The sequence below is a fragment of the Mytilus edulis genome, chromosome 7, assembly GCF_963676685.1.
Source record: "Mytilus edulis chromosome 7, xbMytEdul2.2, whole genome shotgun sequence".
NCBI lineage: Eukaryota > Metazoa > Mollusca > Bivalvia > Mytilida > Mytilidae > Mytilus > Mytilus edulis.
The window spans coordinates 64,239,529-64,311,617 of NC_092350.1; the positions used below are offsets into that span (position 1 = coordinate 64,239,529).

The 72,089-nt window shown below is 32.5% G+C and overlaps 4 protein-coding genes across 4 annotated transcripts in view; 2 read left to right on the top strand and 2 right to left on the bottom strand.

Annotated features, from left to right (window-relative positions):
- Nucleotides 1-1,474: 1,474 nt before the first annotated feature.
- LOC139481979 (uncharacterized) lies at nt 1,475-31,621 on the bottom strand. The gene is made up of 8 exons (XM_071265551.1): nt 31,369-31,621; nt 25,945-26,190; nt 23,099-23,728; nt 21,854-21,966; nt 20,156-21,361; nt 15,750-15,834; nt 13,289-13,482; nt 1,475-1,985 (listed from the first exon to the last, which is right to left on the bottom strand). Exons 1-8 carry the CDS (start codon nt 31,484-31,486, stop codon nt 1,896-1,898), a joined length of 2,682 nt encoding a protein of 893 aa, XP_071121652.1. The 5' UTR covers nt 31,487-31,621; the 3' UTR covers nt 1,475-1,895.
- A 16,745-nt stretch (nt 31,622-48,366) lies between these two features.
- On the bottom strand, nt 48,367-54,944 carry LOC139483325 (uncharacterized). The gene is made up of 5 exons (XM_071267350.1): nt 54,878-54,944; nt 53,782-54,090; nt 52,375-52,435; nt 51,163-51,272; nt 48,367-48,401 (listed from the first exon to the last, which is right to left on the bottom strand). The coding sequence occupies exons 1-5, from the start codon at nt 54,927-54,929 to the stop codon at nt 48,367-48,369; spliced, it is 567 nt and encodes a 188-aa protein (XP_071123451.1). The 5' UTR covers nt 54,930-54,944.
- Nucleotides 54,945-63,308: 8,364 nt separating this feature from the next.
- Nucleotides 63,309-65,651, top strand: LOC139483574 (cartilage matrix protein-like). Its single transcript, XM_071267583.1, has 3 exons — nt 63,309-63,568; nt 64,124-64,564; nt 65,328-65,651. The coding sequence occupies exons 1-3, from the start codon at nt 63,352-63,354 to the stop codon at nt 65,615-65,617; spliced, it is 948 nt and encodes a 315-aa protein (XP_071123684.1). The 5' UTR covers nt 63,309-63,351; the 3' UTR covers nt 65,618-65,651.
- Nucleotides 65,652-71,881: 6,230 nt separating this feature from the next.
- The window catches only part of LOC139481982 (collagen alpha-1(XXI) chain-like), a 10,374-nt gene continuing 10,166 nt past the window's right edge, over nt 71,882-72,089 (top strand). Inside the window, exon 1 of the mRNA XM_071265555.1 lies at nt 71,882-71,977. The gene's annotated coding sequence lies outside the window, so the exon portion shown is untranslated. The remainder of the gene's footprint in view (nt 71,978-72,089) is intronic.

A 72,089-nucleotide genomic window follows, 5' to 3' on the forward strand; every position in this document is an offset into this window, starting at 1 on the left:
TAAATTAAATAAATACTATTTTACCTATATCCTTAAGTTACCCCTATTAATTTTGTTTATAATTCTATATACATGTATGTGTAACATTAGAAAATGTATGAAAATTTGAAATATTAAAAATGTATGTTTTAATATTTGCTCTATCACCTTTAATCAGTAGACATTTTTTTCCAAAGAAAATGCCTCAGGGAGTTGTATACTTTGTTCGTGCAGTTATTATGAGTTCACTTTCATAATTAACTGACAATGAAAAGTCATTAATGTATATCATTTCATAGTGCATGGAAAACCATGTACAGCCCTTGGATGGTGTTAACTTCCCCCAAAAAGTGTATGGTGTAAAGGTGTATGGCATATGGTGCAATGGTGTAAGGTGTATGGTGCTATGGTGTATGGTGTAAGGGGAATGGTGTAATGGTGTTTGAGGAATTGTGTGATTGTGTTACGTGCGATCGGGAATGGTGTGAATGATGATGTTCGACATTTCATTGGTTGAAAACGAAGTTCTTTTTATTTTATTTTTTTGTATTGTAAACATAAACAATAATAATAATCTTAATATTTGTGATTAAATTGCATTATGGGTAACTTCGCATCGTGTAGATAGAATGGGGAATAGTGTATGATGTTATGTGTAAGGTGTATGGTGCAAAGGTGTAACGTGTATGGTGTAATAGTACAAGGTGTATGGAGGATGGTGTATGGTGTAATGGTGTATGGTGTTAGTGGGAAGCTTACACCATCCAAGGACTGTACTATGAAAATTAGAGGGGAAAAAACTGACTTTTCATTAGACGAGAAGGGGTGAGTATGTTCTAAATATTACTTTATAGCACTTCTAACTAAATGCTCACTACGTGGTATTTGTGTAATTTTTTAATCGTAACTATGCGGTGAACGCTCATATGTTGTCAGTTTGTCTTTCAATCTAGTTTGACTAATATAATATTTAAAGCATCTATAACGACTAATAATATGAATATGATTTTTAACAAGCACACTCAGGTAAAATAAGATGTGTGTGTATTATTTTTTTTACCTTGTTTGATATAATTGATATGCCACACACCTTTTTTTTAGGAAAGGTATTTTAATCCTCATAATTTTTATAATATCCTTAATCACTGGTAATGGCAAAATGTGTTGTAAGAACCAGTTATGTTAGTACATGTAAAACCACAGATATTATCACTGTATACTATATCTATTACTTTAAGTTATTAAGATGAAGCACATAAATCACTAGGACCCAGAAATTTCGTCAAATTATCTTAAATATAATGGGAGTATATCCTAACAGGTTCATATTTCACAAGCTCAAAAAACGCGAAAACTTAAAATGGGAAAACACTCAGTATATCATGGACTGTAGAGGGTGTGAGACTATTTTCACTATGAAAAGTAAGCGGAAATCATTTCCAAGACCAAGTGAGATGATATTGTACAAGACATGATGTCAGGTACTTATTTAAAAAAAAATACATTACATGTACGTTTCATTAAAATACGTTATTTTGATTGGCCAACAGTAATTTCACGTCAGTATGAAATTAACCTTCATTTCAAAATATTTAACATTCATGATGACACATTCATACATCGAAATGTAAAATTCATGATGACACGCGTTTCCACAACAAAGTGCACAGGTAAATAAAAGAAAACAATTGATATAAATCGTGTTTTTATGATCCTAGTAAAAAATGAGTTTATAAGTATTGAATGCTTCTATTAGTAATGTTATAAGGTTGTAAACGCGTTGACCGTGCGCACATTTTTAGAATGAAGCGCATCCGCGTTTCATACAAAATGTACTTCGGTCAACGCTTTTACAACCCAATAATATACAAAAAGAAACATTCAATTCTGAATGAAAATATAAAAACAAGTATAAACTAGCCATTGAATTTCCCTCCAGGCTTGCTTTTGAATATTTGGTGTATTTCTTCAATAGTGATGGGTATATCTGTTGTCTGAATTCCGACCTGAAATAACAATGACATAATTTTACTAGAATGTTCAAATTTGTATATATATATACTCTAAGCAGACTGATATATGATTCATTAATCATAACGATGAAGGATATCTGTTATTCGAAATATTTATAAATAATTACATGTCATAGTTTTTTGTTTTTTTATTGGTGTTGTTGTGTACACTTATTAGGCACTTATATATATATATATATATATATAAGTACGTCTGAGTCAGTGACAACCCTACAACAGATGTATCCATCGGATCGCCATCAATGATGGTGATACATGGCTGTGTACATAATGTATATACAACTCGTCTAAACATCAACCCAACAATGTTAGATCTGTAAATTTGCTTTCGCAAATTTTTGGTTCTTCCCTCGCCGGGATTCGAACCCATGCTACTGTGATATCGTGACACCAAATCGCCTGCACTGCAGCCGTCCCGCTAGACCACACGACCACCTGGGCTCTTAAAAAAAGAGCTTTCGCTGGCCGTGTGTTACCTTTCCACGTCAGTTTTAATCTAGCGGCGTACTGCAGTACATGATATATAAGGCATGAAGATGTTATTGTTACAGATCAGCTAAATTATCTATAGTAAAGGATCCTACAAATTAATGTAAGATACAGTCACAGAAAATAATTATATTTATAAGTACGTCTGAGTCAGTGACAACCCTACAACAGATGTATCCATCGGATCGCCATCAATGATGGTGATACATGGCTGTGTACATAATGTATATACAACTCGTCTAAACATCAACCCAACAATGTTAGATCTGTAAATTTGCTTTCGCAAATTTTTGGTTCTTCCCTCGCCGGGATTCGAACCCATGCTACTGTGATATCGTGACACCAAATCGCCTGCACTGCAGCCGTCCCGCTAGACCACACGACCACCTGGGCTCTTAAAAAATGAGCTTTCGCTGGCCGTGTGTTACCTTTCCACGTCAGTTTTAATCTAGCGGCGTACTGCAGTACATGATATATAAGGCATGAAGATGTTATTGTTACAGATCAGCTAAATTATCTATAGTAAAGGATCCTACAAATTAATGTAAGATACAGTCACAGAAAATAATTATATTTATAAGTACGTCTGAGTCAGTGACAACCCTACAACAGATGTATCCATCGGATCGCCATCAATGATGGTGATACATGGCTGTGTACATAATGTATATACAACTCGTCTAAACATCAACCCAACAATGTTAGATCTGTAAATTTGCTTTCGCAAATTTTTGGTTCTTCCCTCGCCGGGATTCGAACCCATGCTACTGTGATATCGTGACACCAAATCGCCTGCACTGCAGCCGTCCCGCTAGACCACACGACCACCTGGGCTCTTAAAAAATGAGCTTTCGCTGGCCGTGTGTTACCTTTCCACGTCAGTTTTAATCTAGCGGCGTACTGCAGTACATGATATATAAGGCATGAAGATGTTATTGTTACAGATCAGCTAAATTATCTATAGTAAAGGATCCTACAAATTAATGTAAGATACAGTCACAGAAAATAATTATATTTATAAGTACGTCTGAGTCAGTGACAACCCTACAACAGATGTATCCATCGGATCGCCATCAATGATGGTGATACATGGCTGTGTACATAATGTATATACAACTCGTCTAAACATCAACCCAACAATGTTAGATCTGTAAATTTGCTTTCGCAAATTTTTGGTTCTTCCCTCGCCGGGATTCGAACCCATGCTACTGTGATATCGTGACACCAAATCGCCTGCACTGCAGCCGTCCCGCTAGACCACACGACCACCTGGGCTCTTAAAAAAAGAGCTTTCGCTGGCCGTGTGTTACCTTTCCACGTCAGTTTTAATCTAGCGGCGTACTGCAGTACATGATATATAAGGCATGAAGATGTTATTGTTACAGATCAGCTAAATTATCTATAGTAAAGGATCCTACAAATTAATGTAAGATACAGTCACAGAAAATAATTATATTTATAAGTACGTCTGAGTCAGTGACAACCCTACAACAGATGTATCCATCGGATCGCCATCAATGATGGTGATACATGGCTGTGTACATAATGTATATACAACTCGTCTAAACATCAACCCAACAATGTTAGATCTGTAAATTTGCTTTCGCAAATTTTTGGTTCTTCCCTCGCCGGGATTCGAACCCATGCTACTGTGATATCGTGACACCAAATCGCCTGCACTGCAGCCGTCCCGCTAGACCACACGACCACCTGGGCTCTTAAAAAAAGAGCTTTCGCTGGCCGTGTGTTACCTTTCCACGTCAGTTTTAATCTAGCGGCGTACTGCAGTACATGATATATAAGGCATGAAGATGTTATTGTTACAGATCAGCTAAATTATCTATAGTAAAGGATCCTACAAATTAATGTAAGATACAGTCACAGAAAATAATTATATTTATAAGTACGTCTGAGTCAGTGACAACCCTACAACAGATGTATCCATCGGATCGCCATCAATGATGGTGATACATGGCTGTGTACATAATGTATATACAACTCGTCTAAACATCAACCCAACAATGTTAGATCTGTAAATTTGCTTTCGCAAATTTTTGGTTCTTCCCTCGCCGGGATTCGAACCCATGCTACTGTGATATCGTGACACCAAATCGCCTGCACTGCAGCCGTCCCGCTAGACCACACGACCACCTGGGCTCTTAAAAAAAGAGCTTTCGCTGGCCGTGTGTTACCTTTCCACGTCAGTTTTAATCTAGCGGCGTACTGCAGTACATGATATATAAGGCATGAAGATGTTATTGTTACAGATCAGCTAAATTATCTATAGTAAAGGATCCTACAAATTAATGTAAGATACAGTCACAGAAAATAATTATATTTATAAGTACGTCTGAGTCAGTGACAACCCTACAACAGATGTATCCATCGGATCGCCATCAATGATGGTGATACATGGCTGTGTACATAATGTATATACAACTCGTCTAAACATCAACCCAACAATGTTAGATCTGTAAATTTGCTTTCGCAAATTTTTGGTTCTTCCCTCGCCGGGATTCGAACCCATGCTACTGTGATATCGTGACACCAAATCGCCTGCACTGCAGCCGTCCCGCTAGACCACACGACCACCTGGGCTCTTAAAAAAAGAGCTTTCGCTGGCCGTGTGTTACCTTTCCACGTCAGTTTTAATCTAGCGGCGTACTGCAGTACATGATATATAAGGCATGAAGATGTTATTGTTACAGATCAGCTAAATTATCTATAGTAAAGGATCCTACAAATTAATGTAAGATACAGTCACAGAAAATAATTATATTTATAAGTACGTCTGAGTCAGTGACAACCCTACAACAGATGTATCCATCGGATCGCCATCAATGATGGTGATACATGGCTGTGTACATAATGTATATACAACTCGTCTAAACATCAACCCAACAATGTTAGATCTGTAAATTTGCTTTCGCAAATTTTTGGTTCTTCCCTCGCCGGGATTCGAACCCATGCTACTGTGATATCGTGACACCAAATCGCCTGCACTGCAGCCGTCCCGCTAGACCACACGACCACCTGGGCTCTTAAAAAAAGAGCTTTCGCTGGCCGTGTGTTACCTTTCCACGTCAGTTTTAATCTAGCGGCGTACTGCAGTACATGATATATAAGGCATGAAGATGTTATTGTTACAGATCAGCTAAATTATCTATAGTAAAGGATCCTACAAATTAATGTAAGATACAGTCACAGAAAATAATTATATTTATAAGTACGTCTGAGTCAGTGACAACCCTACAACAGATGTATCCATCGGATCGCCATCAATGATGGTGATACATGGCTGTGTACATAATGTATATACAACTCGTCTAAACATCAACCCAACAATGTTAGATCTGTAAATTTGCTTTCGCAAATTTTTGGTTCTTCCCTCGCCGGGATTCGAACCCATGCTACTGTGATATCGTGACACCAAATCGCCTGCACTGCAGCCGTCCCGCTAGACCACACGACCACCTGGGCTCTTAAAAAAAGAGCTTTCGCTGGCCGTGTGTTACCTTTCCACGTCAGTTTTAATCTAGCGGCGTACTGCAGTACATGACATATAAGGCATGAAGATGTTATTGTTACAGATCAGCTAAATTATCTATAGTAAAGGATCCTACAAATTAATGTAAGATACAGTCACAGAAAATAATTATATTTATAAGTACGTCTGAGTCAGTGACAACCCTACAACAGATGTATCCATCGGATCGCCATCAATGATGGTGATACATGGCTGTGTACATAATGTATATACAACTCGTCTAAACATCAACCCAACAATGTTAGATCTGTAAATTTGCTTTCGCAAATTTTTGGTTCTTCCCTCGCCGGGATTCGAACCCATGCTACTGTGATATCGTGACACCAAATCGCCTGCACTGCAGCCGTCCCGCTAGACCACACGACCACCTGGGCTCTTAAAAAAAGAGCTTTCGCTGGCCGTGTGTTACCTTTCCACGTCAGTTTTAATCTAGCGGCGTACTGCAGTACATGATATATAAGGCATGAAGATGTTATTGTTACAGATCAGCTAAATTATCTATAGTAAAGGATCCTACAAATTAATGTAAGATACAGTCACAGAAAATAATTATATTTATAAGTACGTCTGAGTCAGTGACAACCCTACAACAGATGTATCCATCGGATCGCCATCAATGATGGTGATACATGGCTGTGTACATAATGTATATACAACTCGTCTAAACATCAACCCAACAATGTTAGATCTGTAAATTTGCTTTCGCAAATTTTTGGTTCTTCCCTCGCCGGGATTCGAACCCATGCTACTGTGATATCGTGACACCAAATCGCCTGCACTGCAGCCGTCCCGCTAGACCACACGACCACCTGGGCTCTTAAAAAAAGAGCTTTCGCTGGCCGTGTGTTACCTTTCCACGTCAGTTTTAATCTAGCGGCGTACTGCAGTACATGATATATAAGGCATGAAGATGTTATTGTTACAGATCAGCTAAATTATCTATAGTAAAGGATCCTACAAATTAATGTAAGATACAGTCACAGAAAATAATTATATTTATAAGTACGTCTGAGTCAGTGACAACCCTACAACAGATGTATCCATCGGATCGCCATCAATGATGGTGATACATGGCTGTGTACATAATGTATATACAACTCGTCTAAACATCAACCCAACAATGTTAGATCTGTAAATTTGCTTTCGCAAATTTTTGGTTCTTCCCTCGCCGGGATTCGAACCCATGCTACTGTGATATCGTGACACCAAATCGCCTGCACTGCAGCCGTCCCGCTAGACCACACGACCACCTGGGCTCTTAAAAAAAGAGCTTTCGCTGGCCGTGTGTTACCTTTCCACGTCAGTTTTAATCTAGCGGCGTACTGCAGTACATGATATATAAGGCATGAAGATGTTATTGTTACAGATCAGCTAAATTATCTATAGTAAAGGATCCTACAAATTAATGTAAGATACAGTCACAGAAAATAATTATATTTATAAGTACGTCTGAGTCAGTGACAACCCTACAACAGATGTATCCATCGGATCGCCATCAATGATGGTGATACATGGCTGTGTACATAATGTATATACAACTCGTCTAAACATCAACCCAACAATGTTAGATCTGTAAATTTGCTTTCGCAAATTTTTGGTTCTTCCCTCGCCGGGATTCGAACCCATGCTACTGTGATATCGTGACACCAAATCGCCTGCACTGCAGCCGTCCCGCTAGACCACACGACCACCTGGGCTCTTAAAAAAAGAGCTTTCGCTGGCCGTGTGTTACCTTTCCACGTCAGTTTTAATCTAGCGGCGTACTGCAGTACATGATATATAAGGCATGAAGATGTTATTGTTACAGATCAGCTAAATTATCTATAGTAAAGGATCCTACAAATTAAAGTAAGATACAGTCACAGAAAATAATTATATTTATAAGTACGTCTGAGTCAGTGACAACCCTACAACAGATGTATCCATCGGATCGCCATCAATGATGGTGATACATGGCTGTGTACATAATGTATATACAACTCGTCTAAACATCAACCCAACAATGTTAGATCTGTAAATTTGCTTTCGCAAATTTTTGGTTCTTCCCTCGCCGGGATTCGAACCCATGCTACTGTGATATCGTGACACCAAATCGCCTGCACTGCAGCCGTCCCGCTAGACCACACGACCACCTGGGCTCTTAAAAAAAGAGCTTTCGCTGGCCGTGTGTTACCTTTCCACGTCAGTTTTAATCTAGCGGCGTACTGCAGTACATGATATATAAGGCATGAAGATGTTATTGTTACAGATCAGCTAAATTATCTATAGTAAAGGATCCTACAAATTAATGTAAGATACAGTCACAGAAAATAATTATATTTATAAGTACGTCTGAGTCAGTGACAACCCTACAACAGATGTATCCATCGGATCGCCATCAATGATGGTGATACATGGCTGTGTACATAATGTATATACAACTCGTCTAAACATCAACCCAACAATGTTAGATCTGTAAATTTGCTTTCGCAAATTTTTGGTTCTTCCCTCGCCGGGATTCGAACCCATGCTACTGTGATATCGTGACACCAAATCGCCTGCACTGCAGCCGTCCCGCTAGACCACACGACCACCTGGGCTCTTAAAAAAAGAGCTTTCGCTGGCCGTGTGTTACCTTTCCACGTCAGTTTTAATCTAGCGGCGTACTGCAGTACATGATATATAAGGCATGAAGATGTTATTGTTACAGATCAGCTAAATTATCTATAGTAAAGGATCCTACAAATTAATGTAAGATACAGTCACAGAAAATAATTATATTTATAAGTACGTCTGAGTCAGTGACAACCCTACAACAGATGTATCCATCGGATCGCCATCAATGATGGTGATACATGGCTGTGTACATAATGTATATACAACTCGTCTAAACATCAACCCAACAATGTTAGATCTGTAAATTTGCTTTCGCAAATTTTTGGTTCTTCCCTCGCCGGGATTCGAACCCATGCTACTGTGATATCGTGACACCAAATCGCCTGCAAGCTCTTTTTTTAAGAGCCCAGGTGGTCGTGTGGTCTAGCGGGACGGCTGCAGTGCAGGCGATTTGGTGTCACGATATCACAGTAGCATGGGTTCGAATCCCGGCGAGGGAAGAACCAAAAATTTGCGAAAGCAAATTTACAGATCTAACATTGTTGGGTTGATGTTTAGACGAGTTGTATATACATTATGTACACAGCCATGTATCACCATCATTGATGGCGATCCGATGGATACATCTGTTGTAGGGTTGTCACTGACTCAGACGTACTTATAAATATAATTATTTTCTGTGACTGTATCTTACATTAATTTGTAGGATCCTTTACTATAGATAATTTAGCTGATCTGTAACAATAACATCTTCATGCCTTATATATCATGTACTGCAGTACGCCGCTAGATTAAAACTGACGTGGAAAGGTAACACACGGCCAGCGAAAGCTCTTTTTTTAAGAGCCCAGGTGGTCGTGTGGTCTAGCGGGACGGCTGCAGTGCAGGCGATTTGGTGTCACGATATCACAGTAGCATGGGTTCGAATCCCGGCGAGGGAAGAACCAAAAATTTGCGAAAGCAAATTTACAGATCTAACATTGTTGGGTTGATGTTTAGACGAGTTGTATATACATTATGTACACAGCCATGTATCACCATCATTGATGGCGATCCGATGGATACATCTGTTGTAGGGTTGTCACTGACTCAGACGTACTTATAAATATAATTATTTTCTGTGACTGTATCTTACATTAATTTGTAGGATCCTTTACTATAGATAATTTAGCTGATCTGTAACAATAACATCTTCATGCCTTATATATCATGTACTGCAGTACGCCGCTAGATTAAAACTGACGTGGAAAGGTAACACACGGCCAGCGAAAGCTCTTTTTTTAAGAGCCCAGGTGGTCGTGTGGTCTAGCGGGACGGCTGCAGTGCAGGCGATTTGGTGTCACGATATCACAGTAGCATGGGTTCGAATCCCGGCGAGGGAAGAACCAAAAATTTGCGAAAGCAAATTTACAGATCTAACATTGTTGGGTTGATGTTTAGACGAGTTGTATATACATTATGTACACAGCCATGTATCACCATCATTGATGGCGATCCGATGGATACATCTGTTGTAGGGTTGTCACTGACTCAGACGTACTTATAAATATAATTATTTTCTGTGACTGTATCTTACATTAATTTGTAGGATCCTTTACTATAGATAATTTAGCTGATCTGTAACAATAACATCTTCATGCCTTATATATCATGTACTGCAGTACGCCGCTAGATTAAAACTGACGTGGAAAGGTAACACACGGCCAGCGAAAGCTCTTTTTTTAAGAGCCCAGGTGGTCGTGTGGTCTAGCGGGACGGCTGCAGTGCAGGCGATTTGGTGTCACGATATCACAGTAGCATGGGTTCGAATCCCGGCGAGGGAAGAACCAAAAATTTGCGAAAGCAAATTTACAGATCTAACATTGTTGGGTTGATGTTTAGACGAGTTGTATATACATTATGTACACAGCCATGTATCACCATCATTGATGGCGATCCGATGGATACATCTGTTGTAGGGTTGTCACTGACTCAGACGTACTTATAAATATAATTATTTTCTGTGACTGTATCTTACATTAATTTGTAGGATCCTTTACTATAGATAATTTAGCTGATCTGTAACAATAACATCTTCATGCCTTATATATCATGTACTGCAGTACGCCGCTAGATTAAAACTGACGTGGAAAGGTAACACACGGCCAGCGAAAGCTCTTTTTTTAAGAGCCCAGGTGGTCGTGTGGTCTAGCGGGACGGCTGCAGTGCAGGCGATTTGGTGTCACGATATCACAGTAGCATGGGTTCGAATCCCGGCGAGGGAAGAACCAAAAATTTGCAAAAGCAAATTTACAGATCTAACATTGTTGGGTTGATGTTTAGACGAGTTGTATATATATATATATATATACATGTTCATAAACTTACGCAAAAGGTATTACAAATATAATAAAGTTTCCATTGAGGCTCTTAAACAAATAACATGTAAACAGTTCACATTTATACATAAAAATCAACGCAAAAACATAGATATAGAAATCATTCGTTCATCAAAATGGTGACAATCAATAAAGCTTCTAATTCTAATCATACACGAAAAATTAATCAATTTCCATAGAATTTCCAAGAAAAATTATTGTTACAATTAATGTTTCTTGGATATCTATACATTATGACAATTTGTTATTGTGAATGGTAAGTCATTTCATATCTTGGTTGCAGAATAATGAACAGATAAGTCTTTGGTCTTATACACATCGATCTTTAAACATTGTAAGAGACAGATCGTAAGTTGTAGTGTTAAACATCTTTCATAAATACATGTATGATCGATAAGTAATCAAGAATTAGTCCATTCACAATTTTATACATAAGAATTGATTTTTGGTATTTTACTCTTTCTGTAAAGATGAAAATTTGGAAGAAGACACCTTTGATTGAACATAAACATCACATACAAATATACTTCTAACCACTCTTGTTTTTTTAGGTTTTACGATTATATCTAAATCTTTTTGTGATAAATGTTCCCAAACTGAAATATAATAGTCTTTTATAGTAGAATATATGCTTTATAACATACATCATGTACATTGTAGTTTTCGTATGTGTTTAGGCAAATATATTATTCAAGTTTATACCAAAGAGATAGTTGTGATGAAATCCTCGTACAACTACGAACAACATTTTCTTCCCAGCTTAAATTTTTATCAATGTCACGTCTATGAAATTTAAAAAAAATGGACATTCTCAATAGAAATTGAGCTAATGGAAAAACATATTTCAGATAGTTGTGCAAGTTTTGCTTTTTATTATTAATGTCATACACTTTATTTGCTCTGCATTAATTTCATACTGTTATTAGTACACCAGAATTATACATATTTTTTTAATATGTCGTTAACTTTCTCGTTTGTCTTCAAATGCAATGTTGAATTATCAGTATATGAACCTATGTTTAATTGTTTTAATCATTGATATAAATTTAAAGAAATAGAGGACCTAAAATAGAAGATTGAGGCACATCGCATTTTACAAACGTTTTATCAGAATGTAATTTGCGTACTAAACTTCTTGTAGTCATTTAGACACATATGTTGTTATCTAACTTAACGTATGTTCACCGATATGATAACATTTAGCCTTTCTTATATTATGGTATAGTTAATGCGACCAAAAGTCTTATTAAATAAAAAAAAAACGCAGTACCACATATTACCCTAGTATTCAAATATTTTAACCATTCGTCAATTGGATTAGTCAGGATGGTGTGACATGTATGCCTTGTCTAAAACTTTACGGAGCTATTTGTAATATTTTCTTAACTGTTCAAGATCTAAGGTTCATCAAAATGTGTAAATGTACATACATGTCTTTCGAATATTCTATTATACAATAGCATAATTTAACCATTTACATAGATGGAGGAAATCCTTATCTTATGCATACTAATGTTGTTGTAAGCATGGCAAAATATCTTATGATTACACGTCAAATAACTGGCGAACAAGAAATAGACTTTTATAAGAAAACCATGCCCAGAAAAAATGAAGCAAATGATTCAATCTTTCGTAAGAAAATATGGATAATGCACACCATATGATAAGTTGCATACACATGAGTGTTTAAGTTCCATTACTCTAAGACAATTTTAAAAAAGGAAGGAAAACAACACTCCGCATAACGTTACACAGAAACAAAATGCTAGAATAAAAGGAACATTACTACAAGACAATTACACATTGTATGATAGTCGCATATATCAATGTAACACTCAGGAAGAAGATGGTGGAATTTTGAATGTGTAAGTGTGATTATTTTTTTCTTTCAATCTTTCGAAAAGATTACTGACTTGAAATATAATAGTATCAATACAATTTTCCTCATAAAAAGTACTCTTCACTAGAATGAATGATTGCATCATTTGGGAGGCACAAAAGGTACATGTATTATATAGGCAGGTACATTTAGAATAATAATACACAAACATCGAAAGTTTAACAGTTGGAAAATTAAAACAATGTGCATACCATAACAACTATATTTACAGTTACATTTCCTGTTTTAAGTTTTAGTATATAAATTATATCAATCAATACAGTTAGACGGAACCAACCGGTTTGTCATAGAATGGGTTATGCCTATATCATTAATAAAAAATGCCTGATAGCTATGGGGATAAGTATTTGTTTATAAAATAAAGTACCTCAACTTCATAACCCACAATAACACAGATAAAAGAATGATAATCCCGTGAGTTCTTTTCCAAGTATGTTCTGTCAATTTCCATGAAATAGTTCTGTAGCTCAGTCTTTGTCATGGATTTTCCCTTAAATTTCACCTGATATTTAAGTTCTTCTCTGAAGAAATTTGAAAGATTCTGCAAATCCTCGTCATAATCTGTATAACATAGAAAAAACAAAACAATTACAATTCATGAAAAAAGATAAAGCAAACGACAATGACATCATTATTGATGTAGAAACACAAAACGATGAGCACCAGAACCATTTGGGTTCCACATAACAACCAAAAACACAACATATATCATCTCGTCATTGAATCAAGAATGTGATATCAAGTTCAGAAAAATCCTATAAGAAAACCATGCTCAACATGTATACAATTATTATAAAAACCAAAAAAAATCCATCTACTACATGATCATACATAATTGAACATCTGTAAATGTTGATAACTGAACTAAAACAAAATATCAAGATTACATGACTCTTAACAAACCGACATGAAAGTTGATATTTAACTTGCATAATACTTTCACCATATTATTATAAGAAAAAAGAATCTGACAAAAATTCCACAATCTAATTTTTATCCCTGAAGTTTCGCTTCATTTTGGTCATCCATAGTTGTTTTACTTTAAGTTGCTTTTATTTCTGGCAGGACACAGACTTGTTCTTCTATTGATCCTCTGTAATTTTTTTAATTTCTTTTTCCAGGAAGGTCTTATACTTCTGATGATGGTTAATCAAGAAAAGTACCTGACACTTCAAATTCATAAAGTGTAATTTCCATCATCATTATATTCTACCATTCGCGATATATTCATATTAAAGTTATAAAAACTAATTACCCTAGCTGTATACTTGACACTCATTTTTGGAAATGTTGCATATATTTGACCTATACATTTACATTTCGATATCATGTTATCAAACATTCATCGCAAACTGTAGACTTTGTAGATTGTACTTGATATACAACAACAAATGGAAGTTGTTAACGACCTTGACTGGCTATACAGCCCTTGCATGGTCGGCGTACGTTGATATACAGTGATGAGTGTTTTGGTTAATGTTTGGGTTCAGGATGTCATGGGCCATGTGTTATCAGGTAAAATATAGGAATTAAAATGTTCTGGTCGACGATAAAATGTATTCGGGTGTGACACCAAATGTGCTGAAAACAGTGGACTGTAGTCCAATTTGCCAAAGGGGGAGCCTATGAATAAAGAAGGAGAAATTGTGAGGAAATAGGCCATCTAAAAAAGAATGTCCATAACTATATATATTGCGGTCCACCGTCCTCAGATCAGACGTCCATAAGGTCACATGGGCTATGCAAGTTCATGTTTTGAACGGTTGCTAATGAGAAGTGTTCAATTCTTTGCAAGTAGTATTTAGTCACAGAACTTTAAGCCTATCTCAAAGTCCTGTTTGCGTCATAAGCATGCTGGCTCCCAAGGCATCCTGTTTAAGAACAAAAAGGGAAGCAGCTGTATCAGATACATACTTGTGTTAGTACAAAACATCAAGAACTTAATCACATATCATATTAGGGAAGGAGGGTTCCCCATAGCAGAAGATCACAATATATTCGTTTTTTTATTGGAAGGTCCCTTTTAGCAATTTGGCATCTTTAGACCAAATATATTTTAACGGGAACAAACCAAAAGACTACAAAGAGATTACCTTAACCTCGGACAAGGAGGTTTCAGTCTATATTTGAATATATAGTTTGACATATGGCTCTTTCTAAACAAATCAAATTAGTTAGAATGTACAATAAAATAATACAACAATGTATCATTCAACTTTGTTATGCAATTGAAAGGTTAACAAGATACTAAAAAAACTTTCGAAAATATGGGCATACAATTTCCGATTAGATTGGTTAACTATTAGCTTCTAAAATTGGTAAAACACCGGTACAAAAATGGTTTTGCTTTTATGCTACAACGTAATATATAGCTTACACAATTCACTGCAATATCCTCCTGCAGGATTTATATTCTTATCACTTCAGCACATTGTAATATACACTAATAACTTAAATTAATTAATTTCAAACTAAACTGTTTTCCCCTTAAAATCTTCCATTAATATCATTTTGGATATGTTTACACAAGATAGCTCATGAAATATAAATGCATGCCAGTAAAATTTTTGGTACGTGAATGTCCCTGTAAAAAACCCGCTGCATAGACAAACTATGGTCTTATAAGTCAAAATTTATTATAAATTTATAAGCTACTGATGACTGAATACTAAGCTTGTCTATCATGATTAACATTTTTCAAATTAAACAGTACGGTTTGTTTTCTATCAAAGAATAACACCAATTTCAATAGTGTGGTTCCTGATAAGATCGATAACCAGATGATATATTTAAAATTTTATAATTTTATAGTAAATGTTATAAATTACCTTGTCTCCAATATTCTATAGCATTGGACAGGAGGTCAACAATCAAGACCAGTCCTTTTTGGTCTGGTTTCTTGTAATACCTATCCTGAAAAATGTCATACTACCATTAGCGATGTGTTGACCAGAATCGACGTACAAAATAAACATGACTTATCACACATGTTCTTTGAATACATTTAGGTTGTCATATGTTCTGTCTCAGTACAACTGATAGCCTGTGTTTCATGGCGAGATATGATCATCTACTGTACAATTTAGAAATTATTGCGAGGTTTTTATTATTTCGAAAAATACGACTGATTGAGTATTTCCGATTTTCACTTTCATTGAATCAGTTACAATTCCCACAATTGTTTTATTTTTCATTTTTGACTCATCAATCTACAGAATATTACAGATACATGATTTTTCTCTAATATACATTGGATGGTAATGATTATGACTACATTTTTGTTAATTTTAACCTGGTAGCCCTTTTTTTACCGAGTAGTCAGATAATAAAATTTAAAATGGAAATGGGGAACTTGTCAAAGAGACAACAGCCCGACCACAGAAAAAACAACAGCAGAAGGTCACCAACAGGTCTTAAATGTAGCGAGAAATTCCCGCCCACGGAGGCGTCCTTCAGCTGACCCCTAAACAAATATATACTAGTTCAGTGATAATGAACGCCATACTAATTTCCAAATTGTACTAAAAAAACTAAAGTTAAAATAATACAAAACAAACAAAGGCCAGAGGCTCCTGACTTGGGACAGGCGCAAAAATGCGGCGGGGTTAAACATGTTTCTGAGATCTCAAACCTCCCCCTATACCTCTAGCCAATGTAGAAAAGTAAATGCATACCAATACACACATTTAAAATACAATTCAAGAGAAGTCCGAGTCTGATGTCAGAAGATGTAACCAAGGAAAATAAACAAAATGACAATAATACATAAATAACAACAGACTACTAGCAGTTAACTGACATGTCAGCACCAGACTTTAATTAAACTGATTGGAAGATTATGATTTCATCATATGAATATCAGGCACAATCCTTCCCGTTAGGGGTTTAGTATCATACCATCATAATATATATGAGAAGAACATAACCCGTTTCATGCCAACAACTGGTTTTTGAATAAATGTGTTTAGTTCCGATACAAAGACCCTATAAGTGAATCAATCTTAACGCCAAAATATGCAATCTTTAATGACCTGACAACAGTATCGTATCTATATCCCTTCTTGGTAAGTATATTTAAGGGTTTTGTTAGTTTCTGAGGTGAATACTGACATTTTTGTGCTTTATAAAGAATATTTCCATAAAAAATTGGATGTGAAATACCTGAAAGTATAAGATGTCGACAAAACTGTTTTCGAAGTCTCCGAAGAAGAAGCCAGGTAATTTAGGACGTAAAGGGGCTAGCGGGTCAAACTCTTGTCCCACCAAATCCACAACGTGTCTACTTTACTCTCAATTAGAATTAATTAAGTAACTGAAACCATTATTTTCTAGGTTCTTCCCTCCTCGATTCAGAAATCAGGAACAATACAAGAGGATAGGCATTTAAAACTAATGAGTCGCAACCCTTTTGTTGATCGCTGACTATAAAGATAGGTCATGTTGGAATCTTGGGAGAAAGTTGCTGTTTATTTCTTTTACAAGTAACCAGCTTGCATATGTATACTTTAACATATGACAAAGACAAAATTTCTTTGTTCTTACAGTACTATAATCTAGATAATGCACAGCTAATGTGCCCATTAACTACCTGTGATATACTGCACAGTTCGAATATAACTTTACGTTCAGAGGCGGATCCACTATTTTTCAAAAGTAGAGGCAATTATAAGAATGATAGAAACACCTACGAATGTAGAGAGGCAAAACATTTTTTTTTTAAATTTTATCCGTAAATTCGAGAAATAAAATATTTTCCAATCATTAATTTTACAATTTAGCTTATGTTTATCAAGAACTAATGATTTTTTTGTATATCTTAGTCAATCTGTATTAATTGATAAACATCAACATAAATAGATTGTCATGAATGTTAATTGATGTTTTTTTTAATCGATTTTAGATTAATGGTAGCCTTTTCTCTCCGAAGAATTTGCTCAGAGGAAGATAAATCAAACAGGGTTTGGATTTAAAATTTACATAACATTAATGTTCCCAGCTTATCAGCCACTCTCTTTTTACAATCAGAATGGAATGTTTAATTTCACATTCACATATAAAATAACGGAAACATAATTTCGATTCTACAATGCATTTTACAGGCAGTAAACACAAGAAACCAGCAAAAATTGAAAAAAAGCTTAACAGACTTAACAGATCAATTTCAGATAAAACATGTATTAGTTTTTTTGAAAGATTAACAGGTTCACTGGGTGTCATCTCAATATAATCGCGATATGTAAAGCGAACAGAGGAAACAAATAAACGAAGAAGACTAGTTACTTGGATGGTGATTTGTCTCATTGGCACTCATACCACATCTTCCTATATCTAGTTTCGTGGCGACATTACTCTTACGAATAACATATGTCCGCCTCAATATATCACACCTTTAGTAGTTAAAGACAAAATCTTATTACGTGAACCTTTAATTTGAACTTCCATATTTTTGAAAGGTTAATAACTACTCTTCGAATTAGTTCTAGCGTCTTTTCACAGCTGTCAAAATAATGTATCATAAAACAGTTTAACTTATATCTAGAACATTTTCACATAAGTACAATACTAAGTTAACTTAGTACATCAATTATGTGCATAACTGTCGCAATAAGTCCTAGAGTAGAACTTTCGAAATCTGTTCTAGGGTAGAACTGTCCAAATTTGTATAAGGGTAGATCTGTATGATACTGTTTTATAGTAAAACTGTCAGCTCATTATCTAAGAACATGGCATTTTGTTCGATTTTCCATATTAAGTCATACTTTTGATTGCAAAATTACATAATAGAAGTTTCAGTTTTGATATTTCTTCTCGTTGGATATTTATGTAAATAAAAAATGTGCTTTGTTGCATACGAAAATGGCTAAGGAGTGGGGAAATGAGAAAACATGCTAATTGTAATAATCAGTATCACTAATATAAATTTATCTCATTGCTGCGCTAACTTGACAAAAGGCTTCATATTTTGTAATATCAACATGCAGACAACCTGATACTGTGGATTAATCATTATTACTTGGTTACTTATTTTCATGGATTTTGTGGATACAGTTAAAACACGAAATTAAATGTTTAACCAATGATGAATTTTCTATAGATTTGTATGCAGACTACCTTAAACCAACGAAATTAAATATCCACGAACATGCAAGTTTTCCTTAATTCACGAAAATTGGTACCCACGAAAATAATTGAATCCACAATGATCGGTACGTAACAACTTCACAAATAATACACGATGGTATTGATGTATACATTCTTTGTAATTTCGTTATTCATAACCTAAACTACGTGTTATCTTTTACTGTTTAGTCTCTTTTTGTTATACATCCCGTCATTGTGTTATTATGCTATGGTAATTTTCTGTATTCTAGTTTTTATTTTCATTTTGACATACATGACATGCATATTTCTTTGTTTGTATTATAATTAAGATTATAACGCAATGTTGACTGAGGTAGTCCTATTTTTAAAATTTCTTCTCAAATAAGTTTCCATGCGTTGTTGTCAATACAATGCATTTTTATGCGACACTCATTAAGCTAGCTATAAAACTAGGTATACTTAACCATTTTCTTCATAAGGAGTTTCCTCTAACAAGTTAGGTATATGACAGTTTTTTTCCATGCGTGTAACTTGTTTGAGCTGTGTGTTTTGACATTTTATAAGGAACTGTCCGTTTTGAATGTTCCCTATAGTTCGTTTTTATTTTACTTGAAAATAAAGGCAGTAACTTGTATATTGTATAAGATTGCAAATGTAATGATTTCGATGTGTTTGTTCTTAATTCTTCATGAAAAGAATACGACATACTTAATGAATTATCTATAGGAAATATACAGTCCTTTTATTGATTTGTTCTCAGTCTCTATTAACCGAAAGGATTGACTGAGGAGTAGACAAGTAAAAGCCTTCAATTTTTAACATCCTAGGGTTAAACTATTGTATTTGTCTGTATAGTTTTAGAAATTGATTGATCAAAATAAGTCAAAAGTATCTTCTTATCTTTAAAATTATACCCTTAATCGATTAATTAGTATACAATGAAAACAGCTGTAAAAATAGAATGTCTTCTAACGCAGTAGGACCTGCCAAACAAATTAACATATATAATGCATATCCATTTTTTGTGTATTGCAACCTGAGCCATTTAATATGTATAGGGGGATTCATCTGGTATTGATGAGACACAATAAAGATTATTAAAATCAAATCTCTAAAAATTGAAGATACTCACATGATGTTTCAACCAGCTGTTTCTTATATCATCCATGCTGTGTGGGATACAATGTTCATCACAAAAATATACCTCTCTGTCATTGACATCTTTTAGGGGGATTCTATCTTCACTTTTAGAGAAATCTCCGGTTTTACATTTTACTTTAATACTGTATGATATAGTATGCCTTAATTTTCCTTGTATGGTTTCAATGATATCACACAATTCATTCAAAACGGTCTGATATACATTATCCTCCAAAACATCCCACCTCCATATTTGCACGGATACAGCATTACGTGAAAAGCAGATGATAAATTTACTGAGTTCGTCTAAATAGAACACTGCTTTCCCACGGTATAAAGCTTTTACTTTACAAACTTCATATTTTCTAATATAATAGAACAAAATGTGATTGAAATAGGCAAGAGGAAGAAATTCGAATTCAAAAACCAACCAAGGTGTAATTGAAACATCAGAAATCTTTGGAATAAATGTATCCAAAATAGATTTGTATGATGATGAATTTTCAATCATGCACGGCAAATAGTAAGAATCTGACTTCATGCATTTGTTGGTGCTGGTATCTTTAAATTGAGGTGTTATTACAATGTCAAACTTTTCCATGACATTAAGCAAATGCGTTTTATGGTCTGCAAACTTCAATTCGGGTTCTTTTTGAAATAACTGATCGATTAATGTTTCTGGTAATTCCCCTGAAATCTTCAGTTGATTCCAAGTAGTTGGAGAAATCAAGTTATAATTCCTCTTCTCGATGTTGCCATCACATACAAGACATCTGAAACACTTTACTAGCCACTCTGGACGTAGAATGATATATTCTCTGATGTCGTCGAAAAATATTATGTTTCCAATTTTGTGTTGGTAATTAAGGAAAGCAAGGAGTTCTGCCTCTTCTACCAGATGTTTATGAGATATTTTCAGCAGATTATCCCAAGAATAAACATGTATTGGTGAATCTTCTTTTAATACTTCAAGTACAGTTTCTAGTTGAATCCATTTTGTCGGAAGTTTTTCAGCAAAGTAATTCATCTCAAATGCAATGTTGGAAATGTGTTTTCTTAATCTATTGATTTCGTCAATATCTTCTTTTTTAAAGTGTGTATTAGAAAGAAAGTAGATGCCTCTTCTGTGATTGAATTTTGTTTGTTTGCCAACAGTGTCAAGAAATTTGTCTTCATATTTTGTTTGCCTATCTTTAACCTGTTAATATAGTGTTAAACATTTTCATTTGCTGACACAGTGACCAATTGATAAGATACCTCAAATAAGCAGTCTTAAGATACTGTAATAGTCATTTGAAAAATGAAAACCAGGAACAATTCATATCAACCATTTTTTATCCATTTTTGCTATGAAGTTATGGTGTTCCTTGCTGATATTTGTAAAAGAAATATCAATGCGTTATGTCTCAAATGAATGTAGTTTGTATTTGTTGAATTTACATGTAGACTTAAAACAACTGTATTAAAACGGATAATTATCTAGTAAAATGAAACAATATTTTTCCTAGTTAAAGTTTTAAACAAAATTATTACACCTTCACATTCACTACCGGATTAACATACCAACTTTTTAAATCCTGCGATATTCGTTGTCATCGAGACAACGTAGTATTGTCACTTCTTGAAGGGAAACTACTCAGTAATATCAGTTAAACACATAGTTGTGTCAAAAATATATATATTATGTTACCTTTTCAAACTTGTCAGTACCAGTACAAACCATTAAAACAGGTGGACTCAGTTTGTCTGCTGAATGATCTTTACAAAAACAATGAACACTGTCAAACCAAAAGTCAACGTAATCTGAAAGGAAATACAAAAAAAATGTATGTTTTCTCTTTTTAAAGTGAGGTTGTGGGGTAACACTTGGGCAATACACTATAACGACAATTAGAAATGATTTTCAAAGCGTTAGCAAACACCTTTCAAACGCCGTATATATACATGTTATCAAAAATTTAAATCTGTGTTAAAGGTTAATACTCTTCGTTTTATTTAGGTAACTTGTGACCATGATGGACTGATTTCGTTTAAATCCATTCGAATATTTGTCATTCAAATTAACAATGCCACTTGTTAATTCAAAATTGGGGGACACAGATAATCAAAATATCCTTACTTAATATAATTATATCGAAAATTGGTTAGATTTACATAACGGACCAGTTAAGATGTTGATAGGTTCTTACATTCTGTATCTATAACAATGTATCATACAAGTATTTAGTTAGGTAGGATAGTCGTAATAATTAACAATAATGTTTCCATACACTTCCATAAACTTCATATAAACAGTTATGTAATAAATTACAAATTTAATTGTATACAACTTTTTGACATTTTCAACAAGAAACAAGACACACAGTAAGATATTTCTGTATGCGTTACTGGTACACTGTATATTCATGTACCATTGTATTTAATCTTTTGACATAGCCTGCAATACGTCATACCAGTTTTTAGCAGTTTTGAAAAAAAATATACAAGCTAGTTGTTTGAAAAGAAATTCATGTTTTGCATTGTTTTCATGAATACGAAACGAAAAAAGCAATGCCTATGTATCTAATTTAATTTTATTTGTTAAAAATAACAGAAAATAGTTAAGAAGGCTACATACAATGCTTATTAACTTCTTAGTCATGTTATAAGTATGCCTATTACTTATGACTTGCATGCTGCAACTGTAAGTGCTATTCATCGTCTGTAAAGTAAGAATTGCTTTTTTTTTCTGCCAAATAGCAGCTGGAACCATATAGAAAATTCAATCTCCATACGATACACAAACTGGAACATCACACCATGAATCATTAAGTTGATCTGTCCATTTAATGTTTAGTATGTACTTAAACAATTAATGGTGACTACGTTCATATTTTCTTAAAAGTCAGTGATTTTTTTATATGAATATTTTCTTTTAAACTTACGACAAGCTTACCTCCAATGCAAGTACAATCATCTTCATCATGTGTGATTGGTTTAATATCGTCTTCAATATCTACAACTAGAAGATATATTGCATATGGTGTAAAGAATGTCTGGTGTGTGGCATAGTAGTCTTTTTGGCCAGCAAAATCCCAAATACCACATTCTACTAAATCTCCGGATTCCTTTTTTTCTTTATCCATCTTGGAACTCGATATAATTTCATCCATTTTTTTAATCACCAAGTCCGTTATTTGGTCAGCAGTAATGACATGATCATCAGTTAATTCTGCATTTTTTAAATCAATATGTGTTTGTGACATCATTTTGTCATCTTTGCTTAATTCATTTTCATCTTCGTTGTTGGTTGTAACAGCTGGGGTATTACCTGCAAATGTTGTATCATCATATATTGTAGGTACAACATTTAGCGTTTCTGTTTCCCTGTTCTTTTGTCTTGATAGAAGCGGTTCCTGGTCAGTCAGTTTATTTTCTGTTTCCTGAAAAATGTCCTTTGTAGATGCAATTGGTATCTGTTTATTTTGGGTCGTTTCCGTATCTTCTACAAGATGAGTAACTGTTTTTGCTTGTTTCATATCAACAGCCAGCCCTATCCGTCTCATCATTTCCTTCTGTGTGTCAACTACAATGTATTGATATGAAGACTTAAACAGTATGATAAGTAAATGCCTAACAGCATTTTGTGTTAAAAAGCTTGACGATATATATTTATATAGAATGTTGATAATTCTAAAATAAGCATACACTTCTTTAATACCCTTATAGTTAATCATTTATAAATAGTATTGCTAAACTCTAATCAAAATAACAACAATAAATCCTGAAGTATGTCAAAAAATATTGTTAGCTACACTTATGTGGTAAACACATGTTTTTTGTTTAATCTGATTTAAAAAAGTTAATACAACAACGACACCAACACATTCGCATACGACATCAATATATTAAACAACGTAAGAACCTCGAATATATACTTCAACACCACCATGTATTATTTGTTAAGTTGAGGCATAATATCTATCAACAAGGTCTTTCGAAAAAGGACGAAAGTTCTTTGCCAAACCCCTGGTCCATCAACTTACTGTTCAGACACCGGTGACGTTTAACAGGTATGAGTAGCAGATGTGAGCTCTTTAACACAGAATACGTTTGGAAATATATCCCATATGCAGGTACAATAGGTATATTACTATTAAGGTGGGTGATATTCATAATTTCAAAACTGATAATGGAAAGAACATCCTCAATTTATCAGAAAATAAAATTAAATGAATAAAATCTTTTTGATTCTTCTCTTTTGAAGTGTCTGACTGGAAAATAAGAAGAGTCGGAGAAGGAAAGACGCACATTTCGTTACCATAACTATGTAGACAATAATTTATTTTAAAAAAAAATCTACCCCCAAGTACAACACATATGTTGTCAATAAGAAACTCCAGCATACTGATAACTTGTTCTCTGTGTGTCATGCAATACCTTTACACTATGAACACAACATGCCGTGTGGTATCACAAAGTAATCAATTTATAGCGTATGAGACAGCACATATTTAATTATTAAATAGCATTTGAGAGTATTTCTTTTCGACGATTTTTCAATGTCACATGGGGGATGGTGGTATTCAGGGTTGTAAACTCACAAAATTGAAAGAATTCAATTCAGAGAAAGTCTGAGATATAAAATTATACAGAATTTCCTTTGATTTTTAAAAATCCATCTATGTTTAATACCACTACGGGAGTAAACAGTTTCACAGTATTTCTAAATAGTTAAAAATAATTATTACGGACATATTTTTTGGTCAATCTAATGGACAATTCTTATGATGAACTAGCATGTGATACGGCAATTAACAGTTGTGTGTACGGACTTTTGGGGAGCTTCGGTACTAAATACAAAACTTCAGGATTGCTGTACAAGGTAATGTTCATTGGAGCTATGAAAAACTTACGATTTGCCAAAATCTCCTCCTTGTTGAATAGTATATTTCGTATATGAGATTACCTTAGTGCTTATTGGTTTCTCATTACGATACATGATACTCATTGTAGTACAATTTTCATAAAAAGTTAAACTTATTTGATTATTTGACCGCAACTACAACAACATCAGAGTTGTTTGAAGAGATGGCAGATATTTCACAGTTTGTTCGTCTCTGAAAACTAATTTTGGTCGATCGTTCACGCAGTTTTTTAATTTATGATTTCGACATTTCAAAGCTTTTCGCCTCTGAAAACTCCGAATTGTAAGAAGATTTACTGTCATGCAACAAGTTGATTATTTCATCATAATTTATATTTTAGACTGTTTTGCATCTTTACACCTATATTTTGACTTTTTTTTTAAGTTTGGTCATATATTTGGTATACAAAAAGTACACATATGTTGAAAGTTTATAACTGTTGGTCTTAGTCATTAGTCTTAGTATTATGTATTAAAATGGAAAAGATTTGTTGAGAACATCAAATAGGCTAAGGTAGAATACTAATTTGTACAAGCTATTACCTTATTAGCTTACAATCGCAATTAATCAAGACAAAAAGTGTTGTTATTGTTGACATTTTTACCTTTTATGTTCGTTTATTTTGGGTACAAGTCGCTGTCAATATAAGTGAATGTTAAGCGGCTGTCATACAAATGATAGGTTAGTATAGCTAGAAAACCAGGTTTAGTCAACCATTTAGTAAATAAGAAAATGCCCGTACCAAGTCAGGAATATAACAGTTGCTGTCAATTCGTTTGATATGTTTGAGCTTTTGATTTTTCCATTTGATTACAGGAACTTTCCGTTTAGAATTTTTCTTAGAGTTCGTTATTTTTGCTAATTTACTTCTTACCTTCACCAACAAACCAAGCTCCATCATTTCTTCTTATCTGACATTTTCTATTAAATTCAATTCCATCCGTGCTTTTTCCATCATATTTGCCGTCTTCTAGATAAAGTAGTCTACGCACAAGACTTGTCTTTCCAACACGATCTTTGCCAATGACCTGAACTCTTACATATTGTCTGATCTCTTTTCCGGATTCTATTGCCTCCATATAAGTGTTTCTTTCGTCCTTGCTAATCTCCATTTGAAGTTCTATAAGCAAAAAGATAACCAATAGACAAACATGCATGCCAACTGAGGATTCAGGTAGAGTTAAGTTGTTTTTGTCAGCGCAAATAAACAAACAATGGCAAATCACAGACTTCATTTAACAACTAAATGTGTATACGTTGATAGTAATTGACATAATTAAACATAAGCATAAAAAATTAAAACCTAATTTTCTAATGACCCTATTTGGTTTAATATACATATACTCTGAATGTAATTTATTTGGCAATTACTTATGCTTTTATATTCTTCAATTATATTATTGGCAGAAACTTTATCAATATAAAAAAAATCAACAAAAACATTTTTTTTTAATTTTTTAGAGTCCTTATCTCCACTGCAAGTCTGATTGAGGTTTATAAGTTATTTTGAATTGATCAGCAATAATACTATAGTTTGATACACTAAAATTATCTATATATGCATGGTGTCATTTATGGATAATACCACATGTGGTCAATACATTGATTGAAACAGCTTTACTTCCATTTGATAGATCTTGTATAAATGTGCTTGTCATAATGCTGCTATTTGTTGACAGTTTTTTGACAGTTTCAAATGGTTGTCGCGATCATAGGTAAACCGCTGAAAATGTGAAATGGTAAAAGTCATCAATTAGTTGCAGCAGATAAACTCTATGAAGTTATCTGGCAACTCAGGTGAACATAGATAATTTGTCAAGTTTGACATACTATACAATTTGACCAGGTAGTTTCTTCCGATCAATAATGGTTTTCATGGTATTAGATAATGGCTTTTTCTTTAAAGTTTACCTTAAGATACGTCCGTTAATTGACATGAAGAGATACACCAAAGAGCAGCTACACCAAGGAAACATGATATGTCCTTATTATATATTTTGGAAAGGTTGCTAGCATTTAAAAGGGATACTTTTGCATCCGAATCATTTATCTGATAATATATGATTTTGTTATATACTTTTATTTTATGACCACTGTATTTAATTGAATATTAGCACGATGAACGCTTACATTCACATAAACAAGCACTCATTGATAGGTAATTGTCTACTAAGCCATCATTTGATCAGCTTATACAAAAAGAAGATGTAGTATGTTTGCTAATGAGACAACTCTCCACAAGAGACCATATGACATATAAATTAGCAACTATAGATCACCGTACGGCCTTCAACAATAATCAAAGCCCATACCACATTGTCATCTATAAAAGACCCCGAAATGACAAATGTGAAACAATTCAAACGAGAAAACTAACGGCCTATTTCATGTACAAAAAAATAATGAAAAACAAATTTTTAAACACATAAAAAACGACAATCACCGAATTACATGTTCCTGACTGGGGACAGGCACATACATACAGAATGTTGCGGGGTTTAACGTGTCAACCTGGGACAGTTGTGTAACAGTACAACATAAGAACGTACTATACAAATCAATTGAAAAAGGCTAATGTGATGTTTGTCTTCAGTGCATTTTATGTATTATCTCAAAATCGTTCCTTCTGATCATATCTAAATTTATATTGAATAATGTTTTTTAGCTGAATGTAACTAGGGCATACATATCCTTTGTGCTACAAAAACTGCAAGTTTTTCAGTATTGCCAAGAATAAAAATATTTAAACAGTGTTCTGGACTCTTATAGTAAAAAAAACTATGTTATTGATATATCATGGATATGAAAAAAAAAATTATTTAATCTAGATACTTTAATATGGAAAAGTCACAGAGGATGCTTCTATTTCATGTTTGGCAACATATACATGTTAAAACTGATAATATGATTAAGACTTGCCATTTAATGAAAATGTTTTGGAGGGAAAAAAATAAACCAAAGGTAAAACCCAAAATTGTAATTTAAAATTATCACACATCTTCTTTTTTAGATTTTTAATTTTGTTTCCCTTTATCAATTATGTTCTCCGAACACTACCTTAAAAACGAAAGACAAAACTAATTGAATGGTTTAACTTGATTGCTCAAATATATTTCAATTAAATGCTTCGCATCAATCTATCTTAATTTTCATCTATCAAATAGTGTTCTAAAATTGCTAACAGATATTTATTAAATGTATATTTTTAATAGTTGTCATTTTGTCTCTTGTTATGAGTTGTTTCTTGCAATTATCAAATATCTTCTTTTTTAGAGGTCACATTTTGATATTTTATGTGCATCTATCAATAATGATTCTGCAAAGTATTAAACCTACAGATGCAATTTCCAGTAAAAAAAAAATATATAAAATATTGAAAACAACACCTTATTAATTTCTTGCGTCCGAAGCGCTTTTCTGGATTTACCTTCACCAGGAACGCTCAAAGCCAAAATTTGAAATCCGAAAATCTGTAAGTTTCGAAACGGTTGAAAGAGCTATATGGAAAAAAATACTAAAACAATAGCCAAATTAATCTAAAGCCATCTTTGCCTGAGGGAATTGAAACCTTAGTTTATTAATAATCCCTTAGTTTATAAATGGACAATTTTAGTAAAGTTTGTTATATCATGTCAATAGCGAAATACTGACTACTGAGCTGATGAAATCCCTGAATTGATAGTCCACCACCAGAGGAATCGACCCAGTGATGTAAAAAATATTGAAAACAAGACTCTAATAATTTCTTCCGTCCAAAGTGCTTTTCTGGATTTACCTTCACCAGGAACGCTCAAATCCAAACATTTGAAATCCGAAGATGTATAAGTACCGAAACAGTTGAAGAGCTACATTTGTATATGTCAAAAATACCTAAAATAAAAAGCCAAATTAATCTAAAGCCAACTTTGCCTTAGAGAATTGAAACCTTAGTTTCTTAATAATTTCTTAATTTATAAACGGACAATTTTAATAAAGTTTGTTATATCATGTCAGTATCGAAATACATACTACTGAGCTGATGATACCCTCGGAGACTGATAGTCCACCACCAGAGGTATCGACCCAGTTATGTAAAATATTGAAAACAACACGTTATTAATTTCTTGCGTCCAAAGCGCTTTTCTGGATTTACCTCCATCAAGAACGCTCAAATCCAAACATTTGAAATCTGAAGATGTATAAGTACCGAAACCGTTGAAGAGATATATGTCAAAAATACCAAAAATAAATAGCCAAATTCATCTACAGCCAACTTTGCTTGAGAGAATTGAAACCTTAGTTTCTTAATAATAATTTCTTAGTTTATAAACGGACAATTTTAGTAAAGTTTGTTATATCATGTCAGTACCGAAATACTGACTACTGAACTGATTATACACTCGGGGACTGATAGTCCACCAGCAGAGGTATCGACCCAGTGATGAAAAATATTGAAAACAACATGTTTTTAATTTCTTGCGTCCGGAGCGCTTTTCCTAATTTACTTTTTTATCAGGAACGCTCAAAGCCAAACATTTGAAGAGCTATATAAAGTATTACAGAAAGAACACTCATAAGTTGGAGAAGAGAAAACACAAAAGAAAAAAATAGTAGAGACGACAAAAAGTCAATCATGTTCTCAAAACTCTACATTGATAACTAAAGACTGAAATAATTGAATGGTTTAACTTGGTTGCTCAAATATGTTTGAATTAAATGCTTCGCATTCATCATGTTCATCTATCTTTAATTTCATCAATCAAATAGTGTTCTAAAATTGCTAAAAGATATTTATAAAATGTATATTTTTTTAATAATATAATTGCGGGTCATGATCTCAGCAGAAAAGCAACTATAGGTTATTTTCCCTTTTGAATTAGATATTTATGTTAGTCACCCCGAGATGACACTAACGCTCAGGGTTAAATTATCGAATATAAATGCCCAACCAATGGTTAAATGAAAACAGATCTACTGCTACCATGCATTATTTCTTAATGGTCTTACTTTCTGGTCTTACAAACTGGTTTTACTACAGCCCAGTAGTCAGCACTTCGGTGTTGACATGAATATCAATTATATGGTCATTTTTATAAATTTTCTGTTTACAAAACTTTGAATTTTTCGAAATACTAAGGATTTTCTTACCCCAGGAGTAGATTACCTTAGCCGTATTTGGCACAACTTTTTGGAATTTCGGATCCTCAATGCTCTTCAACTTTGTATTTATTTGGCTTTTTAACTATTTTGATCTGAGCGTCACTGATGAGTCTTATGAAGACGAAACGCGCGTCTGGCGTATAAAATTATAATCCTGGTACTTTTGATAACTATTTACACCACTGGGTCGATGCCACTGCTGGTGGACGTTTCGTCCCGGAGGGTATCACCAGCCCAGTAGTCAGCACTTCGGTGTTGACATGAATATCAATTATATGGTCATTTTTATAAATTTTCTGTTTACAAAACTTTGAATTTTTCGAAATACTAAGGATTTTCTTACCCCAGGAGTAGATTACCTTAGCCGTATTTGGCACAACTTTTTGGAATTTCGGATCCTCAATGCTCTTCAACTTTGTATTTATTTGGCTTTTTAACTATTTTGATCTGAGCGTCACTGATGAGTCTTATGAAGACGAAACGCGCGTCTGGCGTATAAAATTATAATCCTGGTACTTTTGATAACTATTTCTTTGCTCACGGTTAAGATGATCAGTCTAAGACAATTTATTTCTATTATGTCGTGCATTCTGTGTATTATTTCGAAATAGTTGGTTTTAATCATATCTGATGCAATGAACTCCAATTCTATATTGAATAATGTCAATGTGCTATTTGATGAGTCCTGTTGCCCTTGGGATAATAGTCTGTTACCCACACGAATCGTACGATATTCAGTATTGTCATGATTAATTTTTAAATAACGTCTTGACATTTATAAAGAAAATGTTATTGATATATCATGTGATTCACAAAAGTTATATAAAATTGATATGTTACCAATGATTGAAGTTTTACATAATCGATTGAGTAGTAAAATATCTGCTTTACTTTACTTAACCTTGTTTTAACTCTTTATCTATATTAGAAGATCGAGATCTGCAATTTTTGCAGTTTTGCACTAGATTCAAGAATTCTTAAACAGAAATGTTATTTTGTTAAGCAAAATGTCAATTTAAAACTATCAATGTTGGTGTGTGTCAATTACACAATGATCAATAACTTCAGTATATCAAGACCTTGTCATTTCAGTTGCCAACGCAACTATTGCGGAATTGAGTTAAAGCTCAAAGGTTGGTTTTATAATTAGTTTATATACCTGTAATATTGAGTTGTATTTTCTTGGAAAATTTTCCAACTTGCACATTATAGTCTCCACTGTCACTTTCTGTGGTGTTCTTTATTGTAAGTGTGTGTTGTGTATCGACCGTAGACATTATACATCTTTCATTCTGAGTTATTTCTTGTCCATTTTTTAACCATTTAAGTGATGGTGGAATGTTCGGCCGAAGTTTGCATGTTAAAATTGCATCTTTACCTTCTATGCAGTGAACATCAATGGGTTCTTCCAGAAAAGGATCTGTTAAATAAATGATAAGTTTAAAACAAAACACTACATCGAAAAAGTTTTAACAACTTGAATGGTTCTATTTGTTTTTTCATGCTCGTTTACATTAGATCTTAGCATCATATTATATATTTGACATGACAATTCAAACCTTATTAGTAACATACACATATTTACGAAATGCATATTATCAAATACATTATAATCATAGTAAGTTACAATGTATAGTTCTGGTTCAGGATATTCAACAGAAAGATCAAAATGCTTCTTTTATCTTAAAAGTAAGCTATTATAGCATTCATTATGAGATATACAGATGCAAAGATTTATAAAGCTGATACAGATGGGTGCGGTCCTAACCTTGACAAAAGTTAACTTAGAGTTAACTTGTTGACTGCTTTTTAAATTAACTTGAGAATTTTTAAGCAGACCAGCAAGTTAACTTCGTCTACGGTGGACCAGACCTACGGTCCGTTTTTTTATGACTGCTGCAGACCTATCGACGGGTCTGTTCCAGACCAGACCTGTGGACAAGTCTGCTTTTGACCAGTCCTGAGGAAAGGTCTGCCCCCAGACCAGACCTGTGGACAGGTCTGCTCCTGACCAGACCTGTGGACAGGTCTGCTTCTGACCAGACCTGTGGACAAGTCTGCTATTGACCAGACCTGGGGACATATCTGCTTATGAGATGTTATCGTTTTTGCGACTTTTCATATCAGACTTGAGCTTTATTAAAATATGTATAAACAACATTCGCATTGTTCTTCCCAAGACATTGCAAGAATTAAGGCCTCTGATAGCAAATTTCTTTACTCGCTATACTCTACTAGACATTATTCATAACAACACAATTCTTTCTTTTTTTTTATTTTATATATTCTTATAAACATTAGTCAATTACATAGAGCTATCATATTTTTTTAATTAGAAGGCGGATATAAAAAATTAGGGTTATCCAACGCATCGGAACAACATTCGTATATCATGGGATATCAACATCTTTGTCGACGTTACTTCGTTCCCCGGTTTTTACCTGTCCCTTCATAATTTTTACTTTACGCATTTATACATGCATGCACTAGTAACCCGAATTTAACTTGAACGGACAAAAACGTGTTAACGCTATTTAAATGAGATTGATCGTTATTTGATAAAGATTGACAAAAATTAAAAATTATATTTAATTCATATCAATTCATATCAATTCATTTTAACGCCAGTCAAATAGATTTCTCTGCGGTGAATCAATTGAAATCAAGTTGCTGGTTAGTTGCGTTAAACTAATAGGCCACGCCCCCGTTAAACTATTTCAAACATGCATTAATTCGTTTTAAACATGGATGAGACCCGAGCTTTTTACAGGTAAATCACCCAAGCAAAACGACCTCGATGTATCTATCGTTTTTTGTTTCAAACTTTAAATGCGTATAGTCTTATTAAAGTCACATGCTTCACAATTTAAAACGTTGAAACGAATGAATAATACACGTATCATGTTCATATGTAAGGAATTAAAATAAAAACATTAAAATATATATGCACACGCGGTTTAAAAATGCAAAACTTGTGAATCTGTTGAAAAAAAAGTTAAATATATAACATGATGGTTTTCTATATTGTACTCGTATTCAAATGTAGACACGGAAAACTATGTACACAAAAATTATTTATTGTGTACATAATTTAAATCGATGTATTTCATATTTTCGGCATTGACTGTAAAAAGTGCTTAAGTCCTTTATGAGTAAAATACAGAATTAAAAATAACTCTACCTTTTTTTATATTTCTTTATTTTAGAGGACCTTTTTTTATATTTCTTTATTTTAGAGGTAAGCTTCTGGCCAAGTGTCACTGATTCTGTCGCAAATCATTTACTTCAATAACCAATCAATTGTATTCTGAAAGAAGTTGATTTGTTTTCTGTACGAATACATGAAATATTTCTCACTGAACGTTATGTTTGCAATCGATGTTCAAATACAAATCTACAGTATCTATATGAAAGAGACTTAATAATATATTTTTTTTATTATTATTCTACACATGCATATTTGAAGGATCGAAATAATCAGTTCTACAAATGGGTGTTATTTTTAAAGACTTGAAACTTTACAATTATCAAGTGAATCCATGAAATTTTTATCGACGCACCAAACTTTCATCGTGCATAGCTCATTTTCCGATTTAACGATCTTCTTACTTGTTCATTACATTCTAAAATTGAAATCCTTCACAAATTGCAAAAACTTGTATTCTCCGGCTAGACTGCGCAAAAGATAAATCTTGCTTTGTTTGTGTATACACAATGTTTTGAAGGCCGATATCCAGTTTGGCTAAAAAAGAATTAATTTGAACCACAAGTTAATTACGCGAATTCTTTTTTTGCACAACTTTATCATAAAAACTGCAACATTCATTAGCGCCAATAAAACAATCATTTAATTGCGCAAATATTATAGACTTCTTTTCAAATGTTTCTTCTTAGTGCACTGAGGAGGTCCTTTTAGGTATTTTCATGTAGGTACAGAAATCGCAAACTGAAAGGGCCTCCTTAGTGCACTTAGACTGACAAAAAAAGTGCACTATGGACCTGATGGAAAGATAGAATTGACACAAAAAAACATAGCATACGGAAGGAGAAGTACATAATTTTGAATTTTAGTAATTATAAAGTTATTCAACAGTTGAAGTAGGTATTCTAATGTTACATGTACGTGTAAATAGGTTAATAGTTTCGAGATAAATATGACACAATTAATAAAATTGAGAATGGAAATGGGGAATGTGTCAAGTTTCATTTATTGGCGCAATACATATAATAAAAAAAAGAGATGAGCGCGATTCAAAACTTTACAATATGACAAGTTACACCTAACCGTTTTGACAAATCAGTAAATTCTTCGCCCGGGGATATACACCTGCCAGTAATCTACCTTCAGTAACTTTACAATACCCAGCCGTGTCATTTCCGTATATTGTACATGTAGATAGCAAGTGTGATACATGTATATACACCAGAAATACCCATTCAAGTGATTTTTAATTTCAGAAGAACTCCATATCGGGTACATAAACATAAAATTACAATAATATGAAAAAATGTATTAATAAGTTCAAATGTTGTTTTGGTAAATGCACCTAGGTATGTATTTGTAAACTTATGTTAATTCGTTATTTCATGTCTCTTTCTTTTTTTTTTTGCTTCAATTAATTTTTTGTATCTTATAGACTTATTCGTAAATCGAAAAAACTCACAAATCTGAATAGAATCATATGGCAATGAACATGTTGAATGATTTCTCTAACTCAAAACTAGTTATAGATGTACATGTAGATGCCTCTGAAATTATATTTTTCTCGTTGGGTTGCTTGTTCATTAATTGACGTTTACGATATATTCTAATGTTCAGTATTTGTGAAAACCGCTCATTTATCAATTTTACAAGAAATATTATAATACTTGTAAGTCATGAACATTGAAGTTTAACTTTCTATCATTTTTTCGTATACGCACAAACATACAATAAAATGAAACACTTTAAATCGGTTTAAATTATGCAATGCATTTTGAAAATATAGTTTTGAAAAACCGGATATTTTTGATTCATACTTTTTCTATCCCTTTTCTTAAAAATTAGGACACGTGTCACTGGTTAATATAGAATACAATTAACGGTACCAATTTTCTTGTACTAGATGCGCATTTCGAAAATACATGTCTCTTCAGTGATGCTCGAGGCCAAAATATATGAAATCAAAAGCAAATTTAATATAAAAGACGAAGAGCTATAATCCAAAAGATCCAAAAGTATAGCCAAATTCGTGAAAGGAATACTAGTGAACCATGAATAATCCCAACCAACAAATTTGTGATTCAATTTGGTTTGTCACACTTGCTTATATTATCAATATTATGTATTGTTTTCGGCTGAGACGACTACATGTATAAAATTTATAGTAGCCTCAGTTTTCGGCAATATTGAAACAAATTGGATATCCTTTGCATTGCTTCTTAAGTTATTTTAATATATAAACTGAGCCAAAAAAGTTTAGCAACAAAATTGTGAAATTTTGTTTTATTACAAAATCATAAAATTTAAACATATAATTTTAATAACACAAAAATGGAATTATGATATGTCAGAAGCAACATGAATGTTTATCACTCACATTAATTAGGATTTTCTTTGTATGGAGCGCGGGAGGGTCAAAATGCTTAAATGAGTATAGTGTTTCTCAAAATCAATTTCTCAGCCATGCCCTTAGTGCACCAATGAAGGATTGACAGGAACACCAGCAACTTCCCTTAGTCAATGCAGTACTTTTTTAGCCGAAAAAAACTTGTCACGTGTTGACGTAAAGCGAAGGAAGCGCTCCTCCCTTGACGATAGTTTTTTCTTGTCTACGAGATATCGACCTATCCTATGCAGTTGTAATTTGTCGATATCTGTTTGTTAGTCTCTGAACTATTGCCTAGTGCACATTAAATCGAGCCATGATGTCAACAACCCTCATTCCGGCATCAACCGTTTCAAGACCTTTCTGACTGTCATTTTCGGGGTGGTCTGGTTGACGTCCCAAGCAAATTTTTCAACGGTGTTTGTGTTTTTCTTAAGGAAAAAAGTACGACTGTTACAGGTAAAACTAAGGATTATATCAATGATGTTTAAATATTTTTTTTCCAAAAACAACAAAAAAAAAAATTATAAAAAAAAAGTGTTGCTAAACCTTTTTGGCTCAGTATATATACGGAAAAACAAGGTGGATATTTAATCATCGGCTCTCGTGAAGTTTTCTTGTAGGTTAAAAGAAGGGGACAGTATACCTCTAAGTAATAACACTTTAAGATTTGTATTCTTTAAATTGTATAACGTCTTAGTCTGGCTTTCTCTTCAATTTTTAGATTATATTCAGAATCACGTTTTTATGCCAGATCTTTTATCATTTGTTAAATCAAAGACATGTAGTAGATGTATTTTTTTTTAGACCAAAAAAACTATGATACGGTATTCCACATGTACGGTGAATTAAATTATTGACAAGCATACCACATCTTCTTATATTCATTCGTTATTTGATGAAGATCTTCAACAAGCCTTAAAGGGATAATTCGCGATTTTTCACTTTAAATAAATGATTTTGAAAATGAACTTATTGATAACTATACACTTTTTAATTCTAAATAATTATGTTTATCCAGAGACATATAATTGTATTATATGTCTCTGGAACAAGCATGTGCATACAATAACGCATGTATGTATACGCATGAGTTTCTCGCTACATTAAAGACCCGTAATTTAGGCCTTCCTCTTTTGTCTGCTCTATAGTCGGGTTTTTGTCTCTTTTACACATTCCTCATTTTCATTCTCAATTTTTGTAATATACGACGGTATATTGTTTCTGTATCAAATACCATGTACATGTACATATATGAGGCTATGAAAGTAAGTTTACAGAAATAAAGATGATAGTGGAATAAGCACTTTAAATTACAGAATAAAGAGATGAAAATATAAAGAATAGATTAAATGATTCATGATTGCTTAACGCCCAGTTACAAATATTACACTCTACCCCTCCATCTTTTTGTCCATCCTATTTAAAATGATTCTTATAGGAGGGTCTGAATTGGGGGGGGGGCTGTTTTTCTGTAATCATTTAATTTTCACCCCTTTTTTTTTCTTCAAAAAATAAGTCTATTCTTTAAAAGTAATTTTTTACGCATTATTCTCTAATTTTTCCCCAGTTTTCTTTAATTTAAAAAAAAAAAAGTAAAAATCATTCTTTTAAATGAATGAGAACGGTGATTTCCAAACAACAGCAAGGCTTTCATTTGTTACTCAACAATGACGTGTTGGTGTGTATTGTTCTGCATGATTTAAGTGCTAGTTCTATGAAGTAACAAGTCCAAGTTTTCATCAGTTCTTTCCAGTGATTTTGACTACACATAAGAAGATGCCAATGAGACAACTCTTCGAAGAGACCAAATGACACAGAAATTAACAACTATAGGTCACTGTACGGCATGCAACAATGAGCTAAAGCCAACCGCATAGTCAGATATAAACAGGGGCGGATTCAGGCTTTTTGAAAGAGGGGCTGTAGTTTTGTAACGAGGGGAGCGAGGCGAAATTTTTTTTTGCCCCTTTTTAGGACTTAAAACATAAAATAAGTGAAATATGCACTTTTTAAACGGTTCCTGGCGTGGGGCATGCATATTTTGTAGTTGCTGGTAAGGTGTAAGGGTTGATCATTTTAGATGCTGCATCTCCCTATTAATTCACGAAGTCTAGTCTGATTAATCATTTAAAAAAAAAGTCCAAGCAAAAGGGGAGGTGTACGCCCTCTACACCCCCCTCTGGATCCGCCACTGAATTTAAAGCCCGAGTAGAAGTATCGGAAACCAGTTCATATTGACTGAATCCTATAGTCTGTTACCACGAAACCAAAAAAGGTTTACCAAGTTTGTTTTCACTTTTATCATATTTTTACAATGATAACTTTGATAATTTTCTTTAAATTTTAAAAAGAGAAAATTCTGTTACCAGATAATGTTTAGCATTTTCTTTTATTAATCATTCAATAAAATTCAGGTATCTTTTAGCGTTTTCTTTTATTGATCATTCAATGTTCATTATATTTTTAGACCACGCATTTCTCTAATCTTTATCTTTTATGCCCATTATTCTCTAATCTTCATTTTTCAAGGGCATTATTCTCTAATCATTGAACCCCATCCAAACACTCTTTTTTTTATTATGTTGTACATGTACTGTTATACCACTGATCGAGACTAGGGTGAGGATAGGGAGCCCGCTAACAATTTTAACCTCGCCACATTATTTATGTATGCGCCTGTCCCAAGTCAGGAGCCTGCAATTCAGTAGTTGTCGTTTGTTTATGTTTTACATATTTATTTTTCATTCATTTTTTTTTTGTTATATAAATAAGGCGGTTCGTTTTCTTGTTTGAATTGTTTTTACATTGTCATATCAGGGCCTTTTATAGCTGACCATGCGGTATGGGCATTACTCATTGTTGAAGGCCGTACGGTGATCTATATTTGTTAATGTCTCTGTCATTTTGGTCTCTTGTGGACTGTTGTCTAATTGGAAATCATACCACATCTTCTTTTTTATATTCCTGTCCTTTTAAAATGCCCATTATAGACATATAATAATACATTAGGCTTAACATTTCAATTTATTAATATCAAATAGCGAAAAAATTATATATTTATTCAATAACGACAATGTTGCTGCAATAGATGCCAAAAACATCAACAATATTTTATTGAAAAGAAACGGCATTTTATTTCACTTGTTCTTAAATAAAAAGATGTTTCATTTCATTTGTTATATACGGACACTGTAAATTTTGAATGTAAATGAGTAAAAATTTGTTTATATTTATATATTGTGTCTTATACGCGTCTCATTTATCTTTTTAAAAATTGATGCACACAATGCAAATGTTTAAATGTTTTGTTTAGTTCTGTGATTCTCATTTTATGTTTGTATGTGGTGAGACTTTAAAAAATAATAATAATGATAAAATATTGAATCTAAAAATATTCAGAAACTATTAACTTTTCTTAAATTTATACTTGAGTCAGAAAATTAAAACCAGCAGTGTCAAACATGTTTAACACTCAGCGGGCATTCGATATCATTGACATACTATATAGCACTAATCGCAATATGTATACATGTACATATATTTTGGGCATCTTATCAGTAATCTCTCTATTGAAGATGTTGAAATATATGTATTATAATTATTCGCTTATTAGGCAAATTCATATTCTACAAAGATATTTTCAATCATTTTAGTTTTGATAAATACCATTCGAAGAAACCCAAAGACCAGTTTCAAGAAGAATTATTTGCTTTTATGCAGAATCGCATAAAACATAATGCTGTCATATTTTCAAAAAGAATTATCAATTAGAAAACTCCTTTTTACATTTCTAAATTCATATATTACGCAGATATAGATGTGGTAGTTGCCGATTGAGTCCAGAAGGTGTCAGGATTTACACAGAAAAGACAGAATATGTCGTCTCTGTGACACAAACAACATTGATAATGAGTACCATTACATTATGAATTGTAGAACATATAAACTATAGAAAAAGAAGGAAATGTTTAAGGAACTACTGTTAGTCAAACCCTTATATCTTTAAAGCTGACCAACAGTTAAACTCATCAAATATTGTAATATTAGAAAAACTATGTAAAAGTTATAAATGTGAAAGTCAGTCCTCCAAGCTAATTTAATTGTATCGTTTACACATGCATGTACTAATTTTACCTTATAGTTATGTGTATGTATGTTCTTGATAACTAGTAATTGAAGTTTTATGAGAAATAAAGTATTCGTATTCCTTTAAACATGTAAACCATAAATTGCAGTACACGAAGACAGCCTACGGGTAAAGTACAAGTGAATATATCACAAAAAGATTATATTTAATCCTCATCCGCACGCGTCCTTGTAAATGCCGAAAACTCTGGATTTTCTTTGAAAATTACCTGAGAGGTTATAAAAGATCTAGAAAAGACCAAAAATGAATTGAAATAAAAGATTTTTGTGTAGACGAGTTACAACATTGCATAAGCATGATTAGGAAATTTGAACAAAAAAAGTTCGTGCTCATCTTTGTAGTGGCGAAAAACACGCATATCGAGTTACGTAGACGAAAAAGAATAATTACATTCATAATAATTATGATGTAAATTCACGAAATTAAAAGGTTATAATTAGAAAACAATCTAAAACACGATTCGTCATTCTCCATGTATAATTATAGATTAAAACAAAATTATAATTTTAATTCTGAAATTCAAAAGGCATGTTTCTGATACGTGACAGTTCAGCGAACACTATTACATGAAATGCACGATGATATTGACCGAAAACAAAGGTGAAAGATTCAAATTGTAAAATCATTCGCTGAACGGTAGAATTTCTATCAATCATTCAACGATATAAAAAGCCTTTTGAGTGTAAAAGTATGATAGAAATACTTTTAATTTATTGAAATGCCTGTTATATTGTTCCAGTCATTGGTTACTAGTGCATGATTGTCAGTCCATTTCGATATTTCATAGCACTTTTACAAATTCTGAAAAAAAAGAAAAGAAAAAAACTAATATTCTCATGGGAAAAATATATCTTCCCATGAGAAGAAAATTGTCCCGCAAAGTGTTCAACTCCCACAAAAGGGAATCTAACCAACTAAGAAATGCATAATCATCTGTAGATTGATTTTTATATATGAAACGATGTGTATTGATTTTACTTGGTTCAATGTTCAGTGGCAAGTATTTTATATATGCGCAGGTCCTGAGACAGATAATCAAATTATCAGATTGCGGGATGACGGACAGGAAGACTCCAAACGTAACAGTGTGAACTAGCTGTCAGAAACTTAAGAACTCTCAGATTCTTTCATCGTTGAAGACCCTCTAGCGACTATAAAGATGAACAGGAATAAAAACGCTGACCATTGATAATTTGTATTTTTGTTAAGCTCTGACTTTGTGTTCGATTAGGTCCCGTGTATGTTTACCCCATATTCCTTTATTTTCTATAAAGGCGTCTGTCTTGACAGTAAGTTGACACGACTTAATCATGTTAATACTAGTTAAACCCTTAAATGTAAGACACCAGATGAAAATACTCAAAAAGGAGAGCCAGTTTGGTTCTCTTTAATGTTAGAGTTCAAATCTTCATGAAGAAACGACTATATGTTTTCTGTATTCAGCATAGAATAATATCTTCTAAACTATATTTTTTCGCACAATGTCTGGATATTGGTGGACATGCATTATTGCTAAACCAGACATTTACAAATGAAAATTAACACTTAAACTATCGACATTTAGTAGGGAAGTAAATGAACAAAAGACAAGTAATTCAGAAACATAAAATTGAGAATGGAAATAGGGAATGCATGGATCACGCAAAATTAAGCAGGGGCGACATCGGAGTAATGGGAGTTTGCTTCTTGCAAGACATTCGCCGTGAAAACAATTTGATATGAAGACAAGCCTTTGTACTGTGACTTTGTTTTAAAATTTCAAACATGAGGCTGTTACGGCCCTGGTCAATGTTTTTAAGCAATACATAGTTTCCTTTCATTTTGTTGTTGGCTTTCTGAAATAAATGTTTACATATTATAGACTATCATGATCCTTTTTTTCAATTTCAGTTAAACACTATGTCTGATTTGCTTTTTCAGAAACTTTAGCATGTTTAAATGTCTTTTTCTTTTTCTTCATCTTTTTGAAACCCTAGTTTTGTATTACCACTGACCAGTTCAGTAAAAAAACAGCTGCTTCATGTTTGTATAAATGTGTTTGTAACCTTTCTAACATGCTATTATTTTCCGTTATTTTTTATTCCGTGTCTATAGATAGTCTTGATCGGAGAGTCAAGATTTATTTTGTCTGTTGGTTGCTTGGCTAGCGTAAGCTAATCGATTTACCTCACATTTTGAAGTTGGATGGAGATTGTTTTTAAATAAATGCCGTACCTTTGTACTTTGGTTTCCTGTCGGTTTTTTCTCAATTTTAAATTGGGAAGTTTTATCATTTGTTTTGCATGATTATTAATTTTGACTTGCAAATGAACAATTAATAAATCTAGTCCCATGTGTGCTAGCGAAATGTCTTTAGTGTAATCTCGGAGTGTAATTTTTATTTCAACTTTTACGTTTGCTTCAGCACAACCTAAAACACGAAAACTTTCATTTTCTTGTAAGAATGAGATTCGTTACTTCAAACAAAAATCGCTTTTATCTTTTTTTTTTTTTTTTTGCAGTAAAAGACCGGTTTCTTAAAAAAACCTTTCATACAATCGACTAAACGAAGTATTAAGTATAAGCTTCGGGAAGGTCAAGGATTATAACATATTTTTCGTAATTTTGCAAAAATCGAAAATTTACGGTAATTAATGGTCGAATTGAAGCTTAATACCTACCAAAAAATCTCAAAGAGCGAAAAGACTTTCATTTTAGTCATCTCTGGTGTATTTATGATGGCTTGGTTTGAAGCGAGAACAGACGAACTATGCTTACTAGTGTTGCATAAAAAAACATGAGGATATGGTTTGTCCTTTATGAATCTATATTGCAAATTTGACTCATATAAGGATAATGTTTGTCTCATAGAAAAATCGGTAGTTTTAACCGATAATTTATTTTTCGATTTTTATCGGATATAGTAGTTATTTGGAAAAATACAAACCGTATAATTAATTATTAAAGTTTCGTATGCATCATAAATCAACCGGCTCCGGCAACTTTTGACTTGTTCTAATATCAATAGTAATGATTTCCAGCGGAGAAACAGATAGATATTTTGGTCGTGGTTGAAAGAATCGTAAAAGTGTTATTTTTCTAAATTCTGTTTGTTTAATCGGACAAAGTAGAGTCTTAATTTGATTTTTTTTTGCCGAACTGGACTCTATATTGTGTATTGAATTGAAAGTTTGCAAACGTTCCGACCAATGAAATTCATTTTAATATGTAACGCGAACTTCAACGAGAGCACCTAGATGAAATATTTTATCTATACTACAATCAGTTTTAACTTAGAAATTTCCGCTCAAATATATAGGAAATAAAACTATATGAAAACAACAATGCAGAATGTTTCTTTTCCATTTTTTTTTTAACAATGTTTATGTTCATTTCAATTTGGTAAGTAGACTTATATTTAATGCCCAAAACGTAAATATATGTTTTCTTTTAAAACATTAAAAAACGTGAGAGTATGCCGATAAATAGCCAGTCTAGGTCGTTAAACTTAAATCAACTTACCCATCGTTATCGCAGACTAAAATTTATCTCATATATATATGTTCATTTATGACAAGTACGTCAGGATGCATGACAGCACAATAATCTTTTTACAGAATCGTAAGAACAATATTTTTGTTTGATATTTGCTTCTCTTCCACAATTAACGCCCGATTTGGCCATTGACCGGTATTACAATTTAACACAGTTTTAAAAGTTCAGTGGGCTGCTACTTCATTTATAATTTTGGGTATGACTTTCTGTTTATCATATTCAACATACGTCAACATTGTCTTCATCAATTTTATTATTCAATTCATCAAAACCTTGTTTTTCATTACAAGCTTTTCCGTATATCAATATACGGCAAGAGAATGAATATTTGTTGCTTACCGGAAATATAAGATACATCGATTTAAATTATGTACACAATAATTGCTGTGTAGTTTCCATGTCTACATTTGATTTACGAGTACAATATAGTAAACATAAAAAGAGAAAAGAGAAACGGTAAATATACAGGAATACATAAAGTTTCGTAAATAGTTGCAAAGGACCACATGTTACTTACATGCCATGAGGTTTCATAGCATTCGGTAATTTTTGAAACGCACATATATGTGCGATAAAGATCTAGTACATTTGAGCAAATTAAATTTATGTTATCCATCTAACTATTTTATTTTCAACAGATTCCCTAGTTTGACATTTTTAAACCACGCGTGCATATATATTTTAATGTTTTTTATTTAAATGCCTTATATATGAAAATGTCACGTGTATTATACGTTCGTTTAATTAAATTGTGGAGCATGTGACTTAATAAGACTACGCATTTAAAGTTTGAAACAAAAAACGATAGATACATCGAGGTCGTTTTGCTTGGGTGATTTACTTGTAAAAAGCTCGGGTCTCATCCATGTTTAAAACGAATTAATGGATGTTTGAAATAGTTTAACGGGGGCGTGGCCTATTAGTTTAACGCAACTAACCAGCAACTTGATTTCAATTGATTCACCGCAGAGAAATCTATTTGACTGGCGTTAAAATGAATTGATATGAATTGATATGAATTAAATATAATTTTCAATTTTTGTCAATCTTTATTAATAAACGATCAATCTCATTTAAATAGCGTTAACACGTTTTTGTCCGTTCAAGTTAAATTCGGGTTACTAGTGATGGATATTTCATTGTTATTCTACTTGTATGGATTGGATTTTCTATTCTTTTTCCGCAGAATATTCTAACGAAAATTGTACAGTTGTACAGTGTCCGGATATGTACGATGTGGTAAAACTACCAACAATCTCGTCAAATTCGTCAAATTTGTCGAGAGATTTGTGCACATGAATGAAATAGTTGTCACTTGACGTTTAACTACAAACAAAATCAATCAACCGACATAATAGATTAACAGTATACTATTACCAGAAGAGAACCTCAAATACATTTTTTATTAAAAAGCACAAATGAATACAGACATGTCAGTTTTGGTACATGTACTTGGATGATGCGGCCTAATAGTTTCGTTTTACACACCCTAGTGACTGTTCAATATTATGAATACAGAGATGAAACGCTGACATTCTCAATGTATGCGGAAAAAAAATTGCATTAATTGTTTTCCTTATTGCTTACATTTGCCGTCCTACTAACATGTTCACAGGAGTGCCAGGAGAAGACATAATTAGGCGCCATCCTAACAGCGTTCATTTATTTTATACATTGAATCCAGACATCAAACATATGGCTGATTTACTATGCTGATATATAGATTTTTAAATTAAAGTACACATACATGACATATATATGCAGGTCAGTTTTTGGTCGATGCAGTCAAATAATGTTGTTGTATAAGTCAGCATGAGGTATCAAATCTACTGAAATTTTGTTACGTATCAATATTTTGAATAAAAGGAGGACATGCTGACATCCAAAATTAATGCGAACAAAAATTTGTTATTATATTGCAATATTACTGTCCATTGTATTATACATTGAATCTTGACATAAAAAATATGGCTTATTTACTATGCGGGTATACACGGTATATAGATATACAAATTAAAGTGCACATACACATGTATGGTCAGTTTTGGTCAATGCGGTCAAATCATTTTGTTGTACAAGTCAGCATGAGGTATCAAAACTACTGAAATTTTGTTACGTTTCAATATTTTGAATAAAAGGAGGACATGCTGGCACCCTAAATTTATGCGAACAAAAATTTGTTGTTCATGTTGTTTTTGTATTGCAATATAGCTGTCCATTGTATTATACATTGAATCCTGACATAAAAAAATATGGCTGATTTACTATGCTGGTATATAGATTTACAAATTAGAGTGCACATATGCATGATATGGTCAGTTTTGGTCTTGGTCAATGCGGTCAAATTATTTCATTGTACAAGTCAGCATGAGGTATTAAAACTATTGAAATTTTGTTACGTATCAATATTTTGAATAAAAGGAGGACTTGCTGGCACCCTAAATTTATGCGAAACAAAAATTTGTTGATATTGTATTGCAATATTGCAATCCATTGTATTATACATTAAATCCTGACCTAAAAATATGGCTGAATTACTATGCGGGTATATATGGTATATAGATTTACAAATTTAAGTTCACATATGGTCAGTTTTGGTGGAAGTGCTCAAAATATTTTGTTGTACAAGTCAGCATGAGGTATCAAAACACTGTAATTTAGATACGTATCAATATTTTGAATGAAAGGAGGACATTCTAGCACCCTAAATGTATGCGAACACAAATTTGTTGTTATTGTATTGCAATATTGCTGTCCATTGCATTGTACATTGAATCCTAACACAAAAAATATGGCTGATTTACTATACAGGTATACAATGGTATATAACTTTACAAATTAAAGTGTAAATATGATCAGTTTTAGTTGATGCGGTCAAATAATTTTGTTGTATAAGTCAGCATGGTCAGCATGAGGTATCAAAACTACTGAAATTTTGTTATGTATCAATATTTTGAATAAAAGGAGGACATACAAAAAATGTATGCTGGCACCCTAAATTTATGCAAACAAAAAATTGATATTATTGTAAAGCAATATTGCTGTCCATTGTAATATACATTGAATCCTGACATAACAAATATTGCTGATTTACTATGCTGGTATATAGATTTACAAATTAAAGTGCACATATGGTCAGTTTTAGTTGTACAAGTCAGTATGAGGTATCAAAACTACTGAAATTTTGTTACGTATCAAAATTTTGAATAAAAGGAGGACATGCTGGTACCCTAAATTTATGCGAACAAAAATTTGAAAAAAATATGGCTGATTTACTATGCAGGTATATAGATTTATAAATAAAAGTGCACACATGGTCAGTTTTGGTCAACGCGGTCAAATAATTTTGTTGTACAAGTCAGCATGAGGTATCAAAACGTAACTAATTTTTTTTACGCATCAATATTTTGAATAACAGGAGGACATGCTGGCACCCTAAATTTATGCGAAAAAAAAATGTGTAGTCATGTGTTAAAATGATGATTTCCTCTAAAATACGTCCTTTCATAGATATACATATACATAAAGTGCAAATATGATTGAATTGATAGGTATTGGAAATATATATTCAGTGCCCGTTATCTTTGTAACCAAGATCGTTTTTTAATTCATAGATTGGCAGATGACAGATAAATTTGTGTTACAAGCAATGTTTTATGCGTACTTTATTTTCAAATATTTGTATTAAATCCTGTTTATATAACGGAAGTATTAGTTTTACTTTATTTTCGATGTTTATACTACGAAACAAAGATATTAAAATATATTTTTAAAAAATCGATGTAGAGCGGTCCTGGTTACAAGTTAACTTAGTGTTGAGCAGACCAGTCAAAAGTTAACTTGGGAACAGGTCTGGTTTCGATCGGATTTGTCAAAGCAAAAGTTAACCTATGTTAACTTTATGGCAGGACTAGTTTCAAAGTTAACTTATGTTAACTTTACGGCAGGACTGGTTCGAAGTTAACTTATATCAATAGCGGACCTGTTTCGAAGTTAACTTTTTGGCAGACATAAAAACAGTCCTAGGACCAAGTCCGCTTTTCAAGTTAACTAGATTTTGGTCCTAGGACTGGTCAGAGCAGTCCTTAATCCGGTCACAGGTTAACTTTGACCAGTCCAAATGACTGGTTATCAAGTTAACTTGCTGTACATGTTAAGACTGCACCCATCTGTAGCAGTCTATCAATAGCTATTGTGACATGAGCAACAACGACCGTATGTATTTATTTTTACACCAAGCATTAGCAAACAATACTCAAAACACATTTAATGCATGGTATATAAAGTATCAAACTAAAACCAACATTTTGACTCGATTTTCCAATTTCATCTATTCTGTTGTGGCTGTAAACAAATCTTAAAGGACTTTTATAAATTGTTATTTGGATGGAGAGTTGTCTCATTGGCACTCACACCATATCTTCCTATATCTATTTGTAGTTTGAAATGCTTTTTAAACAATAAAATTATGAAGACAAAACCGGGTATCGAAATATTCATCAAATTAAGATTCAGTATTTTGATAAAAATATTGAAAAGCATCTTCAAAATCAAAATAACTCTTCCGTTTCTATTTAGGCATTACAAAATCGAGTCAGTAAAAGCTTCAATAAATTCAGAGGCAAAAAGTATTGTGTACTTCATTGATAACCATCATAACATCATTGGCCGTATTATTAACCGGTTTTGATTTTGACGAAGTCAATGACCCCCACAGGAAGAAATAACAACAAAAACATGAAAAACTACAATTTAAGATATTATTTGTTTATCAATATATAGTTTCGTCTGATTTTTGGTAAGTAAAATAAAACAATGATTATAGAATAATCATAGTAATATAAAGTATAACATAGTAATTCACCATTTATATTTGCAAAGGAAATTACTTACTTATTAAAGGCACCTCTTCATCTGAATCTGAAAATTTATATGAAAACTTCTGTATTTTATGATAAGACTACCATACACTAGTACGAGACATCTACCAAAAATATATGGAACTCAAAACATGGGCTTATACGGATCTATTGATTCAACTTACATATCTTGAGTGATTTCTTAATTTAAATCACAAAACCTAGGAAGGTGAAACTGTTAACATATAATCGTTCTATTTTTTTCAATAAAATTTTCATTTTAGTAAATCTATCATTACCGATAACCGTTTGATGTTGTGGTTCCAAAACAAATACAATTATTATCTTGTTATTCTTTTTGTGCCATCACATTTTATCTAACTAGTATGATTTTAACGCTATTTGAGACTAATACTGTTTCAGTCTGTAATTATCTTATTGCCGATGATTTTCAGTTATTATTATGACTGATAAATACAGGCAACAGTAGTATACCGATGTTCAAACTCATAAATCCATGGACAAAAAACAAAATCGGGGTAACAAACTAAAACTGAGGGAAACGCATTAAATATAAGAGGAGAACAACGACACAACACTACAATGTAACACACACAGAAACGGACCAAGCAACAGACGAGAAATCCCACGAGAATAACAAATATAACATCATAACCAAATACATGAATTTGGGATAGACAAGTACCGTGACACGTCTTATCGCAATGTGAATTTACACTCAAAAATAAGAGAAAACAAACGACGCAACGTTAAAATGTAACACATACAGAAACGAACTATAATATAACAATGGCCATATTCCTGACTTGGTGCAGGACATTTTTAAAGAAAAAAATGGCGGGTTGAACCTGGTTTTGTGGCATGCCAAACCTCCCCTTTTAAAGCTATGTGAAATATAATATTAAGATGACAACTCAACACTACAAGACTACAATATAAATAAATTGGAGAATACAATTTACAAAGAAACACACGAACCACAGCCAACAAAAGGCAACAAGTTGAAAATGTTAATACGCCAGAAGTGCATTTTATCCACACAAGATCTACTAGTGATGTCCAGATACAAAAGTTTGAAAGCCGAAACAAGCACAAAGTCGAACAGCATCGAGGACTAAAAGATCAAAAAAGTTGTGCCAAAAACGGCCAGGGTTTTCTGTTAGTTACCAGAACATCCTTATCATTTAAAATAATTTATACTTTTTGCAAACAGTAAATTTATAAAATTAATAAACAAAAGCTGTACATGATAGAACTGATATATTAACTAATTACAGGAAACAACTGAAATACATTACATAACCAGACATTTGCAACACAATATGTAGACACATCCGAATATGTTTAAACCTAAACGCCAAGTGACGTCATATTTGAAATTGTAAAAAATGACAAAAAAATGATGACGTCATTTGAATTTGTAAAACAGATCATCAAAAAATGAAAAATGACGTCATTTGAATAAGATAGAACTAGGACTGACCCAAGATTACATTTGAGCTAAATACTGATATTGCACTTAATAACAATGCAGTGCATTTCAATATTTATTAATAGCAAACTAAGGCAGCAATTAACTATATTATAAAGCTATGTACGGTTTGTTTTGAATCTCACTTGAAACGTAAAATATCGCACTGATTACGTTGAACAAAATGAAATCTAATAAATGAATGCGGTGATCAATATTATTTACCATAACACATAAATATAATAGATAAGAAGTCAACACATTTGACAAAATCCGATGAGAATTACAAATATAACATTAAACATTTAATCTAAATACATGAATTTGGGATAGACAAGTACCGTAACACGTCTTATAGTAATGCGAATTCACACTCAGCAAAACAGTCACAATCGGGAATAAGTCACGTTTGGTAATTAAAAGATACGACGACATAATGACAAACAACAATCTACCATGTGGTAAAAATGTCCTTAGCTAGTTTGGTCAAAGATACATCGTATGGATCCACCAATTCGTGATGGTGTCTATAAAATTTACGGAGTGTCAATTTTAATCTGTCCTCCTAATAACTTTGTTGGAGCAGTTTCTGCGTAAGGAGCACACTCCTGTATATGAAGTTCGTATATTGTGTTCAAGCACGAGAATAACGTATAAATTGTGATATGTAAACACCATACGAAGGGGCAGAGGGTATGTTACTGCTAAGAAATGGGAAATTGATAATTGGGGAGTTGAAATCGTCCCGTTTATCATAGATTTTTGTTTGAAGTCGTCCATCTACGTCAATATTAAGGAAAAGATCAAGGTATGAAGCAGTCCTTCTAGTACAATGTAGTATCAGTAGTATCCTTAATTTCAAGTTCACTGGGATATATGAGATTGGCTGAAATATGGGTTATTCAATGATAGAACAATATAATCGTACCAGAAAGAATTACATTATGATGTAATAATTTAATTTTTGATTTACGCGTCTTTTGATTGGCTGACAGTGTTTTGTCTATCAGGTCATATACATAATTCTGTCATGTGACCGTGACGTCAGCAAAGTTGTTTCATGATTAACCCAAGCTTAAATGAAATTTAGAATTAAATTATAAGGAACAACTATATATGTTTTCTGTCTCTTCGAAATGACACACAAATGTAGTGCACACTTATAAAAAAGATCAGCTACGCTGGGCATTCAGGGTGCACCACATTGTTGATGTTATTTCTTCATAGACAAAAAAATATAACAGTCATTTCTGAATTGTTTTTTTTTAACCGAAATGATACAGTGAGCCAAAACCTTTTAAAACCCAGATTGTGTTGAATATCAAAATACCTTTTATGCTGATTCTGAAGTTTTGGGATCTTTTTTTCCTACGTTTCCAAAAACAAACAATGATAATACCAAATGACACTGATGCGGAAACTCCAAGTATGATACCAGCACTGAAATCAGTAAAACATACAATAACAATACATTATGAGTCGACAATGCTTAGAAATTGTATAACGTGTATAGTTAATCGATGTTGCTGGTAGTACTCAATATTTAATAGAGAAAGTTGACAGTTCTTATCTAAACTTTTAGATCTACAAATTGATGCATGGTTCTTGACTAACTTATTTATATTAATAAAGAAAAAAGGCAAAAAAAAAACAAACATATATATATATATATAAGTGAAATTAAGCCTTAGTTTGTACAAATTGTAATTTGTACAGGAACTTTTTGTACAAATTATAATTTGTACAAAATGATAACTTGTACACAACATATATAAACGAAACTATTCAATTCGTTTTTAGATCAATCGTACACTTATATTGACAAACTCATATGTCACGTTTGCTATTGTTCTGATGGACACACACCAATACTAGGTTCTTAAAAGCTGACCATTACCAAATGGAATAGAAAGCTCTTTCATTCCAACGTATTGTAAAAAAAATTGACAGGGAATACTATTTTGCCAAAAAAAGATCTCTTGCTGTTATAATATATGTATTTAATTGTGACGAGCGAATCAACAAAACGTGTTTGTTTAGCAGAATACTTTTGAGACAAAATCACATTTCTTGTAAATAACTCGTAGCAAAATGATTAATACTTCTTATTGTTTGTCATTAATTTCATAAACATGTTGGTCTTATAGATTTGTTTGAAATTGTTGTCTTATATTTTACCGTCCAAGCTACAATGAAGTATCATTATGAAATATTTTCTGATTTTTCATGAGAACAATTATTTGTCGACTTATATTTTTTTACCAGTTACACCTTATTAGTGTTGTAAAGATTCTCAAACATTAGGTTCAGGTGATGTTTAAAAGAATTAATGACAGCGACGTCAAGAATTTGCTATTTTTGTCAAGCTGACATGTCCTTTCGTAATACAATGGGGGAACGCGAGGTAGAAGGTATAGATGAAAACAGTGGTTATATAAATTATATACAATCGATATAGGAATGGAAAAAAGTTAATATAAATATTACAGTATACAGACGGAAGTTACTTTAAGCTTTTGAATTAAAGTATAAAAAAACTTACATTGTTCCAGCAGAAAAGGTTGTGTCATCAACTGGACTATTTTGTTGAGTAGTACTTATGTCTTAATAGAATATATAATAACATGTAGAATGAATCAACATAAGTTGAAGTTTTAAAGACTACAAATCCTTCATTTGGTGTTAATATGCAACTTCAAAATTATATCTAACAGCATCAGCCATTTTTTATTTTTAATTTGAATGAATTGATGAAATCATTTTAATTATATTACGTAACTTCCTCGTGTAAAGGTCTATGATCTTTTCCTGGCTTTGTTTAGTACTTTCTCCTAAAATACTTAAAACTGAATTACAAAAGCCTAACAATTAGTAAACCATTATCGTTGTGTGGCAGAGACACCAATACGGAGTCGACTGATTAATTCAGATTTATTCTCTGATGTAAACATCGTGCTGGTCATTTGATGTTCAGTTTCTCACCTTCTAATATTAGTAAACATGATCATAGAAAGTAAAAGTATAAATAGGTAAAACAATACTTTAAGGATAATTAAACTAATGTGCATAGCCGTCGACTGATGATATGTTTCAAAATCTTGTCTCGCTGATTTTCTTTTACAATACATATCCATTCTTAATGTTTTACTGTCCAAGATACTCTGATGCATCCTTGTGAAATACTTTATGATAATCTCATATTGTAATTTTGCTAGTGAAGTTATCTTTTTAACCACATCACCGTCTATAAATATTTGATTTGTCCATGAAACATTTTTGATTCATCACGAATCTGTCTTTTGAAATTGAAACACGCGTTTTGCGTACCAAACACACGATTGGTATTACCATATGCCGTGTATTATTAATATGTAACGGGCGACTATTGTAAAACAACTGTTAAAGAAATAACTTACGAAAACTTCCATAACAGTTATTTCTGAATGCAGGTATCAAGTAAATATAACAAAAGAAGATGTGGTATGTTTGCCAATGAGAAAACTGAGGAAACCAAATGATTAAACAAAACTAGAGGTCGCTGTACAACTTTCAACAATGAGCAGAATACATACCAGTACCATATAGTCAGATAGAAAGACCCGGAAATAACAAATGTAAAACAATATCAGCGTGTAAAACTAACGACCTGATTTATGTACAGAATAAAGAACGAAAAACAAATATGATATGCAGCAACGACCAACAACAACATTTAAATATTGGCTCATAAATTGGGATAGACAGTATATATGATATACAATGTGGCTGTGTGGGAAAGAAATATGAGGGATAAAATACACCAACGAGACAGTTACTTGTGCTTTGACAAAAACCCATATCTACGTTTGTTCAATTCTATTTCAACCCAAACGACATTCTTATATATTGATATCACATTACGTTTACCAAACTACATGTACATATTTACTTAGTGGTAGCTAGTACTTACAATTAAAAACATTCTCTTCCAACAGAGTTTGTTGGTCTCCAAATATAGAGCCATACACACAAGCATATGACACATTCAAATCTTCATCTGTCAGATTTTGTATAACTAATGTGTATCCATCCTTTAAAACCTTTCCATCATATTTTTTAGAAGGTGTCCATGTTTTGACATCTATAAATATTATCTTTTCGTTTGGAATGTACTTATTCCATCCTGCAAATTGTGAACAGCAGTTTGACACATTGCAAAATAATGTCACATTTTGTCCATAATCTGTTACTGTTTTAACAACTGTCCATTCTAAAATACCTACAATATATATTGTTTTTTTCTTGCTTGAGAAATGGCTACAATGTTGGGTAGATGACAAGTATACAAAAAAAATTTGGCTTTAACAAACTACTGATCTTCATCAGTTTACTTAATGTAAACAAGACCAACAAACTGTGTGTGTGTCAAAACTAGAAGCAGTTTATTAATTTTCATGTGATTATAACGTGTTCTGCAAAGCATTCTGACCTTTTTTTTTACTGAAAGACTTCTATATATCGATTGCCTCATTTCAGGAACTAGTCGACAGGAAGTAAAGCATACTAATGCTTATTTTGCGTTAATAAACTCATCGTCAAAAGGTCACCAGTATGTTCTTAATACAAACAACTCGAACTCCTCGTCGATGCTCTCTACGGCAATATAATATCATTGTAAATGTATTGGCCTGGATAATTGCTGTAATCTAAAGACCTAACAAACCAGTCAGCCGCAGCAAACGTGTTATTTACCTTGACCTTGATAATCAGATTATTTCAATTATTCATACCTTATTATACATGTTATACATTGAATAGAAACTAAGGAATCGAATTGAAATCATCTCATAAAACATTTTAAATACTGGCCCAATGTTGCTTTTGTCCAATGTCAGGAATCGCTAGCCTTGTGTTTGTCTTGATTCGTACTTTTTGTTCTTTGTAGGTTTCTTATCTCATTTTTATTCTCTTCTCTACTTATTAAAAATATTTTTGTTTTGGCAATTTTCTTTAAATCGGTTTTCAGTTGGCTGAATAATATGTAAATATAAGTGTCACGTTCTCACCTTGTACTAGTAGACATCTAATCAGAATTATAAATGCCACCAGATACGTCATATCTGTAATGCTTCGTGAATCTAAAAAATACATTATTGCTACTACTATTAATAACCTGCAAAATGCAATTATTTAAGTGCTTCTTCTAAGATAACAAGAATATAACAATACGGGATAAGTAAAAAGTAATGATGTGTATTCGCCATTTGATTGAAATCAAATGAGTCTTATATTCAATCTTAATAGATTCATCGGGCATTCGAGTTCTTCCTCTGATTAGAAACAAATGAAAATAAATTGATTAACAATTTTCTATCAACACAACCAGTGTATATATTGTTTTAGCAATACGTAAATCTACACACCGACTGCTGTTATACAAATGCAGAAATGTCAAATTTAACCATCTGTTTTCCTTTCCTGTTTCAAATTCTTCTCAAATGAAACTTAAAGAATCGTTATCTTTTTAAGTAGTATTTTCCTATGCAATGTTTCAGTGTATTGTTTGCAGAAAGCCCCACTGATTTAAAAATAAAATAAAAATGATTCAATATAATTTGCGAACTTTGTGAGGTAAAGGGCTCTGTAACTGCTACCTGCGTAAAATGAATTTTAATCATGATCCTATAACGTTTTGAAATCAATTTAGGGAAATAACATGTAAATCAGATATTTTTTTTTCATTATACAGTGATTAAAACAATTAGAGCTTCCATCTTGCACATCCACAGATAGTTACCCTGTATTCGTCTTGCACGAGAACGCATACTTAGTAGTCAGGTGTATTTGTGGATTTACAATACACGGCCGCTACAAAATGATCTATATGTGCTATTTATTTATCATACATTATTGAAGTTTTTTGACAAAACATATTCGTTTAAATTATCGAATGACATTAACAATAGTATACTCATCTATACCTGCATTTATGATTACTTACTTGTTTTCCGAATGCAGCATATTTTGTTTGTCCTATACTGACGCCATGCTACTGATTTGCACACACGACTTCTACCTGTTGTAACATCTTTTAAACAGTCTGTTTTTTTATAGAAGTAAAACCTTATAAAAATATTTTTCTGTAAAATACCTTAGACAATCAGTTTTTGCGACAACATCTTCTTTTGTCGGGAGGAGCACATCATTCATTTGTCATAACTTCAAATTAACAAACAGGCTTTCGCCGCCATTTTGGAAGATTTAAAACCTCAATTAGCAGTTCATATGTGTATTGATCCTGACCTAAATAATCAATCAATCAAGTAAAATAGTAAAGAATACACATATTGATAAGATCAAACTTTAAACAAGTTCTTGTTAGTTTGGTCATTTAAATGATTTTTAGTTGACAAAGTATTTGACAAAGTATTTGACATCAAAATCTAATGTATCAAATTTCATGATATGCACTCAAATTAAAAAGAAAGAAACACATTGTGTTTCAATTTTACCGTTGTTAATTTAGACGTTTATAACAATAGTCATTTTATATGTTCACAACTTGACATTGTAACAAACAAAAACAAAACAAAAGTTCCAATAATATTAGTCATAAAAAGAAATATTGTATTGGTTTTTATAAATACCGGAGACAGTAGAGAAAATCAGTTACCTTGATTACCTTTAGACAATATGATTTTTAAGGGAATCTACTGTAAAGATATTATCAACTTTGCTAACACTGAAACTTTATTGTTTAATGTTGTTAAATGAAATTATAAATTTACAAGGATCAGTAAGCTAAATAGTTATAATAGCTGATTTAAAAAAGGACAAAATTGCGATATAGTTTTATTATTTCACAGAAAAAATCCTTCTATTTGAAAATAAATCTTAGAGAACAAACTTCAATGTATTTTTAAACTGGCTGTATATCTCTTTGGGTATTGCCTGGTATTTGTATATATATATGCAGCTAGATCAGAGATTTTCTAAAGGAATCGAATATAAGGTAGCAAGAATTTGACCGCTTATTAAAAGTACAGAAGTAAATATTAAAAACGCATGCACTATCCGTGTTCAGTTTATTAAAGGAAAAGATAGTCAACATAGAACGTGAAACAAAGATCATCATTCGATTGACTTGACTGGTCCAATCCACAAAACACCATTCTTATACAAATAAACCGAATATTGTCATACATCTTTAATCTATAATATGTAAATAAACACATCAAATTGCACGAGTAAAATATCTATGTATATCTAAATTTATTTTCATACCGATAATAAGAACATCGGATGTAAACTCGATAGTTAATTACATGGCATCTAGACTAAAATTCATATGAACGAGGATATGCCCTGTAAATTGTTTAATTTATACTTTCTATAATTTGGATAAATGTTTACACTGTAATAAAGCAAATATGAAAATTTGAGTCAAATCGGTGAACATTAATTTGACAGCTAGTGCCCTTTTACAGTCATTCTGATTGTAATATAAATCATCATGTGGCAAAATCTTTCTATTTATTCACCATTTATTATAGATAAGTTCTTACTATCACATAACGAAATTAGACAAACAGTTCCTTTACAAACCAACAAATCAGTGCAAAATATGTTATCTAAACTAACATACAAATAAAAAGAAAAAGAAAACATATATACAACAATAATATTTTTAAATTTCAGACTATGTTTGTTCATCACTCTGCCTGGCACATTTGTTGTTTTTCGAGAAAGGAACATTTTAAGGGACAACATCAACAGTTCAATATAGGATAAATCATATAGTTTTTCCACTGACTCCCCCGAAACCTCCTCTTCTAACTTATTTTGGGAAAGACAATGATTGACCAATAAGGATATATATCAAACTGATGTCATTTAAACAATACTTGAACAAATTTTTACCCCAACGTACCCCCAAACTATTTCAATTATCGTTCATTGATTTGTTTATGTCGTCCCTATCCAATACAGTTTGTATATGCAAAAATTATTATTTAAAAATTCATAACTATTTACTTTGGAATTCACAGCAAATCGTACGTTTGGATGGAGAGTTGTCTCATTGGAACTCACACCACATCTTCCTATATCTATATGTGTAAGTTAACTACTTTTTTTATTGGAATAGTTTTTTTTAAATACAATGCCTAGAGTTGGGTATATGATTCATTACGTATACCAATGTGGGATTGAATCAACGTTTTAGAATAAAAGTCATTGTAGGTAAAAGAACAAAAGCGAACACCAAAAGAGTTTGGTATTTTGGTCAAGGCATTAACCAGAATTTATTTCAATGTAAACTTATATTTTCTGAACAATTCATCACGTTACCATTGTGACAGTTATTTTGATTTCTGAGACAGTGAACTAAGTGTAACGAGCTTTCTGTGTTGTCTGGTTTTATATTCTCTCTTCAACTTATTAATTCTACAATTTTAGATGTTTGTGAGAATGGAATAGTCATAAATAAGGCGGTTAGTTTTCTCGTTTGAATTATTTTACATTGTCATTTCGGGGCCTTTTATAGCTGACAAGCAATATGGGCTATTCTCATTGTCGAAGGCCGTACAATGACCTATAGTTGTAATTTCTGTGCCATTTGGTCTCTTGTGAAGATTTGTCTCATTGACAATCATACCCCATCTTCTTTTTTATATGATAATAGTCCTAGTGTATATTGTTTTCAGGTGTATACGTCTATTGGTCTGTTTATCTTCTTATTCGTCGTCAATTTTGTATAAACGTAACGTATATCACCACGAAGTTGTGGTGCAAACAACTTGAAGTTTAAAGTTAACATTTCATTATATAATTTACTGCTGTTTGTTTCTATCTAAAATGATAATGGTTACTTGCTAAATTGACCTAAATTGCGCAAGATGTTGATACTGTAATAAGCTTAACACGACGTTCCTCATAATAAGGCGAATTTGAGGATTTCAAAGAACGTTTCAATCGATCGAAAATAAATGCTTTACAAATGAAATTAAAGTGGTCTTATATATATTTAATTTTTTGAATAGGATTTAAAATACCAAACGTTAAATCAGTTATCATATGTGCTCATACCGACGTGTCAATCAGTAGATTTTGATTAAAACTATTGCTTTAGATAGTTATAAAAAGTAGAAACCTAGAATGGTTGACTGATTGATTTTTGGTGTTTTTATTGATGGAGGAAGCCAGAGTACCCAGAAAAATTACGACCAACCTTCGATAGGAAAACTAACAATCCTATTCAACAAAGATTAGAGTCGAGTACACCGAGGCCCCCCTCATTACTATATATGCAATATATTTGAAGGCCATTTTTACCTTTTAAAAATGTATGATTTGAAATATGAATACAATGAAAAAATATATACCTGGATACGTTAAAACGTAAGAAGATAAAACAAAAAACACACGACACAGAATCAAATTTACGAGAATTTCAGGGGTTCATTTGTAAAAATGATATGTCGAAACAGTACCTCGTACTTCAAGATAAAATTCGTGAAATGGCAAATTTAATTATAGCTTCAATTTTACACTTTGAACCCATGGTTCAGAATTTTCCTCTATGCAGCAACATTCTAACAAAGAAATGATGGTAAATCATGAAAGCTGTAGAGTTCGTATCAACTAGGGTATTTACATTCAAAATGTATCTTTCTGCACACCAATAAAATTAAAATTAAGAAGTTCAAATAACCTCTTTTGTCTTAATGTTCTGTTCTAAACAGAACTAATGCCAAATGAAAGCAAGAGACGAAAAACGCAAAGGACAACACACACCGAAACTGCGAAAATAAAAGAAACAACAATACACGAAAATTAAAAATAACAGTATAACATAACCATGAACATAGCAAACTTAAGACTGAACAAGATAAAGGATAAGTATATAGACATATGTCTAGTGATGACAAAGTTGCTCTCAACACATCATCTTCACTTTTCTTTCATCATGTCTCATAAACGTATAAACCAAACCTCACTGTATTGACAAAACTCAAACAAAGATATCAGGCTTATAGTTTTGTATGATATTAAATACACAGTATCAATATCTGTTAACACTAACATCAACATGTTAAGTATATAAAATGCAATGGGTCGTCTAAAAATAATAATTATCGTATTTAAACACATAGTAGTAATTATTTATGACTTGATAACACGTTTGGATGTATGACTGTCTTATTAACAACTATGCTTGTGTTCTTATTCTATCTTTTAATTGGTACATAACATTAATGTGTACAAGATAGAAAAAAAAAACAGTGTTGTAAGTGTACTGGTTATAACTGACAATAAATAGAAATACGCTATATAAAATCATATAAATATACCCTATTGAACATATCATTTAATAAAAGCTATCAATTAATGTAAATTATCCAAATATCATAATTGACGATCAGACGTCATTGATGACTTGCTTTGTATTTTACTACAACAAATAACAAAAACTTATTCAGTTTGGATTTTAAATTGTCATAGAAAAATTTAATCATTATCATGATTATAGAAGTTCATTCAAACAATAACAACAACAGTACATAACCAATTTGTTTGTCAATCTTGACGACTATTGAACAACTCACTGTAAAACAGCTGGTCGATCACAATATGGTGTACTGACAGGCAGTCCATGCCAGTCATCAATATTTCACAAGTAGCAGCTGAGCTATGCATTATCTGCATGAAATGAAATAAATTTCGCTCGACTGTTTCAGCGATTTACCATGACGAATATTTGTATGAAGACTTGAGCATCTAAAAATTAAAATATGACCGGCTGCAAACAAAATTATATTTATTAGGGTGGGAGAGGATGGGTGTAAACTTTTAACATTCTGTCTGTTTAGTTTTTGTGGAATAAGTGAATGTCAAAATGAACGGAGCTTTATAGCTGAACTCCCACATGTTCAAATAAACATAACAATGGGAGTGAAGACGACTCGATTTGTCGAGTATTTGTACACGTATACGTTGATTCACTAAACGAATTTAATTTTTTCACTATTTCGGTTTCACGTCTGTCTGCAGAAAAGACATACTATTGGAAAATTATATTAAACGTGTAATTGAAATGATATTATTGGTTTCTTATTCAATTAAAATTAATCTTATCCTGTATACAGACAAGATGTTTTTTTTTATACAATGCTATTTCTTTCTTACCGAGATACAATTCTTAGACAAACCTTTCAAATTAACAAAGGCGTTTTCAAATAATACTCTTTCTGGGAAGATAGATAACATGTGAATAGTAATAAACAATGTACATATTTGTGCATGTTTTGTTTGTTTTTGTCCGTCAATATATATATGTAAATATCATTATGCAAAATATAGAAAACGCATTATGTTGGTAGAATGTGTTTGTCAGTTTTCGTTTATAACCTTGACTGAAATATCATATTTCCGATACAATCGACATAAAGGCATGCATGTTATTGTTTGTTATTTTTACGTTAATACAATCTTCATAAACTGCATACCTATAAATAACCATAAAGTAAGAACACAGCAAAAAAAAAAAAAAAATAATAAACAATAATATTAAACAATTATTCAATCAAGCAAAACTTAAATGAAATAATTATATTTTGTTAATTTAGAACTTATATTGTTATCATTTTTCGTAAAAATAAATATTTGTTTTGTTATTTTATATTAATCCAATTAAAAAGTTTGTGTTGTAAACGATGAGATATATGCAATTCTTTGTTTATTTGGTTTCCTTGTATAGTTCCAAAAAGGCATTTTTTTGCACACGTTTGTTAAAATTTAAAAAAAAATCGTTACTCTTCCATGAAATAAAGATATATGTAACTTAATATTATACAAAATATAACTGGTGCACATATGTTCCATCTATAGCTAATTCAAACGCAATAAATATATGAACGTATAGTTGTTCTTTCCAACTATACTTGATTGCAGTAGCAAATTAAGACAACCAAGATACAGCAAGTAATCATTGTTTTTTAACATCAGCGACCATAATGGTATACTAACTGCTTACCCTTCCGGAGCACCTGAGATCACCCCTAGTTTTTGGTGGGGTTCGTGTTGTTTATTCTTTAGTGTTCTATGTTGTGTCGTGTGTACTATTGTTTTTCTGTTTGTCTTTTTTTATTTTTAGCCATGGCGTTGTCAGTTTGTTTTAGATTTATGAGTTTGACTGTCCCTTTGGTATCTTTCGTCCCTCTTTTATTTAACTGTTTTTGTTTTTGTTCTAACTTATTATTTATTATCTTAAAAAGTGAAATACTTTAGCGTCGTCTATCGTCACAAACGAACATATGTGCACGCGGCATTAGTAAAACGACAAATAATATTAATAGTAAAAAACAAACTGGCATAAAAAGCTTTTCTGACGCCTGACGTTGCTGTTTTTCTTCAACTCAACTTTATTTGAAGGTACAAGTTCTAAATAAGGCAGACATATTGTCGGTTGCGGGCTTATTATCATACTACTTTATGTTGTTGGACATTTGATGTGTATTAAACATATTCTCTGTTATCTTTGATATGCTGTTTACATTGGGGTTGGAGCGGGTTTTATGGTAGTGCTGGGTTATCAATCAGGTATATTGCAAAAAACTATCCTTTTCTCCGTATTCACAATGTAAATACGATTGGACGTAGTGAACATAAAATCAATTTAACAGTTATGATGTGTGTAGATCTTTTGTATGTTGACTACACATGGTGGAAATTCATCACGGCCATTTTAATATATTATATTTTGAATTCATGACTGCAAACACATGTCTCCGTAAAATTATATAATTACATTAATAAAAAGCAAAGGCATTGCAGGGTGTCTTTTTCTGAGCATCCGTTTAGGACAGGTTGCAAAACATATTGTTTTGGCTTATACCATTTTACCAACCATTTTTACTAACAGTTGTTCAGTATTCAACAAACGCAACGTAAACTTGATATGTTTAATTGAGTGCAGTTTTAATTTTACTTAAAATTCTCAGAAAAATCTTTTAAATTATAGGACAGTTCATTTTTGCGAATATGATAGGAAGTCATGCTTTTTGTTTTTTCTCCCTTAAAAACGAGGCAATTGACTCCTTTTTTTATTTGATATATTTGAAAGTATCCATAACAAGTATTTAACTTATGGAAGTTTAACCAGTTCTATCGTTTTAATATTTCCTCAGTATGGAAAAACTAAGCTTCTCGTATGTAACCCATATCAAAGTTACTGTGATTTTAATAATTAAATGCCTTTCGAACAAAAAAGTATAGTCTGTAAACCCAGTTTTTGTATTGAAATTTGAAAGAAGAGTTGCCCTTAATTATAATAATGAATTAAATCTAAGGTAAGATTCATATATTCCATAGAAAAAAATGTTGTTCTATTATTTATCTAAAGTATTTAATATTTTCATTTTCTTTCCAATTTAACAATGTCACAATTGGTTTCAATAAAATGTCAAACACATTCAACATGTTTGATTGGATGCGTATACATGTTTTATTGTTTTGTTTGAATGCTTTTAGGCAAATCATCATGGAGTGGCATGGCTTTATGATATTAGTTTTGTTGATGGGTATTTGCAGTGTTGATTTTATCTCTGCAAAAAGAAAAGTTGACTGTTTAATGTCAAGTTGGAGTATGTGGAGCCAGGTTTATGGATTTGGAGCTCGATCTAAGGAAAGGACTATATTCAGGCGCCCAGACAATGGTGGGAGATCTTGTCCTAGAAGAGAAACAATAGAGTATACCTGTAAGAAAATATATTGTTGTCATATGGATTAAGTTCACGACACAACTTGTAATATTCACGTTGAATTCAAATTTGTTATTTATTTTTACAAACAAACATTGCGAGATAAAATTTTACTAGTCTGTAAACTTTATTTTGTCTAATATCGATTATTAAAATGGAAAAAAGAACCTAGAGGCTCACAACGTAAGTACTTTTACCACGACAATCAATCAGTACATCTTAATTTTTATGTTTATGTTTTGTATGACAACTTGTTGCAGTATTGTGTTATATTACCCGTACACTAATATTACGTTTTATTATCTCAATGGAAATTAATGGGCTATCAGGGATACTGCCATGAGCCGCACAATACCATCAATTAACACATAACATCTTTAGAATACAATAACGTCTTGCCTTAACCACAAGCGTCTTCATCTTATTATAATGACTGGAATAACTCTGTTTTTGATGTATTGCTTTAAGAAAGGTACAACATATCTTGATCTGAAGAACAGAAAATATGAGATTTGATTTCTATGTATCTGTTTATTTTAATGTGTTTTACAGCAAGAAAACCGACGATTCAAGCAACAGCTAACCAAATTGTCAGAAGTTTTTTTAAGAGAAATTTAAAGACAACTCCCTTGTCAAATAACAAAAAAGTCAGGAGCAACGTTTCGATTGGCTATTTCAGGGACTTACTAATAATCATCGACTCATCTGGTAGCGTTGGGGCAAATAATTTCAATATTGCAAAACAGCAACTAGCTGAGCTACTAGGTCTTATGTGTCCACGTCCAGATCCTTTTAATGTGAATAATAATAAAGGTTATAACCGAGCAGCACTTATTCAATTTTCAAGTTATGTGAACAAAGAATTTGACTTCGCTGCCATGAAAAATTTAGCAGACCTGCAAGCTTCAATTAAGGCAATCAGGTATAGGGGTGGATCTACTTGCACCGGTAACGCATTGGAAAAAGCAATTCAAATGTTTACGCCATCTAAAGGTAATTCCAATAATGTAATCATTAACATAGTAATTTTTCTCAACAATTTTCATTAAAAGAACAACGAAAAATTAACAGGTCAATATCTAAGAAATAACATGGCTTCCTTAGTACCGATTCGTCAGTATATGAAACATAGATTTAGTATACAATGTTGTTACGTTTAATACATTTGTCTATTATGTGACTCATTTTTTCATTTATCTAAAATCGGTCAGGAGTCAAGTTTTCCTTTATCAAAAATATATTCAGCTGAAAGTTTTACAGTAGTTGAAAATTCAGCGGTAATAAAAATTGTTCTTTCTTAGTATACTGAACTAAGAGAACACGGACGCTGCATGATAAAATATTTCTTGGATAAACATGTACACGTATGTTCGTAGCGTTCTTGTGAGAGGGGGGAAATTGCATACGATGGATCATTAAAACACAATAAAAATAATCATCAAAGCAAAACATACAAAGGTGATCAAACGGTTTTCAAAAAGTCTATAAAACCGTGTTTGACAAAAAAATAAAAGCACAGGACCTAGATGCACTCGATACTAAATAAATTCATACTAACATATTTAGTCTTTCTCTTTAAATTACATTAAACGTTAAACAAATTCTTTGACTTTGATTTTCTAAATCCATTTTTTTCTGACACTTTTTTTTCTAGTGGCAATGAAGTTTACCACTAGAAAAAAAAGTGACATGGTTTGTATAAGTCGTGACTGTCACATTTTGACGTTTAATATACATACAACAATCATTTTTTTAGGAGCACGTTCAGGTACAAGACATGAAGTGTTAATTCTTACAGATGGACACTCTAATTGTGGAAATTATCTATCAACAGTTCTACCAAGACTGCACGCCAAGGCAACTGTTTTTGGTTTAATGATCGGTAGACATTCGTCTAGTGGGAAACAGGAGTTGACATCGTATGTCAGTAAACCTAAACCTAATCACTTATTTGCCGTTGATAACTACCAAGATTTGAAACAACTAGTGACATTAATAAAAGCGCAAATAGGTACATCTACTCCCTGCGCTCCCTTTGATCTTTGAGATATATGAAACAATAAAAACGTATTTAACTTAATCTGTTTTTCTTAAGTGTTATATATACGCACTGCATCTAATAATATTAAGATGGAATATTTAGTTCCATTAATGGAATAACGTCTATATATTATTGACAAAAAGTGTATTGCAGTTAAATTAATGAATTATTGCCATAAATACACATTCCTTTATGAAAAAAAAAGGAAAGTGGTATCATCAGTGGTGTGTAGTAAAAGATTTCTTAAATACCAAATATGCAGATATTCCACAAAAATACAAACAAGAGTCATAAGGTTATAATAGGAGTGGTCGAACACAACCTGGCACAGATTGAATGAATTAAAAAACAGTTTTGCACAAAACTTTTATAACTAAAGGAAACAATCATAACATATTCCAAAATGTTCATCAGTCGTCGAATCAGTATTACGAAATAGTTTATAATTCATCTTAGTCAATCAGCTTTTCTGTAAATTGAGAAGATAAGAAACCTAATGGTAAAAAGTTGCTTGTGGATATATTATGAACTATTACGAAGCAAATATCATCAATACAGCAATGATAAATTGTGACCCATTGCAGTAATTTAGAATAAGTTTCTTCTCAATCAACTAGCCATTCTTAATCTGCTGATTAATTCGGGGGTAGTTACGTCATTCAGTCCAGTGATTTAGTCATGGTTCAGTTCAGTAGGAGATAATTGTATTAAGTGGTTTAAATTAATACCAATGACGCACTAAACTTTCTGATTTTTTTCAAAGAAACTTTAGGAAATAGTAAAGCTTGCGTATATTATTCAAAAATTTGCTAACTCGTATTTCAGACATGGAACAAACTGTGTGATTGTCGGTTACATAACATATGTTTTTAACACTTTACAAATTCCGTTAATTAATTCGAAAACAGTTTTCTTTTGCACCTAATGATGACTGAAAATTCAGTGTCTTGATTTGGTTCATGTTAGACATCGTTCAGTTCTGTGATTGTTGTCGTTAATGAGTGAATAATAGCGTTTTAGAAAAAATACTGTGTGCAACTGTTGAAGGAAAATTCAAGAAAAGAGGGGCGAAAGATACCAGAGGGGCAGTCAAACTCATAGATTGAAAATTAACTGACATTATAAAAGAAAGCGGTTAGGAAGAACGGAATGTCTAAACAGTTGCATTATTTTTTCACAGCACTGTGTTGATACCGCTGCTTGAGGTCTATAAATCTCCGAAAGTATCATTAGTTTAGTAGTCAGCCATTCGTTACTAAAAGTATGCATATCAAACCTTTCTGAAATTGTTTGTTTATTTATTTTGAAGCAGTTAACATGGTCAAGAAAACAATTTTCCAATTCCTTCAGGCAAAGTTGGCCTTAGATAGATTTTGACTATTTCGATTCTTATACATCATTGGCTTTTAGCGTTCCTGATGAAGGTATATCTATTAAAGTGCCACGGACGCATGCAATTAATAAAGTTGTGTTTTCATTTTTACAGGTCAATTTTGGTCATAAACCGATTTCACTGTTTCGGTTCTATTGCACTTATAGCTTACATATCTTCAGCCTTATGCATTACTTCCGAAGGACAATCCAGAAACAATCGTCTGACGAACAAATGAATCGAGTGTCGTTATCTTTGTTCTTCTAAATAGCCATTGATAATGTAATGCGGGGTTCACACATTGCCGATTATTACTCCCGTTTGAGATCAGACAGCGATACGACACGAAAAGTGAAAAAGTCGGATTAGTATCCTCAATTATCTGGAATGTCCTATTATTGTCTGAACGCAGTCGTTTTAGTTCGTAAAGATTCCTACTGGTCGGGAAGGGTCCGAATAGTTCGGCAAAGCACCCAACAGTTATGTGCGTCCCGTAACATTCGGGGAAACTCAGCCGATTTTGTCTAGTCGTATTAAAATCGTGCCTATGTCGTGAAAGATTCTGCTGTATCGGATCGAATTCCTAACAATGTTCTGTGTATTCGGGACGGTGTCCTGTGGAACGGGAATGATCTGGAGAAATTTGTTCGAACGGATAACTTCCGTCAGCGTCGGTTCACTGTCTTGTCACTATCTGATCTCTGTCGGATTACATTCGGTAGAATCGGGATGCAGTCGTGACAGACTCGGTCGAATTTTACCTGGCGAAAGATAAAAATCGGATTACAAGCGGATTTAGAACGGGATTATCGGGATAAATTCGCTTGGAAACGGTTAAATATCGACGCTTCCTGACCAATATCTGATTGTTGTCGTGATTAAATTTTTAAAGTTTGAATTTACATCCACGATTCATAGGATCTTGATCAGACTTTTGATCAATTTTAATCGGGAATGGTCCTGTCAAGGACGGTAGTAAAAATCGTGAATGTGTGATCCCAGCTTAAACAAACTTTTTTTTTGCGATTCCTTTATATGATGTTTATCCTTTTCTTCTATATTAATTGGCAACAAGTTTTCCGTGTTTTTTCGATGTAGTTGTTATGTTCCTATAAGATTAGATTTAAATTTCACAGACATGCTTTGCTATTCTACTTGCGACAAAAATCTTGTTTACAATAAATGTAAAATATAAACATTACAGGACATGCATGAATAAAGAAATGACAAGGATAAACTAGGACATGTATTAATACGTTTCAATTTTAATTTTCCTTAAAATTGATTCATTTGCAATAAAACAGAAAATAGGAAATTACATGGTACTGTATAGTCAGGAGTCTATTGTTCGGTGTGTATCGTTTGTTGGTTTGTTTCATAGATGTTTCTTGTCTCTCGTTTTTTTTAATTGATAAGAGCGTTGTCTTTCCTGTATGAATTGTTTGCACTAGTCATTGTGAGCCCATTGTAGCTTGCAGTTCGGTTTCAACCGAGGCTCCGTGTTGAAGGCCGTACGTGTTAGGTTTGTTTTAACGATTACCCCTAGATAACAGGTTTTCTGACTTGGAACATACATACAAATATTATTGCGGGGTTTAACAGATTTACTTGTTCCAAAACAAATATTTTACCTAGAACAGTGGTTAAACAGCATAACACAGGAAAAAACACACTATCACAACTAGGTGAAATAGGATTGACTCATCATTTCAACATGATCAATATAGAGCAAAACAATTACTTTATATAAATATTAAAGACACAAAGAACCGATCTGATAACACTCATATTTACTATTCGCTTGTTGTGCCAACATCAACTAATTAACAAAACTTTGTATCCAAGAAAATACACTGGATGATAGGTTTTCGCTGTCGGACGTTCGACAAGAAATATGGTTAGCCCAGTTGTCAACACTCATGTGCTGACACTAAATATCGTTCATACAATCATGATTTGTTTTTCGTTTATTAAATGGTTTCTACTCTAAGGCACAGTTTTATGAAATACTTCATTAAATTGTTCCTCATCCAATTTATGTTTTAATATTCCAACTGTTAACATGGTTAAGATGCGATTACCACCGACGAATTACAAAACAACTTCATTTCAGTAGTAGGTTAGACCTTTATAATTTTGATTGTCTCTATTTTATATATTCACATCTGTTCAAACTCTGGTGATAAGGGCTTTGTATATTGTATACCTGTATTTTGTTGATGACAATATTATTCCTTCTTGGTATCGTTTGGTTAGTTTTGTAGTTAGGATATTAAAGACTTGGCCAAACCCATCAATCTCCTTTTTTTTCTAATCAAAGATATAATCAGGTTAAGATAAATAGACAAATGTACAATATGATAGACGATCACTGTAAACAGTAATGATTGTGTGACTACCTGTTTTTTTCAACTTGAAGCAGACGTGTTAAAGTATTTGACTTAGTGATACCGCTCAAGACGAATGTTATTCCCCGAAATAGCCGAATATTTATCGCCATACTGATAAATAATTTTAGGTTGTTATTTATTTTACCGAATGCTACGATAATATTTAAAATAGCCATGTCTATATTAGTTATATTGATGACAGTTATTCTATCCAAGAAAAGACCCACCAAAAAAAATGCTCATTATATGGTTTTCCAATTACGCCCAACACATTTGGTTAAAACGTGTTTTTTTTTTTTTTCTTAAACATGTGGTAACTATGTGACTACGGTTTTTTACATGCGCCTTTAGACAAACCAACAAGGTCAAACAAATATGTATTAACTTAAATCTTGACCATGGCAAATTTGAAAGTTAAAGAACATGAACGAAAGAAAATTTCCTAAAAGTTTTGCCAAAACAGCTAAGGTAATTCATTCCTGGGGAAAAAATCCGAAGTGTTACGAAGATTTTACAGTTTGTAAAACAATAAATTCAAAACATGAACATATCAATGATAATTTATGTAACACACTGCTAGACCACACGACCACCTGGGCTTCCTAAAATGAAGCTTTCGGTGGCCAGGTGTTACCTTTCCTCGTCAGTTTTAATCTAGCGTCGTACTACAGTACATGATATATAAGGCATGGAGATGTTATTTTTACAGATCAGCTAAATTATCTATAGTAAAAGATTACACAAATTAATGTAATATACAATCACAGAAAATAATTATATTTATAAGTACGTCTGAGCCAGTGACAACTCTACGACAGATTTATGCATCGGATCACCAGCAGTGATGGTGATACATGGCTGTGTACATTATGTATATACAACTCGTTTAAACATCAACCCAACAATGTTAGATCTGTAAATTTGCTCTCACAAATGTTTTGTTCTTCCCTCGCCGGGATTCAAACCCATGCTACTGAGATATCGTGACACCAAATCGCCTGCACTGTAGCCATCATACATATTATTGTTATAATAGCTTTATAGATACCTGCCAGCAATTATAAAGACCAACAAAATGAACGCACAGTTTCCTTTCAAATATGTATGATTTTGTAGCGTTTTAATAGGTGTATTTGTCCTCTTTGCATTTACTGGATGTTATATGAAGTTTGGTTGCTTTGAATACTTGTAGGATACTTTTGTACACTACCAAGACCAACTTATATATGAACAACCTTGTTTCTAATTTTTATTTTCTCAAGACCATGAGGACAGAGGTTTCACTCAAACTTGGCATTTTGTTTTCTATTTACATACATAACAAAATATTTGCCAGAGCAGTTTAAAATTGTACAGAAGATTTTCATTATCAGGTACCTTTTAGCTACGATTAAATTATTTGCTCTATGCAAAAATAACCTTGATGTTTTTATTATTATTATTAGATAATGTCATATAAAGCAAAGAGAGGAAATACGCTTTTCAGTTGCCAATTTGAATAGCATATGAATACAATCGAAAACTAAAAGTATTAATTAAAACGGATTGCATGAATACTGTCTTATTAAGTAGTCAAACGAAAACTCAATGTTAAGTAACGTTTCAAAAAACTGAATGCAATACAATTGTCTCTACTTATTGCGATGCCATATACTGTTGCCAACTTTTATTCACATCTCAATTTCTGTAAAATTCTCAGAAAAAATAATCATTTATTACTGAGTATTTCAAATTTAATCCTCTGTTTGGCAAATATAAAATGGCTCACATATGTTGCATCTACGCACAAATAAAATAGATACTATTGCTGTTTTAACCTTGACTGTAATATCAAATTCAGGTATCTCCGAAGGTTAGCGCGCGTGTGTTTTTTTTACGTCATGTCTGATGTTTGTAAGTCTAGCAGCATTTCAAGAAGACATAGACGAAACAAATGTACCCATTAATGTCCATAGAATAAAACTGTAACACAGTTTAACGATATTTTATAACACAAAAGTATTTGTTTAAGTTATTAAAAAAAAAACATCTTATCTGCAATGATAGAGTTATAATGACTTTTCACAGACCTATCCCCAAAATTTATAATTATGTCTTCCTACAACTTCTTTATTCATCATTTTCATAAATTCTGATGATATTGTTTAATGCTATTTTCTTGAATCTAAAATCATCATGACACAGAAAGAAAAGCGTTACGTTGGCCTTAGTCAATATCAGTATTTCAAACATTTATATATTATATTGCTATAGTATCAAATATGTCGTACCCTCATTTGTTTTGTCTGTACTTCTTAATCAGGTAGATTAATTATTGATCAATATGGTTAGATAAACTGTATATACAGAGAGTGTATTATTTTTGTTTATTTGATATTGATATGAAGTTTCAAAAAGAAAACAATATGTGCATTCTATTACTGAAGTTTGAAGGTCGATACTTTTCCAGGAAGTACAATAATGTGTAATGCTATACAAAATGGTGCACACGTGTTACATCTATCTTTAGCAAACATACAATAAATAAGTAAGGGTATTGTTTTCTCTAATTGAACTTGGTTGCTATCCTAGTAAGTTTTGGAACCTCTGAAAACATTATAGAAGTAAGTAAACGCTTGCTTTTTGAATATAAAGACGTAATATTGATCATGTTAATATCGTTTTTTTAATAGTTTTATTGTTTGTTTCATGATTTCTTCAAATCTTAAAGTAGTA

Excerpts from the sequence above, each read along its gene's own strand:
- LOC139483574 (XM_071267583.1), top strand. The coding sequence starts at position 63,352 with ATGGAGTGGCATGGCTTTATGATATTAGTTTTGTTGATGGGTATTTGC. Across the intron at positions 63,569-64,123 it reads AGAAACAATAGAGTATACCT|CAAGAAAACCGACGATTCAA; the intron begins GTAAGAAAATAT and ends TGTGTTTTACAG. Across the intron at positions 64,565-65,327 it reads AATGTTTACGCCATCTAAAG|GAGCACGTTCAGGTACAAGA; the intron begins GTAATTCCAATA and ends TCATTTTTTTAG.
- LOC139481979 (XM_071265551.1), bottom strand. The coding sequence starts at position 31,486 with ATGTCTACGGTCGATACACAACACACACTTACAATAAAGAACACCACA. Across the intron at positions 15,835-20,155 it reads ACAGCTGGTTGAAACATCAT|GATAGGTATTACAAGAAACC; the intron begins GTGAGTATCTTC and ends GACATTTTTCAG. Across the intron at positions 13,483-15,749 it reads TATAGAATATTGGAGACAAG|ATTATGACGAGGATTTGCAG; the intron begins GTAATTTATAAC and ends TATGTTATACAG.
- LOC139483325 (XM_071267350.1), bottom strand. The coding sequence starts at position 54,929 with ATGACGTATCTGGTGGCATTTATAATTCTGATTAGATGTCTACTAGTA. Across the intron at positions 52,436-53,781 it reads GGAAGAGAATGTTTTTAATT|ACATAAGTACTACTCAACAA; the intron begins GTAAGTACTAGC and ends TATTCTATTAAG. Across the intron at positions 48,402-51,162 it reads CTTCAGAATCAGCATAAAAG|ATTCAGATGAAGAGGTGCCT; the intron begins GTATTTTGATAT and ends ATAAATTTTCAG.